Raw genomic sequence first — 72,089 nt, 5'->3', positions numbered from 1 at the left:
TTCACTTCATTTAGTCCATTCTTTCCCTACCCACCGTACCGTAATTCCTTCCCGCGTTGGGGGCATCATTCTGATGGACGGATTCATTCCACACCGAAATGGGGGATTTTTTTTTGTAGCCCAAGAACTTAACAGGATCTGGTCGGGGTTGGCATTTTTTTCTTCGTCTTATTTCTACACCTTCACCAGCTTTGCCTGCACGATCGGTCCGATCTGGTGGTGGAATTGTTGGGTCGCTGGCAACATCATAATAAATGATCGTGGTGGAGGGGCGGGATGGAAGGATGGCGGGGAGTTAAGCGAAATGCCCACCGAGGATCACCGTGTTTCGCATTCGAATTGGCCAAAGTCTACGGGGTTCGGTTTAATAAGTTTATCTTCGTTTAATATCTATCAATATCTGTTTATGCTACGATCGTGCTCTGAGCTATTCGTGTTTCGTCGAAAGCATGATGGAGGCACACTGCAGATGTTAAATGGTTTTGGTTTTGTTTTTTGTTTCTGTTTCTGGCTTTTAGCATATTACCCTGTGGTTCGATTGAGAACATGGAAAAAATAATCCACCAGATGGTGCAGGGTTGGTTCGATTTAATCGTTTGCTTTTTAACATGATTTAATCGCCAGTTGTTTCGAGTGGATTAAAATCATTGATCAAGCGGAACATGGTACGGTGCTGGCAGTAGGAAACTCGGAAAAAGTGTTTTTTTTCTGAATCTTGATTGCGTAGAATGTTCCATTTTTTATTTTATATTACTCTTTCTAACCGATATGCCGTCGGCAAATGCTAAAAAAAATGGCCAAACGATTGCAGAAATATTGCTTCTCAAAAAGAGCTACCATTGCCAATGCATTTATTACTCAAGTTGCACAAAGTAAGAAAAAATATTAACCTCGTTTGCATCTTTATAAAACGTGTTTAATAATATGAATTTCCCAACACTTCTATTCACTCCTGCTGCATAACTTCTCGGCCATAAACTAACTGCCAAACGAACTATAAACAATAGGGCAATATTTATGTTGCACAACATTCACAAAGAAACAGTGAAATAAAAACGAATCGCATTCATAAAGATGTTAATTTGCTGTTCATCTGCTCACACAGCTGAAGCCACGGAAGTGATAGTGCAGAAGGATGCCATGAACCGAATATGGTCGACCCCGCAGTATTTTGTTTGTCAGGGACATTATAAGAATTGCGATGTTTTACAACCAGATTCGCCACGGTTGTCTCCGAACTATGCAATCCACCTCCCCCCTCCCAGTTCCTTGGTGTGGCCTCCACACATTTGCACACATCTTTCAGCCGCTACAGTTGATGCAGCATGAAGCGTTCATGTGATCATTTCATTTATCACCCTTCACGAACAATGTCGATTCGATGTTGCTTTCCACGCGGTGTGGTTGTCTTTCGAAAAGGGCAGAAAAATCTCTCCCCTGGCAGGAAACGCTGTTGTCATGTTTGATTATAACTTCCACCAGGGATAGGGCAAGGGAACAATACAAAGTGTTTTGCCTAAGCGCATCGTACCGGAAGATGCTCTTATGGGGATGGAACATGCGCTAAGGCAATAACACAAAAATATTCCCGTAGCTCTGACCCGTCCCGGAAGGTGAAAGTGAACGATCCTGAAAATTGCGTAATAATGAACACGTATTCAATTTGTGAGCTGGCGGCCAAAAAAACAAGAGAACAACACTATGTTGTGAAGCAGCAAATTCACTTAGTTTTCCACTGAATCAAATGGCGATGGACGAAGGACGAGTATAGGGGAAAAGCGACGCCCATGGTAAAGGGACACACCCAGTCCGGAGGGAAATCCTTGGTTTGTAACGGTTGCTGCTCTTGTTTTGCATCTCTGTTCCACCTGCAACACAAACGTTGTGCCGAACGAACGCGCATGCTATCGATTTCGGTCGGGAAGGTTTTTCTACAGACACCGTCAAACCGGGAGGGTGAAAATTCAATCATCGGTTAAAGGAACAACCACCACCAAGGACGACGACGACGACGAGTAATGAAAGCAACAACTCGTGCAAATGGCGCACCCTTTGCGAGTGGAAAGCGGCCCGACCAACACCGCTCAGACAGTAAGCGCCCCTGCTATGGTTGAATGCAGGAGCGAAAATGGTTTCGAAGCTTTGCTATCCTTTTTTTCCATTTTTATTAGCTTGTTTGCGCGGTTGCCATTTCCACGCTGTGTGTGTGTGTGTGTGGTCAATTGTGGAGGGGTTGGATTGGTCGTGCAGTGGCGCGTAAAAGTGCTGGAAAAACGAAACGGGAGCGAAATGATGGCCGCGCGCGCGTTCGTTATAATGATGGCGTGTTGGTGAAAATGAGTTGCAAATTTGTTTGTTCAGGGCGTTTGTGCATTAATGTGCGAACAGTGGGATGTTTTGCGTGTGTCCAATAAAAAAAACAAAGTCTTACTTGAGAATTCAACTACTGACTGCCTTGAAATTTAATTTTTATTATTAAAAGTATAGTTAGGGAATTTAATCCATCCCTTTCGACATCCATCAAGTGGAAAAAAGATGAGATTTTAATCATATAAAATTTTTACTTAATCAATTTTGAGAGCTTCAATCAGGAACTCGACAAACAGAGTCATTTTCACGGAATTTGATTGATTTGAATGATTTTTTTAAATAGATTTTATTGTAACTCATGGCTATATTTTTACTCATTGTGGTAAAACTTCGATATTTAATGATATATTTACAATTTCTACTGATCTTCCCATAGAATTGTTTTCCCATGAGCAAAAGTATCGATCGATCGAAGTATATCCTGTATCGATCATGTAGACTTTTAATTCTTAACAAAAATTGCCTAGCCTCATTAGTTCTACTTTTATTTCAAATACGTAATTTAATTGGACTCTTCCTTCTTGAAGTCTTAAGTCCGAATATTCAACCAAATTCTCGTTAACTTCACATCCAAATCAATTCCATCGCCGTCCAGCCCACGCTCGAATGCGACGAAAATCGATCCTTTTTAATCAAAGCTCGACGCTGTCACTCGATCCAACCGGTGGACATTTATTTCCCAGGCTTAGCCTTTATCAGCCGATGATGCCGTACGGCAGCGAAAAGTAGCCACAAGCAAAGCAGCTTCCAGTGCGTGTGCGGGTTGCGTGTAAGTGCCCGCTTCGACCTTCCGATGCCGATACACCGTTCCATTTACGCTTTACGTGTGTTGCTTTTGTTGCGTCCCAACGCGGTGCGGCTCGTACGGCAGGGTAAGTGCCGCGTCCGTGGCCACCGCGAACGAGTGCATTATGGGTTCTCGGGGCGCCCGCGCTTCCATACGCTTGCAGGATTTATCTCCTCGGTGGCTCAAATTAATGATCATCGCCGGTAAAATAATCTCTTTCGAATACTCGAATACATGCACTCGGGCCCCGAGCATGTGCCCTGCCGAACGGTACACGCCGGGTTGCATGGCTGAAAGGGGTAAGGGTTCGAGCACGCCGGAATGTGTCACATCATTTATTCTATCTGAAACGCGTTGACGCATTCGGGGCTTCCTCGGGAGATGCACCCGGGTGCATGCATCGCGGGTCGTTTAGATCGGTATGCACTTTCGGGGTTTGGTGCTGCCTACACGGGACGCTTGGTAAGGGATGCAGCTTATCTGGACAGCTGTCCACTCGCGCTTCGAACGGCCATTTATTTTCCGCCTTTAATGGAAGACCGGGCACGGTGTAGCGACAAAGCGATGGAGCGAAGATTCTTCACACCGTCCTTTAAACGAAGGTGGCCAGCAGTGCGGCTGATATACCCTGGCACACAATCGGTCGCCCGGTGTGCGATGATCGTTTAACCTTTGCTTAGCGATCGTGCGGTGCGAGTGTGTTTTTTGTTGACCGTGTTTCGAATTCGGTGACAAAGCTGAAGGTGTTAAATGACCCCTTCGATCGTCATTAAGTGTGGTACAATGTTGCTATTAGGCATGATTAGTTTGATCGATGTTCGGTTCTAGGATCGATGCGTCGGGATGGATTGTGCGATGAGTTGAAGGTAGTCGATGAGATTGTACCGATAAGAAACGCGCGCTGTTGAAGTGGAGGTCGAGTTATGAAGGGTCTATATCTCAGTAATTCTGGAATATATTACGTTGTAATGTGAGAATCGGTATTCGGAATCGGTGAATGAGCTGATCGTAGCGATTTTTTATAAGAGTTTCTAGAAATCTGGATACGAATTCCGTAAGCCATCGTCTAATATGTACTGACAAGATTTGTTGATGTTATCAAGTAATTCGTAATGGTTATTACAAAAGCATATCGAAAATTATTTCTGTTGTTTTGTCCGAGGTCACACTGCCGACACTTCTCTGGGTTGAAACAATTTCACATCATATGGCATGAGTAGAGCATAAGTAGTTGCCGGATATAGCTATTGAGGTATTCTCAATATTCTTTCATTTTAAAAGAGATCCAGAACACAGAATAGAAGACAAGTTCCGAGTCGTTTCTGCGGGATGTAGGAACCAACAACAAAATGTTGGAAAAGGCATCTGGACAAGATGGACTTCGTTATATGATAGCGTCAATAATTACTGCTTCTGATTAGTGACTTACACCAAGAAATTGTTAGCGAAAAGGATATGTTCCTGCACTCAGGAAACACAGAGATCTGGGATATGATCAAATATCTTTCGAAAGTCACCTCCTCAAGATAGACGACGTATAGAAGTTGGTTTTTCTTTTTTTTTTTGGACATCATGTCAAGAGATTCCTGTAGAAGATGCACTGGTTTTTTGGCCTGTTCTATATCGATCGAATGGCAATCTTCGCAATATCGCTGACATATTGACTAGAACACCTTAACTAGGACAATCTTCCTACAGAGGATCAAAGAAAATTAAAAAAATGGGGCATGGCGAAGGGATGTTTCATCTTCAAGGGCATCGAAACCACTTTATTTATTTCATAAGAATCGTGATATTGAAGTAAAGCTTGTTGTATTAAATAATGATTTTTAATTTGCAGCTCAGGACGCAATTGGCTCTTGAACAACTTTCACGCTGCAACGTTGTTCAAATAATTGTATTAATTCGTTACACATCCTACACTGAACGTGGTGTAACAACGGGCACGTGCCATGTAAATACATCAATCCACCCTTAATTCTCGATGGCAATAAAAGTGATTCTGCACAAGACAGATATGAACCAAACGCTGGTGTTTGTGCCCTGTCCAATTGAAACCCCTTACGAATCACGCACAATCGTCCAATCGTAAACGATCGTGATTTTGAATTAAATATTTAACACCACCCTTCCCTTCTGCTGGGGAAAATGGACGTATCACGTATCAACCAGGAAATGGAATGAAACGGCAAACATCTTCAACGCTGAAGTGTGACAATCTTCTCTATCAGTGTTTATGTTTTATTCCCCCTTTGAAAACGGAACCAAAAGGACTTTCGGTCTGTTCCATCGCCTACAGCCTGATTGTTTCCCTGGTGGAAATCGTTTGCTCAAGTGGATTAACGGATTGCCTCGTATCGGAGCACCTCGACTGTGTGATAGATTGAAATTTATGGCCGACTTCATTTGGGTGATTGTTTTAAACCATTACTTCCCACACCCTTCAGAAAGGTCCCCTCGGGCAAGCGAAGCTGCCTGTTCCCCGCACATTGTGACGGTGGAAAAAGCGTGTCGAAAAGAAAACCCACACGAAGGGTGGCTTCCAATGGTGGATTATGTGATGTGGTATTTTTCCAAAACCTCCCCACAGTCCACGGGCTTCATCTGCCATTGCGGACGGTTTGCGTTCGGCACAGGAGAGTCAATCTTTCGCCCGGGCAGCCGTTCATAATTTTAATGGGTTTTTCATGAGAATTTCGCTGTTTTCGGGATTTTCAACCCCGATGTGGGTGGGTGTGTCACACAGTGTCGCTCGATGCCGTGTGTTTGCCTTTCACGATCATTCCCACTTCGGTCGTTGCATTAGTTGAGTCGCGAACAAAACCTCCTCACCACAAAGTACCGAATAATGGCGCCGTAAAAGTGTGTGTGTTACTAATTTTGTCGAGTGCCAACGCATTATGGAACCTGTCTTTTGATGGGAAACTTTTGCTAGCGATAAAATGGGTACAACTAAAACAATCTTCATCTTGTGCTAGCGGAATTGGTGTTCGGGAGGGTTTAATTAAATCAAGCCGACAAATGGCAAATGCTACGGTACAATTTTTGGAGCCTTTGTGATGCATCGGCACAGTAACGGTTGTTGCGGAAGTGTAAAGGGTGAGACATTGGAAAGGCGAATGGGTGCTAATTTCCATAATTATGTACACAGCTTCTTTGTGGCGCGCGTTGCTGTGTCTTATCGGGTTGGGAACACACGCCATTGTCCTTGTAATACAGTTGTGAAGAATGTGTCTTTGAAGGAATTGAATGTAAAGTAGGGTGATTTAGACTCTTCACAAGCAGAGGGAAGGTATGAAGAAATTACAATGCATTTGAGGTGATTAAGTTTTATTACGCATAATATAAACGTCCATTAGTAAATATCTTCCATTAAAAGTATTTTACCTCATTCGTAGAAGTTTTGATATTGAAGTTCACATCTCAAATATTTCATTCTTAAATCCGTATAGGTTCCTCAATCAATATTATATGTAATATATCATTGCAGTGTTTCAATATTTGGCAATGGATTATTCCTCCTCAGGGCTCTATCGCTTCAGAATGCTAGCTCTTGACTTCTGACACCAGAATGCCTATATTACAGATAAGCAGAATCTAATGTGTCTGTCAACGGGCATTTATCAATGCCAATCAATGATGGTCCTTCAGATCGTTCAGTTGTCATACATTCAGAAAGTTCACCTCAACAACTTGAATATAGACTTTAATCCTTATCGTAGAGATCAATTCCTAGTTGAAATCTACGAGATCGCGTTTATTATTTCTTTAAAGCCTTAGTGTGATATAACTGGGAGGCGGATCCTTAATATACTTTGAAAGATCTATACCGGCAGGGGAAAGTTCAGAGAAAAATCCTTTTTAGTTTTCCAAACATTAAATAAAAAAGCTTAAAACTCCCAACCATAAACAACACTGTCGGTGTGGATACAGCTAATGTGATGTATAATTTTTATCCCATTTTAGATCATTGTTACACCACGTGAGGAAAGAAAAACGATCCAATAACAACTAGACACGAACACCGATCAGCCTCCGATCTGGCTGCGTGTGTGGTCCGTTGGATTCGGGCCGTGGGCTCTAGCGGGCGAAGGTGGCTGTGAGGTTGGTGACGAGACTGCTATTACAAAAGCCGTGGCGGCATCCTGTACATGGACGCAAGGACGATTCAAGCGCACCCCGGGGAAGCCGTTTTCGTTCGGGATAAACACCTTTTCGGAGGCACACGCGCATCGTTTGATGTGTTGTTCCTTCTTCGTTTGTAAGAACACCCTTCGGCCATTACATCGGGACATCCATCCCTGGGTTTTCGTTTGTCTGGTTGTGGGAGCAACAAGGTAGAATAATTTTTCACCTTATCGAAAGACTAATTGTCCCGCACGACAAGGGCCCCGTGAATCTGTCGGGGGTGCTCTTACGGAACGTCATTTTATTCGATGCTGGGTACACCATCAGAACAGACTCTGCCCGACCCGATTCTTACCGATCATTGTTACCGGCCGGCTTCTTCGGTGGGACGGGTTTTTTATCGGGTGGGACACACATGTCACAACATTAAGATTTATGCAGTCCGGTTAGTGGTAGTGCGATTGTGGAGAGCCCGATCGACCATGCATCAGGTTGCGTGGTGTGGCTGGATCATATCTTGTTACCCTGAACCCTGATACCATTTGAGTTGATTAATGAACTGATGCGTTGAAGCGTACGTTTTTTTGCTTTGTTGCGTGTCGTGAATGAACCTGGTCATTACGCACAGAACAAACAGTGCTAGCGGACAAAAGCGGTGGTTAAATAGACATTGTTTTCGTGGTCAATTTACTGACACGTCCAACGCGTTGATGATATGAAAGGTTATGGATTGTTTGATGGAGGAATTCTCAAAGAAATAAATATAAGCAAAGGAGTAGACCAGCGAAAGTAGTTGCGAGTTTTCATATTTTCAGCGTGATTTATCATTAAAATTTCTAACATTCCCAAACGTTTTAATTGAAGGTTATTTATTGGCTGATTTCGAAATCCTGGAACATCTTTCTCGTCTATTTTGGTAGATCTAGTCCCAAGTATCTCCGGGCTTTCGATCATAATCTCGTGGGGAAAGCCAACAAACATAATTCTGAAGCCAAACATCAACATCATGTAATAATTCTATTTAATGGTCGACTTGCACAAGCTCCTAAGCTCTATTTCAAACCCACATTGTGCTGTAAACCATTGGCGTTGGACAATCATACGCCCAGACGGACACAAACAAGGGGATGCAACCTTTTTCTTTTACTGGTAGCAATAAATTGGCAAATGCAGAAGGCAAAACCACAATTCCATAGAGAAAAATACGACATACCCATCACAGAACATCGGAACACAGTTGATCCGTTCGGGATCATTTGTAGCCGATCGATCCGTGCACCCAAAATGGGTACGTTTTGTTTGATCTTTTGTGCGGTGGAAAACGATTAGCCTACGGTACAAGCATTTTTCCTCTGTGGAATGGGACGAGAAAAAAAAACGGCCCTAAATGATCGTAACCGATGGTACGGTAAACACTGCATCAACACAGCATCAACAACACACCCGGTTCGGGTGTGCGCGATGGTGCAGAAACGTCACAATATTATATGTGGTCGGTCCTTGCCGCACCACAGGGGTTACGGTCCGGTGACGCGGTCTGATTGGTGAAATCGATTTTTCAACTCGCTGCCAAACGTTGTGCAGGACACCGTGAACGGGATGGTGAAAATGGTGAAAATAATGGGCAAGCTGAAGGACGTTCGGTGACGGTTTGGTAATGCAGCTTTGGCTAAGCTTTTGTACAATGACACAGCAAATAGAGCGAGACTGGGAACATAAATTATGCTCACGTGAAAGGTGTGCTAAAGTATGAGCGATTTTGAAAGAAAAATAATTTCAATAAAATCGAAACTTAAATACTAAATAACTTGGAGAGATTTGGCCATTTAAATGGAAAATGTTACAGGGGTAGTGACAGATTACAATAAATGATATGTATGTAAAAATAGAATTACATATAATTTATGTTGTAGCTGATAAATGAAATGGAATCATAAATATAATTTAATTCTTACTTTCGAAAATAAATTTTTATTTCATGTAGACTCAAAATACGAATGAAAAAAAAAGTAATGATGATATGAAGCAAATTAAATTCACAAATCTAATCCAACTTGTGACACATGGCATTCAACGAAAGTTCCTTCATTTTTGCAGTATGAAAATTTTAAACATTTGCCGTCGGTAGAACAGAATATTGTAGAACTATGGATATTATGTTGACCGTACCGTGCCAAAATAGGTTTTGTTTGTTAGCCGTTTTTTTTTGGTGCTTGAAAACGGATGGCCACCGTCCCGCTGCTGACTCGTTGGTGTCTTTTGATATTTAATTAGTTTTTATTTTAAGCTTCCTTTGCCTTTTCGTCTGCTAACCGTGCTCGTACCGCCTGCAAGCAGCACATCCTTCAGATTAGCAGCAGCAAAAATGAAGCAGCTTTTGAATAAAAGGACTCAGCTGACAGCTTTGAGGTGAGTCCGGGGTGATTTTTTTTTTCCACCGTGCCGTCGGCACTAGACAACGAACCCGGCGAGGATACTACCGGGCCAGGACACCCATTAAACTCTTTTATGCATGCAGGCCGGGAATCCTGGGTTTCGGTGTCGCCTATACGTTACGTCGCCGTAACGACATGTTGCGCCAGTTCTGTTTATGCCACACCGGCAGCTGCTTTCGTTTTGGAAGATTTTTATGAACAATCGGCATTCACCTTCACATGCGGATGAGCCAGGCGCTTGATGGGTCGCTGAGAAAAAAAAACAAGGAAAGGCATCTTCAAAAGCCTTTTCGGGCTGTGCGTGCCTGTCGGTGAAGGCTGGTGATGATGGTACAGTGTACCTTTTATGCTTCCATATCCTGCGCACGGCGCACGTACTTACGCTGGGCGTTTTTTTTTTCATCCTCCTGCAATATGCATTCAATTAGGATGACAGCGGATTATACGATGTGGAACTTTGTCGCAAGCCGACACCATCCGCCGGGTTGGTCCCAATATGTTTTTGAGAGGTTTGCTTACAAAAAGCCATTCTATTCACGCTGTGGCTTCAGAGAGTTATTCGCAGCCGATGTCATGTCAGTTTTTTTCTATCTACATGAATAGAAGAGATCATGCAAACGACCTTATTGAGGAATCAGTTTCCGCTGCGAAGTAATGCACGAGGGTTATTAAATTAAATTACATTTTTGCGTTGCTGTGCGACTTCAAACATTGTTTCTTGGAAGGAACAATTTCTCGCCAGTGGAGCTTATTTTTGCAATAATATTGCTAAAGCATAACGAACTCTCCTGCAATTGCCTCCGGATATTGTTTGGCACCGTAACAATTTGATACATTTTATTGCAGCACGATCATTCTGCTTGTACGCCGAGCACGGACTTTGCTAGAGAAACAGTTTCTTCGCAACAAACTTAAGCAGGCGCGGGGCAGAAACATTCAACCGCACTTTTGCGAAGTGGAAGTAAATTAACAATCATTGAGACGTTTAAAATAATGCACCCAGCACGGAATGGGTCAATCCGTTTAGCTGCGCCAGTGCAGAAGAGATTGCTGATTGCATCGCCAAACCAAAAAGCAACAAACAAAAAAAAACGAGCACTTTCGACCCATCGCACAACAGGGCGTCAGGGCGATGTATTGGCAGGAAAACCCAAACATCCCACCGGAGACTTCATAATGATATGATCGCTCACGTTTTCACTTTATTCACTTGGCTTTAATAATACCACAACAAAAAGAGAGATATACAGAAAACACCGGCATTCGAATCCCGATCGCGCGGCCCCAAGGCGGGCGCACATGTTTATTCATTCCGTGCACGACTCGGGACGTCCACGACTCGGGAGTCCTGCCAGACAGCGCGGGCTAGGCGTTGCGTGTGTGTAGTTTTTTTTTTGTTAGCGATCGATTAAAGCACTAGAAAAAAGGGAAGAAGCCGTAAGAAAGGATTCACTTCCCAAGCGTTTGAAGATCGGTCGGCAAGGGAATCGAAAAAAAAAATCATGAGCAAGAAATAACAATAGAGCAACGATCATGGAAGGAAACCGCACAAGTCCTTCACTCTAAAAGGGTAAGTGTTTTGCGAATCAGATGCGTCCGAAAGGGGAACGGGCTTTATTATGTTATTATTGTATCGGAGACGCGAGATTGATGCCCAGCACTCGTCCAAATCGCAGCCATCGCTGTGAAAGGAGCGCGAAAAACCCCCGAAACATGAAGTGATGATCGAGCAAAGAAGATCCTCGCGGAGCAGGGAGTAGCGGCATAAAACATCGCAAAAAGGAACAGCCACGAAGTGGAAGAAAATGCAGAAAACACAATGGACGGTTGTGTTTGTGTGCATCGTGTTGAAATTGCACGTTTATGTTGCAGAAACAAAAAAATGTTGGGCACCCTTGCCCAACCGTGAATGCAACCGACCCGATGGAGAACGTCGGTGCGAGAAAAACTCCGGGTGAAGATGAAGAAACAATTCCACTGAAAAGCATATCATGCTTTACAATTGTGAAACATAAATTCGAACAAATAAATGTCGAATGTCTGCTGTGTATATTTATATACACGCGGGTTTTTTTTCTCTCTTCCCATCATCGTCGTGCTGTTGGTTCCACTGCTGCAGCACTGTTTGTTTTCTTTGCTGTGGTTTGTTCTGGCCTTTTTGTGTTTTGTTGCCTTCCCATGCGATCGAATGTTTACTTTCAGTTCACGCGAAAATTGTGTCTCACACTGGCGTTGATCTGTCTGGCGAATTCTTCGGACAATGATGGCGATGCTGCTGCTGCTGCTGTTGATGATGATGTTGCTGTTGGCAGGACTATTCATCGCGCGAGGGCTTGATTGTGCTTTTTTTTTTGCTCGGTTGGTCCTGTTTTGCTCCTCGACTTTAATTCTTCTCCCGTTCGCTTTCCGGCAATCGTTCGCGAGTTCGTTAGCTTCGGTTTCGATTTGGTTTGGTTGATTTTGATTGTTTTCTTCGCTTGTTTTATTTACGATCGACGCGAACTTCACTGAATGTTTGCAGTTCACGATCGAAGATCGTTGGAGGTTGTTGTTTTTCTTGCAGATTGTAATACTGGAAGACGGCTGGAGTTCTCGCCGACTATAAGATATTTTATATTCAAATAAAATGTTTAATTATTTTACAAACATAATTTTCCATGTGTCATTATTTACAATTCCATCGATGTGTTTCGTTATGCTTCTTCGTCAAACACACACAAAAGGGCAGAAAAAAAACTCAGTCTCACCCTAAACGAATCGCACCATTATTGCTGTGATAGCAAAGCAAAGCAGCACAACCAAAAAACATGCTTAAGGAAAAGTACTTTATAACATCTGCCGTTCTCTCACACACGGATTTTCTAATAATGTAATAATGTTATTGGATTAAATTGAATTATGGCACAGACAGATACACGAGCACGACCCAGGAGAATCCGGTTATGGAAGGATCGTGTGTGTCGACAAAAAAAGGAGAAAAAACACTCCCATAAGGAACGAATACCCATGAAACGATTGAGCTGAAAATGGGGATGTAATGGTACACCCTAGCGTGAGCCATTTTGCGTTCCGCCATTGCTGACGCATCCTTTTGGCGGGGCAGCGGGAAAAAGCGTTATGTAAACAGGCGGGCAGAGCGGTACGAAAACGGGAACGCCGGCACTGCAGGGGACGCTAAACCACTACACCCGACCGCAGATTATGCTTTTATGTTCACACCATTTTTTGGCACCGGATGGTACGTCGGGACCGGTGGTTGGGTTTCGACATTCCGAGAACTTTTTTGCTGTGACACAACCACATGCGGGAAAACTGCGCATCCCGCCCTAATGGCCAATGATTGATCAATGTTTGATCTGTAATTGATTGGTCGGAAGAGCGAGGGGAGGAGAAATGGCGAGATGCGGCAGCTAGGAAAAGTTTTCCAAATGATTCCGGTTCCACACTCTGTGTCTTTCGGAGGGAAGCCATTTGTCTTGTTTAATATTAAGTTTTTCATGTGTGTGTTTGTGTGTGTATGTGGTCGCCAAAAAACCACGACCAAACCCATAACGACCAACTGTGTCCCGATGAACATCGAGCCATGTTCTTTTCCATGTCCGCCAAGAGCAATCTGAATGGCTGAAACATAATCAACGGACAGAAAACGGCATTTGGTGCTTTGCCGGTTCGGATCGGGGTACGTAATGTTCTCCCAGGCGCGTTAGTGATTATGAAACATAAATCTTATCATTGCGAGCTATCATGTCCAATAAACGCGCTTGTGCCGTTAGCATGTTCAAGAGGAGAAGTGGAATAGAAATGATTTATGGCAGTGTCTTAGGAAAAGAACGCATCCTCGTTCATCGCCGAGTGTCTAGTGTGGCCTAGTTTATATTGCTTCTATGCAGTGCGTGGAAGGGTCAATTATTTTTCCTGTGGGTTTTGATTAGACGAACCGCTCTAATGAAGTTAACCGTACCGGGAGGGATGGCCGTTAATTGAACGCATAAAGGATTGTTGTTGTTTGGCATGAGGGAATCAAAGAGTTGTGCGAGCTCCTAAACAAACGTTTCGAATTCTTGGCGCAATATAAGGGTGGTTAATGAAGGGGTTGGTAAAGATATGTACTTGAAATGTGAAGAGTTCTTAGTTACAAATATAGAATGTGGTGAATATGGATTTTCCAATTAAAATTATTTTACAAAAAGTGCAAAGTCCTCTGGAGAAGAAAATGTCGTTTCTAATGTCGAGTATTTCGTATTGCAAACTTGGTTTCATTGTCACTTAATTTATAACAGGCCTTTTTACAGAAACCTAATTCTTTGCATACAAGCGTAAACAGAGATGACCAGAGATTAAACATTAAGACTGAGAATGAAGAGACCTCGTCATAGTTCAGAGAGGTTTAGAGTTTCGTAGTGTCAGTTGGAGCAGGCAGAATTTGAACCGTAACAGCCTTCCAGAAAGTGTGGATGTAGGTTCTGATGGAAAAATCTTTCCTGCAAAGCGTGTAGTCTTGATTTAAATGAATGCTGCGACCTCTGGTGGCGACCTCCAGAACGATAAACGTGGACCATGGGTACTAAAATTGACAACTCAAACACCATTTTTCTGGAGAAGGTTTTACAATAGATGGTTTTTTAGAAGATATGCATAATACAAGAGTATTTTTCTTCATGCCTTTATGTGATTTGAGGAAAGATCTCAAAAAGTCTTTCAGAAATTGTCACCTACATAAAGAATTATTACGGTAAAGCGTATGTAATCTTTTGCACTGACGCAGCTTTGACTATTATGTCAAGAAGTACTGGAGGAGATATTATTTATTGATCGTTTATTTATTGATCAATTATTTATTTAAAATCGTTGATCGTTTTAGGTCAAAACCTAAGAATATTCGTAGGAGTAGCTCTGATAATCGTAGTGAAAGTCAATCGCTCGATAAAAGCAAACTTCACAAAAAAACTGATATTTATTATGGCATCGGGTTTCAGTAGTTTTGGTTTTGGTCTTTTGGAATCGAAAAAAGAAGGTTTGGGATTCAAAATCAGTCAATTTTAGCTTAATTCATACGCCATTTACTAAGTTGTCCTCTCCATACAGCAATTCTTTAAAAATAAATTATTCCATTTTTTCTCTTTCACCGAAAGTGTCAGTTCATTCCGACCAAAAAGCATACTCACCCGAGACACCCTTCGCTTGCATTTCTTTTATTCATGAATTTATACACTACCATTGTGTCCACTTAGAGGGCGGCGTAGGGTTTCCGTGCGGCAAAATCGAGGAAAATTACATCCTCGGCCACGCGTATTATTGCGCGGGTGCAAAAAAAAAACATCTTCACCCGAGTGGCCGAGAAACATCCAACCCAACATTTGCAGTTACAGCTCGAGCTTTAATTTATTCCCCCCGTTTCCAGTGCTTATGAATACAATGGCAGGCAAAGACACAGGCCGAGGATTCGCTTAATTTGCTGAATATTTTTCGTCCCATTTTTCGACCTTCTCTTTCGAGTTCGCTTTCACGCGACCGAGAAATGATTTGAATCGGTGTGCGCGAGTGGGGGGAAGAGAAATCCATTTGTACTACGAAAGGATCCACCTTTTGCATCGATGCTGCGCGTGAGAAAAAATGGTGGATAAATGGTGTGATATTTATGTTGTACTTATCACCCATGACCCGTGGCAAGAAAAAAAAGAAACAAGGGCAGGAAAGGGACGGGAGAGAACGCCCGGGGAAAGGAGTAGAATTTATCTTCGTTTCGTAACCGTTTTATGGTGAATAGATGCGGCATAAATTGTGTTCATTGTTTTCGCACGCGGCGTTGAGCCTCCGCTGTAACCCATGCCATGGTACCCGGGGTTTCCGGGGCCACCCCACCCAAGGAACTAACGGCTAAGGGTTTGCATGCATGTCGGTTATCTTTTTAATTCCCTCGGCGCGATCTCACTCGCAAAAACCCACCCCGGGCCTTGGCCCCGAAGCCATCGAAGGAGGGGAGCGTTCGTTATCGAAACGAAGACGATTAGTTCCGCTACTGTGATTGCGTTAATTAAAGGAGCATCCATGTGTTTGATTAAGCTTAACATCACTTTGCGCCCAAAGCCACCCCTAGCGCTACCCCTGTGGGCCCACTGCTATGAAGTACGGCGCTGTATTTGCCTTCCCTTGCCGTGGTCTGAACTTCTGCCCGTACGGTGCTTAGGTTTGTTTGCGAAAATAATGAATTGACGAAAGGTTTTGTAGTTCACACCTCGAAGCGCACCTCGATTGCCACGAGTGTTTGGTAAGTAAAGTTCACTGAAGCGAGTACTAAAGGGTAGTACGAATGGCGAGAGAGCACACAAAAAAAAGAAACCCCCCATGAAAAGAATTCCAGCACCGTAGAAGGAATGGTAAAACCCACCGAAGGGTGTCCTCGTTGATTGGAGCAATTAGCTCGATGGCGCTTATAAGCGCTCACACATTGGGCTATTGTTTCATGCCGTTGCCTTCCGTTGCGTCTGTTTTGCGTGGGTGCAATGTTTGTTTTTTTTTGTTGTGTTGCCTGCGGGCAATCGGAATGATCAATCACCGGAATGGGTTTGGAATGTGTGAAAAGCCCTGTGATTGTGGTGTGATTGGTCGATAAACTACAGGGCGGCTCGGGTAGCTTTACGTTGGATATCACGCGCACAGTGGTTTGCTGCAATCGCTCGGTGGTAAATGGTGCATGTAAGTGTTGAGAGTATAACCATTTACCACGCAGGATGTAAGTGTTCCAATACCAATTTATCGGGCGTAGTGAATGGGGTTGCTTCATTGAGAATTGGAACTCATTTGCCGATTAGTTTGGTTTGTTTTGTTAAATCTATTCTCTTCTTTCGATTACATGCTGGTTAACATATTTGTAACGTGAAGTCAAATTCCCATGTTACTAACGCCGGAAGGTCTTTGAGTCACGTGACTGTTCCTTCCTGGTACTGCTACCGGTTGCTGCTGAGATTTAATCCCCTAGAAACTATGTTGGCTTGTGGCCATCTTTTTTTTCGGTACGATCAACATCAGCATTGTCAGAAGCTCAGTACCAAGAACTTCTCATTCTCAGATGCTCCTGGGTGACATGAGTGTCGGTCAACGAAGAATGAAAACCATTAGAAATCATGGGACAAACGATGGGTAGAGTTGCCTGGTTGGTGGCCTATGGTTAACAATGAATCGGTGTGGTGTTTGACCAGATGTGTGTGTGTATGGTTGTTGGTCCTCTGCAGAAGTCAACTTTGCATTGTACGCGTCCGCTTTTGAGCTCATCCAATGCGGTAGGACAATGTCTTTGGACGAGCACCATGTAGTGCAGCAGCCCATTCCAAGCAGCTGCTACACAATTATGCTGAGCACAAGCGCAGACAAGCGGTGAATGAAGGCTTTAATAAAAGATTTTAATGTTTACTTCGGGCAGGAAGGTGTTTTGTGGTAATAGACAGTAATAGGCAGATGTTTCTTTTGTTGGACACAAGGGAATATATCGGGGAAAAAAATACTGCGGTTCCATAAACATAAAGCGTATGAAAATATGTGAAGAAAATTATTTTCTATTATTTTATTGAATTTTTTCGAATTCCGATCAATTGCCCACAATCTTCAAAACCTTATTCGTCATTCAACACTAATAAACCTCTTATTCTATCATTCTTTCAATCTTCGACCATACCTGCAAAAAGCTCCGCCACCTCTACCGGTGATTCTACCGTAGCGACTCTATTTTGTTAAATTTAATTAAATAAATTTGTTCCTGGTTGTGTTAGCAGCGTGTTCACAGCAGCAGATCGCTCACGCCTGATAACACCGTTGTCAGCTAGTTGTCGCGCTACTTGACCACGCTGCGGTCTGTACTGCAGAAGGCAGAAGGGAAACCTATCATCACCATGCGTACGTCGCCGAAGGTCAAGCTGCGCGTACCCTTCTGCGCACTTTCTTTCGCCAGTAACGCAAACCGACACGACACTGCGCTTGCCAATTACCACTATTATGTACCATGGCCATCGGTACGTGAGGACACCGGTCTGTGTTGTTGGGTGGTAATTAAATAATTACCGGGCTTAAGCTGCTCATTACTAGTTGACTTGTTTTATAACATTATTTACTGTGGACGGGAGGAGTTGGAATGGACATGGAGCTTCTGCTGTTGTTTGCGAAGTAGCAGCGATGTGATTGCGTTTGGGGAATGGCAACACTCCTTGCGAGGTGTTTGTTTTCTTAAGAAGGTGCAAGAGGTATCGATAACTTGAAGTTAATCTTTGGAATCAAAACTTATCCCGTACTTTCATCAAATAATTTTTCAGGCAATATTTCAGGGCACTTCTTCCGTGCCCTTAAAAGGTAACCATTTTGTAAATAAGCATCACCAAAATGGCCGTACAGTGGCGAACACATCATAAATATACCGAAACACTCCTTTTCATGATATTCAACAGCACCCAAATACGGGACAACGGCCGTCCAAACCCGAACAAAATTCGTTAAAGTGAACGATCTTACGCGTCACGATCCGCACTATGCAATCCCCTCGTTCTTTTTTTCCTGATGAATCATACCGTTAATTGGTTTAATTTTCTTTTTTTCCACATCCTAAAGCCTGCGGTCCCCGGGACCAACGTCGAGGACTCTCGCCGAGCAGTTTTAATTGGAAAGTTTCCCGTACGTCCATCGAACCCATTCCGTTTCCTGCAGATTCGTTGCAGCGTATTGCAAACGAATCGAGCCGAAACCTCGATAAAAAGGAACACATTATGATGAACCCCCCGAGGTGGAAGGTAATTGAAAAATCAATCAAAATGGCACCGGTGCCCCAAGCGGACGCTACAGGACGCGTAACGTGTTGATGACCGTACGCTCTTTGCATCGGACCGATCGCTTTTGACGGTGGTGCGTTTGGAACCGCGCACGGGAAATCATCTCACCCGATTGGATTCGACTCGAGTTCCGAATGGGCCAATTTACGAACTTTTCTATCGGGATGTGTTCCGTGGCTGCATCCACAGCAGGCTTGAGTTGTTGCTTGAGTATGTTGTCAGAGCTGGGAGCTGGTGGCCGGCATAAAGGCAACATTATTGACTTCAATTATGGCAAAAGCTTCGAGGCGCTGTAAGGCGGTGCGAGAGGTGATAATTTATACATTCCGCGCAGTTTCTGTTGACTCTAGTGAAGTTTATTGCAAAATCGCGTGTTGTCGGACTACCAATTTGGACGCTTACGCGACTTGAGATCATTAAAAATATCCACCTATTTGTGAAGTTATTTTCCAGTAGAAACTACGTTTCGGTAAGGAATGATGATGGAGTTGTAAAATAATTTCTCTGAAGGTCCAAAACTAGGGAAGCAACCTGAAAACGATTAGTTCGTGCAGAGCGATTAAACATTGTTTTGAATAAAAAATATTCAGAACAAAATCATGATGATTGAAGAGACCCAGAAACAAGAAACACAAATAGACCTTTTGCAATCAAGGGTTAGCGCCCATAAACTGCGCATATTTTGGCCAATTTTTGCTCGCAACACACAGACAGCCGCTTCTGCCGCTTTACACACGCTAATTGAACCATCGAAACGAAAACATTCATATGCGACGAATGACCTCGCGATTAGACGAAAATAACGCGCCATACACAAAGGGGGAACACGCTTTGCGCAAGATAAAAGCTACCCGAGACGACCACCAGCAACATACAACGCATACGGTCACCACCACGTGCGCAAAATGAGATATGAATTTGACATCACGAATACTCGCGCCGATTTCCGACGCATCAAAACCACTCGTGGTGGTCTCGTCTCAGTGTCTGTTCATACGTTTGGCCGTTCGTGGTGGAAACGCGATGCTAAAATTAACCGTCAATTCGCTACGCTTCCGGCCGTGTGGAGTGCGCTGGCGTAGCGCCACAGCTCAACCAGCTGCCAATAGTGCGGTGGATCCGGAATGGGAAAATGCACTACCGTTTGAAAGGATTCCAGCACCATCGCTGTTGGGCTTTCTGAAAGAGTTCGGACCGTTCGGTAAGCTTGAGCTGATAAGAGTTGCAACCGGGATTACTAAAATTTTTCAAGCTCACAGGCAAACACAAGGATGGGACACTTCACGATATCAACAAGCGAATGCGCGAGCTCTATGGGCCCATCATGCGGATGAATGGGTCGTTCGGTCGAGAAGATATCGTGATGACGTTCGTACCGGAAGATTTTGAAAAAGTGTTACGATCGGAGGGACAATGGCCTCGACGTACCGGGATGGATTCGTTTGTGTACTACCGCAAACAGCAACGACCCGAATACTTTCAGGGCTATGGAGGGCTTTTAGCTGAGTAAGTACTATTGGTTACTCACCTGCGGAGACTCTCTATTTACTGTATGTACCGCTGATACGTTGTAGACAAGGAGAAGACTGGCACAAAATGCGAACGATCGTCAATCCGATCATGATGCAGCCAAAGATCATCAAGCTGTATGTGAACAAAGTGGATGAGGTGGCTCGAGAGTTTATGGATATGTAAGCTACACACTAAACACTACGTTGTGGTCTAGAGAAAGCCAAAACTAATTTACTTTTTTATGAATAGTGTCCACGGTCTACGGGATGAAAAGCATGAGATGCCGGCCGACTTTAACGAATGGTTGAATCGCTGGGCGCTGGAAACAATGGGAGTGCTCGTGTTGGACACCCGACTCGGTGTGTTGAACAAGGAACAGAGCGCCGAAGTCAGCAAGTTGATCAACGTAAGATCTGATCCAATAGACTTAACGTGCCACTCGATAATCACTTGATGAACTTTTCTTCAGCTGACCAAAGATGCAGTAACCTTGTTCTATCAGCTAGACATACTCCCATCGATCTGGCGGAAGCTGAAGACCCCTGCCTTTTACCGGTTGATGCGTACATTGGATGATCTGTATCAGTAAGTGTGTACACATTACGCGCTGCTCTGCATCTTTTAAACAACAACCATTGTTTTTCTTGGATAGTGTGATTGCCTCTAAAATCGAAGAAGCGGTGATAAGGATGGAAAAGAACCCGAAGGCCGATTCCGACACCTTAAGCATACTGGAGAAGCTGCTGAAGGTGGACCGTAAGGCGGCCTTCATCATGTCCATGGATAGCTTGTTTGCGGGTGTTGATACGGTACGGTAGAGAACTTCCACCCTTGAACTTCAGTAACCCGAATATCTCTCAAAGACCTCATCAGGATCGACGGGAGTGCTCTACTGTCTTGCTCAAAACCCCGAGAAACAGAACAAACTTCGGGCGGAACTGCGTCAAATTATGCCGGACAAGGACACACCGCTTACGCCTGAGCGTATGAAAAACATGCCATATCTTAGGGCCTGCATCAAGGAAGGACTTCGCCTGTATCCACCGACCCCAGGAAATGGGCGCTGTGCTGGTAAAAACCTCGTACTCCAAGGATACCGCATTCCCAAAGGGGTAAGCAGATCGAAGGAGTTGTTGTCCATGTGCATCAAACTTGTCTAATGAGGGGGGGGGGGGGTTCTTGTAGATTCTGGTGGGAATGGGTCAGCTGGTACTGCAGCGGGAGGAAGGCTACTTTACCCGACCCACCGAATTCATTCCGGAACGATGGCTCAGTGGCGAGGCTGGAGCTGGTTGTCCGAGCGCAAAGGAGGTACACCCGTTCATTTACATGCCGTTTGGCTTTGGAGCTCGTTCGTGCGTTGGACGCCGGCTGGCGATGCTGGAGATGGAGATTCTGATCTCGCGAATGGTGCGGCAGTACGACATCCGATGGAATTACGGTGAACTGAAGTACCGAGCGTCGCTGGTGAACATACCGTCGAACGACTTGATGTTTCAACTGAACGATATAACCGATTGAGCAACTGCTTGGTGGTGTATATTTATTGGAAATAAATGGAACGAACTAATTTAAAGCGTACGCTTGTTCTATTAACCATGCTCCGCGCGAAACTCAAGGTCAAATTCGTGCGTGGCGATGGAAGGTAATTGCCCAACCCAAACCGTTCCATCCACAACCGTTTTTAAATAGGTAATCATCAGTTGTTCAGACGTTATGATGAGATGGAGCAGATATACAACGAAATCTTACACACACCGCAGTACAAATGAGTGGTTTTTTTTTGTTGTTCTTCCGTGCCCCAAAGTCACGGCCAAATGGCCGAACGCATACATGGACCGAACGCCTCACCCAAACAAATCGCGCTTCGCGTCGGCATCGATCAAGGTCACGCGGGGTGGACGCGTAAACATTGAGCGCTGCTACCCTTACAACCCAAAACCGAATGTATACGTCGCGGTACTTAACAACGCCGATAAGCCGGTGGTGGATAATGTTTTTTTTTCACCCCACGGCCCAGTTGAATGTTGTCGTTAGTTCAAAACTGGCAGCTCCACGCAAAGCAAAAGGCTGATGATTTTTATTTGGTGGCAGAAAGCGACCCAAAAATGTTGATGCACCGTAGCATAGTTAGGGTCAGTGGTTGTACCTCGGTTCGGTGGCGAAGTGTTCACACTCATCCGCAACCGAACAGTGCAGAGAATGTGATCGATCCGGAATGGGCCAATGCAAAACCGTACAAATGCATTCCGGGGCCTAGTATGTGGCAGCTGTTTACCGGTTTTTCAAAGGGTGGTAAGTGTTTGATGAGCGACGCGCGCACAACGTGAAACGAACTGGTGTGACAACGCGGTGAGATCATCTGTGTAAGTACAACAGTTGGCTCGCTGTACGCATACTAACGACAGCGAGCCGTCAAAATCGCGTTGTCCGACGATGCGCGCTTTGTTTTGATTCAACGCAATCTTTGCTGTGTGTTAGCGCCAGCTGTGCTGTGGATTGATGTGTGTTGGTTTCACGATGAATGAAATAGTAAAACGACTCACAATGACCCTGAACGTTTGTTTACATACGATCGTGGGGGGTTGAAGATAAGTTTGGAAGTGCGGGAAGGAATTTATTCTCCGTCATTGCTGTATCTTTCAAACGTCAAAATCGAAGCGTAACGAGTTCCAAATGGCTCTAAATTTCCTTAGGACGCTACGCTGAACTAGACTTGATCGAGCTGCATTATCGTTTGCGTGAAGAATTTGGCGATCTCTACCGTATACCCGGAATGATGGGTCGACCCGATGTCATTATGAGCTTCTCGCCGGAAGACTTTGAGAAGATTTTTCGAACGGAAGGACACTGGCCGGTACGGCGCAGCTTCGACACGATGACGTACTATCGGCAGAAGATACGCCCGGAAGTATTTGGCGAGATGGGTGGACTAGTGACTTCGTAAGGCGAATGTTTTTAGTGGGTAAAATACTTCTCTGGAGAGTAACGATGTACACCTTACAGCCAGGGTGAACTGTGGCAAAAGATGCGCAGCATCTCAAACCCCGTACTGATGCAACCAAAGATGGTGAAGGTGTATCTGGCGCAGGTGGATGAGGTGTCGCGTGAATTTATGACGATGTAAGAAAGCAGTAGAGTAGAGGTCCAAAATGCATTTTTCAGCTCGTAGTACCTTTTTTTTCTAGCATGGCTAATCTGCGTGATGATAAGCAGGAGCTACCTGTAGACTTTAACGAATGGATTAGCCGATGGGCACTGGAAACGACCGGTGTGCTGGCGCTAGACTCGAGGCTAGGTGTGATGCATACAAAGGATTCCGTAGAAGGGCAAAGACTGATGGATGTGAGTAGGTTACTTTGATACTTTGAGCTCTCTGGTCGAGCTAATATGCCTCATATCCTCATCTGATGCAGGTTGTGGATGAAATCTTTCAACTAACCTACCAACTGGATGTGTTACCTTCCGTGTGGAGATACTACAAAACTCCCAGCTTTAAAAGACTAATGATATTGTTTGATGAGCTGACTGAGTAGGTTTAGCTGTAAAGGTATTCTTGGGGAGATATTTACTGGTTATTGTTCCTTGTTATATATTAACAGTATAATAATGCAAAAAATTGATGAAGCAATGGAACGTTTCGAGAAAAATCCAACATCTGAGGATAACCAGAGTGTCCTCAAGAAACTGTTGATGATAAACAAACACGTCGCGGTGATCATGGCACTAGACATGATATTTGCTGGAATTGACACGGTAAACTCGTACTGACGCAGGATCCAACACTCCCGGATTAAATCAATTTTGTTCCTCCCTTTAGACTTCTTCAGGTTCCGTTGGTATATTGTACTGTCTGGCCAAACATCCCGACAAGCAGGCAAGACTACGCGCAGAGCTTCGGACGATAATGCCGTCCAGAGATACCCCACTGACGGCAAGCATGATGAGCAATTTGCCATATCTGCGGGCTTGCATCAAGGAGGGAATACGATTGTTTCCCCCCACGGCGGGTAACTTCCGAGCGACGGGACGCGACATGGTGCTGCAGGGTTACCGTATTCCAAAAGATGTAAGCAACCTGCATGAAGAATGCGAGGCTTTTTCTAACATTCCGCATAACTACATTATTCGCTCCTAGACGGACATTGCAATGGGTACGCTAGTGCTGATGCGAGATGAGAATTACTTTGTGCGCTCGAAGGACTTTCTTCCGGAGCGGTGGCTTACCGATCGCGATACCGACATACCGAGCGCCAAGGAGGTGAATCCGTTCATTTTTCTACCATTTGGGTTTGGTTCGCGCAGCTGCATAGGGAAGAGGCTGGCCATGATGGAGATGGAGGTAGTGCTGGCACGATTGGTAAGACAGTTTGATTTTCGATGGAATTACGAAGATTACAAGGTTCGTACCACGGTCATAAACTTGCCGGGAAGTCCGCTACGGTTCGAGGTGAGAGATGTAGAGTACTGACGGAACTGTACGCTGATCTCGGTAATTTATTTGAAAAAAACTTCCAATAAAGCGAAATATACAAAACAAATCAATAAAGAACACAACACAAACAAAAGGAACGCATTGAACGTCACCTGCTACATGAATCGAATCATCGCTCGTCTTATCAATTCGATACCAACAACAACGGACGAGGGTTGTTAGAAGGGTGAGTAATAATCAGCAAGTGATGTAGCTATTTTCGGCGCGATGGTGTATGTGCGTATTTCGTGTATGCGCAACGCATCTCCTGTAAACTGAACCAATGCGTATGTGTAGGTTCGCGCAAACAAAATCACTTCACACTCAGATTAGATAGATCATTGTAGCGGCGAACAGTCGTACGAGAAGCAGCTGCGTAACAGTTTGGCGCCGGAAAGTGTTATTCGCGTACAAAAGTGTTTTGCCAGTGAATACAGAATGCTCATCTTAAAAGCGCCGTTGTGGAATAATTGGCTGCGGTCGAGTATCGTTCCGTGTTCGGCAGCATCGAAACGATTGCTCAGTGCCCAGGCAGCTGTCGACCACGTTGATCCGGAATGGGCCACAGCAAAACCGTACAAAGATATCCCCTCACCGTCCCTTATTGAGTTCGTACGAGGATTCCAAAAAAATGGTAAATAACTTGATCACTGTTTGTTTAACTTCTTGCTTCGGAAAGGTGAGAAAACGTTTTTGATCACAAAAACCTCTACATTGACAGGGCGTTACGCAAATCTCGACCTGGTGGAGCTGCATTCACGCTTGTGGGAAGATTTTGGTGATATTGTTCGGTTCCGGGGAATGTTTGGCCGGAACGATGTAATTATGACGTACAGCCCTGCCGACATTGAGAAAGTGTTCCGTACCGAAGGGCAATGGCCGGTACGCCGTGGGTTCGATAGCTTCACGTACTATCGGCAGAAGGTTCGCCCTGATATCTTCGGTGAGACCGGAGGTCTAGTCACGGAGTAAGTAGAGTCTTATCAACTGCTCAAAGGGAAAGAGCCTCAATAGCGCCTCACTTTATTCAACCAATGCTTAACGTTTTCAGACACGGTGAAAAATGGCAAAATGTGCGCACCATCGTCAACCCGGTAATGATGCAACCGAAAACAATTAAACTGTACATCGATCAGGTGGATGGCATTGCACGAGAGTTTGTAACGCTGTATGATGATCTGTCGAGTTGAGTTCGGTTTGTCCAGGTATTGTACGACGTCTTTGCATTGTAGCGTTGCTGAGATGAGAGATTCGAAGAATGAACTTCCGAAAAATTTCGACCAATGGCTCAATCGATGGGCGCTTGAAACGATGGGTGTGCTTGCATTAGACACGAGGCTTGGCGTGCTGGAGTCGGATCAATCGCAGGAAGCCAAGAAGATCATTGGAGTATGTTGTTTTAGCAGAACGATGCAAAAGGTTTACATTAAACAACTAATTGTATTGATTATTTCAGCTTGTGCGAGATCTTTTCGAGCTAACTTACGTTTTGGACGTGGAAATGTCGCTCTGGAAGTACTTCAGTACGCCCTCTTACAGGAAACTGATGCGAGTGTTTGACGATCTAACTAAGTAGGATGATTGAGCAAAGCAAACTGGTAGAGAGTCCTTACTTACACTAGATTATTGATCTCTTTTAGTTTGATTATGGCAAAAATTGATGAGGCAAAGGAGAGACTTGAAAAGCAGCCTTCAAACTCCGCCAATCAAAGTGTGCTGGAGAAGCTGTTGAAGATCAACAAGCACATCGCTGTCATCATGTCGCTAGACATGCTTATTGCTGGGATCGATACGGTATGATCATCGGGAATAACAAGCAAGCCGATCTTCGGAACTTTTAATTGAACTTCATTTGTAGACATCTTCCGGATCGATCGGTATACTGTACTGCTTGGCGAAGCACCCGGAAAAGCAGGCAAAGCTGCGAGAAGAGCTCCGTACCATTCTGCCCAAAAAGGACTCACCATTGACCGCCGAAAACATGCATAATCTACCGTACTTGAGGGCCTGCATCAAGGAGGGTCTTCGACTGTATCAACCGGTTGCAGGAAACATGCGGGCTGCCGGTCGGGACATCGTACTGCAGGGTTACCGCATTCCGAAGGGAGTAAGTATACCAAGTACAGTTCAATTCTCAGCAGACCTCATGAAAAAATCTTCCACCTTAGACGGATATTGCCATGGGAACGGCAGTACTGCAGCGTAACGATAAGTACTTCCGTCGAGCGGCCGAATACCTTCCGGAACGTTGGCTCTCGGATCGGCCGGGCGATGTGCCAAGTGCAAAGGACGCGAGCCCGTTTATCTTCCTTCCGTTTGGCTTTGGTGCGCGCAGCTGTATTGGCAAACGGCTCGCCATGATGGAGATGGAAATTATTACCGCTCGTCTGGTGCGCCAGTTTGATATACGCTGGAACTATGATAAACTTCGCTTTAAGACGGCCTTGATCAACATCCCCTCGAACCCGTTGCAGTTCGAGCTGAGAGAAGTTGATCACTAGGGAAATGGTAATTCAAGCTGCGCCAACATTCACTTTGATGCCAACGGTTCCAAACGAAGCTGCAGTATTCGATCGTGGGTTGCAATTGTAAAGGGTGACTCAAAATAAATGATCATTACTAAGAATGTCGATGTGACACGTGTAATGGACAACACGTGCGAAAACTGATCGTTGCGTTATTTCTCACGTATATTTGGAAAAGTTGTCGTTAAACTGTAAACTAATTTTATGAATAGGTAAGTAAAGAAATTTTATAACGAGATGGAGATATGGAAAATCATTCATAATTCATTCATTTCAAATATTGACGATTCAATCAATCATATTTCGAGGAATCACCCTACGTTATCATTCATACAAATGGGAGCTTGTCGCACTGACGTTTAGATAATGCTGTTATTGATAAACAACTACACAAGAGCGGAGTTCGGTTGAAGAACGCCAGCAAAACTAGCAGTACCTCCGTGTTTGTGAAGCGTGTACGTGTGTTGTTTTTGGGGCGCAAAATGGGTCTACGCGCAGTGATTCAACGATCTTTCGCTCGTGGTGAATTTGAGTGTGCGAAACGGTTTCAAAGTACGGTTACCACGGCAACGAAAGATTTTATCGACCCGGAATGGGAATCGGCAAAGCCGTACAAGAGCATCCCTAGCCCTAAACTGATGTCATTTGCGAAAGAATTTAAGGAGGGAGGTAATTTTTCGGATGTTGTACAAGCGGAGTACCGATCGCTAACGCACGATCGCTGTCGGTAAATATGACTTTTTTCAGGTCGCTATTATGATCTCACCGGTGCCGATTTGTATAGCCGCTGGCGTGATGATTATGGGGAGTTGATGCGTATCAACGGCATGTTCGGTAGGGCGGACATAGTTCTGACCTTTCGGCCGGAAGACTTTGAGAAGGTGTTCCGCACCGAAGGTGTTTGGCCGATACGGCGAAGCTCGGAAACACTTAGCTACTATCGGAAGAAGGTGCGTCCAGAAGTGTTTGGCGAGCTGAGTGGCCTCATTACAACGTAAGTGGACGATTGCAGTGGAAGTCAAGGAAGGGCAATCTTTAAGGGTTCAGTTATACACAAAATTTATTTCGTTTAGGCAAGGCGAAGAGTGGCAAAAAGTGCGTACCATGGTAAACCCGGTGATGATGCAACCCAAAATCATCCAGCTGTACGTGAGCCAAGTTGATGCTATTGCCAGAGAGTTTATGAACATGTAAGATGATGGTGGTTTCTGTTGACATCATTAAGTATGTTTGGTACTGACTTTTTGATTACGAATAGAGTGGCTGCTTTACGGGATGACAAAAAGGAGTTGCCATCCGACTTCGATCAGTGGTTGAATCGCTGGGCTTTGGAGACAGTGGGAGTTCTTGCGCTGGATACTAGGCTGGGTGTTCTTAAACCGGAACATTCCACAGAGGCAAAGGCTATCATTACGGTATGTTAGAAGTTTGTGCAGAGGTAGAACAGATTATATCGTTTTTATCGATACTAAAATTCTAGCTTGTGCGGAATGTTTTCGATTTGATGTACCGTTTGGAGATGGAGCTTCCGCTTTGGAAGTACTTTAAAACGCCTACCTTTAAGCAGCTAATGAAGGAGTTTGATAATCTAACAAAGTAAGGTGTCTTGTAGTGATGTATCAACATTATTCGTTTCTAAAATGCTTGACATATTTAAAACAGCATCATAATGGCGAAAATTGATGAAGCAGTTAAGAAGTTTGAGAACAATCCCACGTTGGTGGGTAATCAAAGTGTGTTGGAGAAACTTTTGATGGTGAACAAACAGGTAGCCAATGTGATGGCGTTCGATATGCTGATGGCTGGAATTGATACGGTATGAAACTTTGCTATTTACCCAAATATTTCTGTCGTTCGATTTATATATTTTGAATGTTTTAAAGACATCCTCCAGCACGATTGGGCTGCTTTATTGTCTCGCTAAGAATCCGGAGAAACAGACCCGCTTGCGCGAAGAGCTTAAGACAATATTACCACACAAGGATTCGGCAGTGTCGCCAGAAAGTATGCGCAATCTGCCGTACCTAAGAGCGTGCATTAAGGAAGGATTACGACTGTATCAACCAACGCCAGCGAACGTGCGGAAAGTTGGTCAGAATATCGTTCTGCAAGGATACCGCATACCGAAACATGTAAGAGATCGCTACAAATTGTTGGAACTATTGAACTTATACAATTTTCCATTCCTTTCAGACAGAAGTAGTGATGGCTTCATTAGTGCTGCAACGTGATGCCGCACACTTTCCGCAACCGGATGCATTCCTACCGGAACGATGGCTCCAGGACGGTACCGAATCAGACGCACCGAATGCTAAGGATGCCCATCCGTTCATCTTTCTGCCGTTTGGTTTCGGTGCACGAAGCTGCATCGGTAGACGGCTTGCCATGATGGAGATGGAGATCGTTACTGCTCGCTTTGTGCGAAGCTATGAAATTGGATGGAACTATGGCAAATTGAAAATGAAAATGGGACTGATCAACACACCGTCCGTTCCGCTTCACTTCGAGTTGAAGGATGTGACTGAGTGAAGTTTTCGACGGGCAGGAAGAAATACAATGTTGGTTGGTCGAAATGCCATCACGTCACTTCTTTATTGTAATAATCTTATGTAAGTTATAGATGTGTGATAATAAACATTACATTATCTGAAAACGAATACAGTCATGTGTAAACTATTATCGATGAATAATTTCGTGATAATATTCGCTGGCCGAAGAATTAGGGTTTCATTCTATGTGAAAGAATTCATAACGATCACATTGTGTAGCAACAAATAATGTAGACAATGTACTCAAAAAGGATGTTCTAAACGAATTCCACAACAATGTAACAACGGGCGCACCATTTATGGTTCGATTCTATCAACCTGTCGCAAGGTGTTGTTTATCGTCGTGGCAAAAACAAAAACGAGATTGTGACATTGATAACACAATTTACTGCCGCTACACGGTCGCTTGCTTTCGAGCTAATAACTCGCCGGCTGATAGTGGAGCCGTACTGTACAACCGGCCGTGGCTTTATCACAATCTCCATTCCCTCCAATCAACACACATACGGTAACGCCGAAAGAAAACTAGGCCTCGCTCGCTGTGTGCCTCGATGGTGAATAATTACTGAACAAATTCATTTAAATTGTGCATAATTTCTCAATTATTCAGCACACGACGGTAGCATGGAAAATGAGCTTCCGGGCTGGCCAATCAACAGTGCCAATGGCGAAGGTGCATTCGCTCACCGTGCACGCGGATAAGCGTCCCAATGCAAAGTGCATTTTTGCTGGCAAGAGATAAAATTGAAACAGAAGGGAAAGAAAAAAAGCAAAATAGACCCCAAACACACACACGCAGAGAAAAAAACGGTGGAAGGAAAATCGGCGCCTTGCACCGTCAACACATTAGCATGCAAATGAGGGCCAGTGAAACGTTTCTGTTGTTTGTTGGTGATTAATTTCGAGGATAACAAAAACAGAACCGAGCGGTAACTACAGCAGCAGAGAGTGCCTTTTCACCAGCGGGTCCCCATTGGACAGAGGGGCCTCGTATCTTATGTGACTGCTGGTAAATGGTGTTCCCGGGCTAAAAGGGATGTGGTTTTGTTACGATGGCAAACAAAAAAGGCGTCATCATGGTGTAGCCGCACTAGTCACGATTTACCCGAACGATTAGCACTTAAAGTATGGTCCACTTCGCCTACATGCCCCTCGCTACATGCCGGAGTGCAGTGGCCCGAGGAAAAACCACATCTCAATGTGCATGATTTTCACAATTTCATTAGCATCGTTAATGAGCCGGGGCAACCTGGGCACCGATCGTGTACGGCGATGCACACTATTTGCAGTTGGCACCCTAGCCTAGCCTTTTGCCGTGCAGCCACCGCACATAAATTCTACGCCACGAATTATGACCCATAACAGGGGTACGCGTGGGGATGTGACGCCTAATTGGAAGGCTCATTTGGTGCAGCCGCCCCAAAACGCGCCATTCCGGTGCAAAAAAAAAGGTGCTTACAGCAGCGCTTGATAGTTATTTTTAACTCACTTATGCTGCGTTTGTTTGATTGGCGGCTGCAGTTCGCTCATTAAAGTCGTTACCGGTCGGATAATCGCGTCCCGACCATGGGACCATGGACGGTTGGATTATAGCACGCGGAATCGTTTACTTCGCCATCGAGCCCCGCGCGGTTTTGATAGATGCGCACACACCCGATCGGCAAACGGCATTGTTAGCGCTGCCACGATCGGCGGATGGCTCGTTAAGGCTCGCATCCACGGTGACCGCTGGGCAAAAGCGTGCGGTGGCGAATAAATAAATCGTGCGTGAAATATCACGTAAGGATCATTTTCCTTGTAATGTTTGGGGTAAGTTTAATTAATAAATTGCCAATTAGGTAGAAAGTAGTGTAAAGTTTTTTTTTTCCTTTCAAACTATTATTACCCTAACATGAGACGTGATCGTGCATATGGCGTGGCAGTACAGAAGCTCATGTTTTGTGTGAAATAAATGATGCAAAACAAACATCAGTACACAGCGCATGGTGTGAATGAGTTAAGCAATGTTGTGATAATTCGATTTACTTCAATTAATGCATAATTTTTCTTAAACACTTAAATTGTTAAAGTCTTTTCAGTTAAAATTCATAGCTACCGATAGCTACGTCTTGCTTAAAGGGCCTCTATTTCATCGTACCTATTGAGGTTAAGATTTTTAAGGAACAACACAAAGGGCAGCAAGATAAACTCATAGCTGCCTCACGCCTTAATACATTTGTGATCGTGTTGTTTTGTTGTCCAGCTGCTTGAAAAACACGTTAAGTGTAACTAACTCATTATGTTCCAGGCAATCTTCCTGGCGACCAGAGTGTATCGAGCTTTGCATTATTTTGTTGTTTCACTTTTGGGGTGTCTACCATTTTTTATTTTGTTAGGATTTGGTGTCTGTTCTCCTGTGGAGCATCGATCCCTTCTTTTCATCTTCACCTGTGGGTTTTTTTTTGGGGGGAATGGGGGGAAGCTCATGCTCATGTTTACGAGGCTCTTCGTCTAACTCTGGCTGATGCTAATCAAAATTTTCCTGTTCCTCCCTGCTGAGCTTGGAGCATCTTTCATGCTTCCCGATGGAAGATATCTCGTCCGTTCTTCCAGTTTTTTTCCCCCCGTTGCGGTAGAACCGCCCGAAAAGCTTCAGGGGATGAGTAAAAAAAACAAAAACGAAATCTTCAAAAATGAAGCGCAACGGCCCGAAAGCGGGCAAGATACCCGTGGTGCGGCCACGAGTGCCACGAGACGTTTGGGAGTTAATTTGGAAACTTTAAATTATCTCATTATGGGTGATTTCTGTTTTCTTCGAAAAAACGCACACCGGGAGATGCGCATCCGATTCCATCGGGGATGGAAGATGGGTTCCACCGTGAGCCGCCATTATCATTGTGTGGCTGCGCCTTCGGTCCCTCCATTTTCCCGAATTTCGCCTCCCGTAGCAGTTGTGAGAAGACAAACGCCGGGGATGGGGATGGGAATGGAGGTGATGCCGCTGCTGATCACCATGATGGTGGCGTAGATGATGCTACTACAGTGTAGCAAGAAGAACGATTCGTTTGATTCGCTGTCCGAGAATTGCTTAATGGTGTAGTTGATTGGAAATTTGACTAATTTACTTTGGCACGCAGCTTTCCATGTTTGGTAAAATTGACACATTACTGATTTGTTGTATTCAGGGTGTGTTGTTGGAAGGACAGGAGGACTTTACAGTACAACCAACTGAGCAATCTTCAAATTTACAGGCATTATTATGCAAATGACTGCAGGATAGTTGAATTAATAATAGAACAATCGTGATCGAATGAATACCTCTCGAAAATGATCACCATTCCGTGTCACTGGCATGTTTATCGTACAATTTACTTTACAATTTCAGTTTCAAGCTGTATTTGAGGTACTTATCTCTTGAAAGTTGTGTAGGAACGAAGCAAAAATTGCGTCATTATGTTGCTTTTTTCAATCGGCAGCACACAAAAAAAAAACTAACTCCAAAAAGGTATTGTGACTCAGAGGAAAGATATGTTCCAAGAAGCGGATAGATTTCCCATGCAAACGACGTAGAAATTAAGCTAAACCGTGCCGAAAAGTTCAACCCGTTGCCGATTGATTTGTGCCACGAAATATGAAACTTAATCGACTGCAATACAAACGCAGCTCGTGAGAGATGTATCGTCGCCATGCCACCGAGTCGCCGAGACCTAATTCCCAGTGAAATCATCACCAAGCGGACGGGCATGAAACTATGCTAGGAATCCGAAACGACGAAGTTGGCACTTTATTTCGGCACCAATTTTGAAGCTCGGTAGCCGGTACCCGGCTCGTATTACTGCACGATTTAAAATTCAAGCCGATTCCCGTCCTGCAGGCTATGCTGGGACCAGGGCCCAGCCAAGGCACGCCCGTTGAGGCTTCTGTTTGAGCGAATGGCTTGCCCGAACCGGTGATGATTAACCGTCATGTGAAAGGTACACGATCGCCATAATGAACGCGCAGATACACTTCCACCATATCAAGACTTTAAGATGCATAAGCAATACATTGGCGGGGGAAAAAGCATCACGCAAGAAAACAGAAATATCATCACATATCTACCGAATGAATGAATAACCTTGCTGAAGCTGATCATCTTCATCACGCCGCGCCGTGAAACGAAACAACGACAGCGACAGCAAATCAGTCCAGTCGAAAGGTTTGGAACAAAGCGAAGCAAAAGCAGGAAAAAAAAGTCGTGATAAATGATTCGTCCCTCTTTCACTGTTTCACAGCGCCGAAAGGACCCTGCACTGGGTTGGCTGATTATCAAAAATAACACATTAGTTCCCGTTTTTATTTCAATTTAGCGTGCCAGCCTCATCATCATGACATCCGGAGGTCCGGCGAACGAAGGAAACACCGGGCCGGCGTGTGGAGTGTGCGTGAAGATATAAATATTTCATGGATTATGGAGATTTAAAACGGTTCTCAAACGAAACGCAACATGATGGTTGCTGTTTCGTGCGTACCATTCCCATTGGGATTGTGCGTTATTTTGAGGGGGGCGACACACACCATCGAGAGTCCACTAAACGCGTTTATAGAATGTTCGCTTTCGCTAAAGCCGGGGCACCGAAAGAAACCAAACGATGCTTTCGGATGGGCTTTGAACATAATAATAAAACAAAAGAGCTAAAAAACCAAACCCGCTAGGTTGAGAAATCGCAACCTGAAAGTCCAAAACTGCCACCGAATTGTTTGTACCAATGCGATACGCTGGATCGTGCAAATTTAGAGTGCCGAATAGGGAGGGTGAAGCCTCTGCTGTCACGTTTGAAATTGGCGGCCATTTTTACTGGACTCATTGAGCCACTTTTTTTTTTGGGCTCGTTGGAAGTTGCCATTCGGGATACTTCTGTGTTTTGTGTTGATAGCGACAGGAAAAATGACTCTGGAGGACGTGATTTTTTCTCCTCAAAAGCACAGATGGGAGTGTTCTGGAAATGAAGCTAGCGTGGGCAACATAATTTTTAATGCTGTTTCTTTTTTTATCTTTTTTGTGTGTTCCCTTTTTGATTTGTTATTGCTATAGAAGTTAAATTGTGCTATCCGTTTCTTTAATTTAATTCTATCGTGTTTGTTTTTTTGTGTACCGAAAATGTGTACGAAAGTCCCAAGGATGTTTTGGTAGCCGAGGCAAGGCGATTTGAATGATTGAAACCTTCCTACCGAAACAGAAAGCAATAATATTCAACTTTCGGTTTTTTTGTAACACGCGCCTTTCGGGAACTAACTTTTTTTTTGCCAAAGCCTTCATCAGCTTGGCTTGGGTAGATGATATTCCATCAATTCGGGCTCGGGATATTGATAACCCTATTGCTATGCTTTATTAGCAAAGTTTTTGGGTAGTAAATTTTATGATCGCGAATAAAATTGGGTAGCGTTGGAATAAACTTTTCCGCTTCGTTTCAGTAGCATTCACCTGGTTTCTTTCGTTTCGATCGGGGTAGAGAAGAGAAAAAAAAACCAGGAATGCCAAAATGATTTTGTGTTGTTAAAAAAAAAGGCCAAATAAATGCTAAGCAATAAATGCTAAATGGATCCAATGATGAGAGCACCCAGGTCCGATGGGTGGTGAGGATAATTTTATTGAACTGTCGGCGTATCGGCATGATACGGAGACAGCGCAGCAGAAATCAACAAAACAAATCCGTGACGCTTCGAATGATGGGTATCATAAATTATGAAGGATCATTTCAACATGAAAAGCATTATTCCGCTCGCCAATTCGGGCCATTAAAAGAGTGAAGAAAGGGCGCGCATATTTGGTTTGCCAGCATGGCACGCTGCTGATGTGTATCGCAGCCGAATTGAACTCGTTCTGCCAAGGGGAAAATTAACATGTTTCGCTTTTCCGTTCGGCAGCCGATTCAAGTGTTGTTGTTGATGCGCTGACACGGGTCGGTATAAGCGTTTTGCTTTCGTTGAAGCTGGCTATAAAACTAATAATGAACCAGACACGGATTGGGTTGAAAATTGAACGTATCGAATACAAAGGAACGAGCTTTGCTTTCCTCGCAATAAGCGACGAGGACATTGATTAGACAGGACCAGCAGTAGAACAGAAGACGACGAAATGAACGTTGTTTGTTTGGTCTATACCTGATAGGTGAAGAAATATTCCAGTACCGCAAATGCTTTTAATAAGCATTGGAGTAATGAAATTGTAATTAATCAACAATATAACTCTAACCAGCATGGAACATTGCACTTGTTGCTAAACTCTTCTTTAGGCAGCATAATTATTGAATCGCTAAACGATACTAAATCGCACTCACTTCACTTACTGCTTTTGATATTGCCTTCCGAAAGGCGAGGTCCATTACACTAAAATCAATGGCGATAGGAATAAAAATGGCTGTAAAGGTTCATTATGTCTTCAGAGTTGATTAATTTGCTCTCCAAGAGCTCCCATGAAGCAGAGATGACGTATAATTAACATAATATAACACCAAAATTCTATAGGACCTTTACCATGATAAATGCAAATGATCATCATTTTCGTCCATTGTTAATGGTGTAGAATCAATCAACTGGTCCCTCGATAAAGGTCTAGAATAATTCCAATACTTTCTAGCTCTAGAACGCAACAAATGACTCTTGATACGATCGATTCCATGCAGCTTCCTGAGGTAGGAAATATTTCTTCATACTTGTCCCGAAACCTTTCCTAAGACCTTCAGTTGAAACTACTCACTCTTAGCGATGTTCTCCAACGGAACAATACTCCCAGAAAGTATCGTTAGTGTCTTCTCATAGACCCTCTTTCTCTACCCGTGCCTTCAACCACCACCGAAACGGTCCCCCGTACAAACAGTTGATGGATCGAGGATAATTTAATTGATTTATTAGCGTCGACCCGGGATACCATGTTAACAGAGCACACGGGCACGGCATCGGCAGAACCGAGGCTCGCAGGAAAACAATCACAACACAAAACGCAATTACGTTGTTAATAACTGGATGGATAATTTATAAAAACAACTACATCATTTCTTAATTTTCGTATCCATTTTGTACGCGGTGACGGTGTACGGGCTTTGATGGGGTACGTTGCTTTTGGTTCATGACTGCCAATGGCGAGGTTTCCCGAAGGTTTCTTCCTTACATCCGCGCCCAATCTTGTCGATGTTTGTGGGTGCGGTCGAAATGGGCTCGTAGTCCCGAAGTTCCTTGCACCTGGGACGGTAGACCAGCCAGCTATCTTAGGGCCTTTTCCACTGGTGAGCCTTTGGGGGAGTGTGATTGATGATGCTGAAATTATATGTTCGTAGATGGTGCAAGATCACCTTGCCCGCAGTGCCCGTGATGTTGATCATCTAGTGAGATGGTGGTTAAATAGTTCAACAATATAAGGCAATAATAGATATTATTAAGCAACCATGTTCCTAAGTATTCATATTTCTGATGTCTTCAACCCCAAAGTATTCCAAATTACACTAATGTACTATATAAAATCCTCATGCTCAATGATACTGCATTTATTATTCAATTTACGAGACGAGCACGAGAGAAAGAAACCAAGGAGAAGAAGTAAATTCAAGTCGATGGCAGGGAGGGGGTTCAATTTCGGGTGGAAAACTCCCGCCCGTTGACTAATATTCTTTCTTCGCTTTATTTCGAAATTCTGGCAAGGCTTCCCCCCCAAATATCCAGCCACATTGTTGGACATTTTCGACATCGAATTTCTGTTTCGGTCATGTTCATTACGCTCCACCTCCGAAGGGGCTCTACACCCTCCATCTTGGTGTGTCCACGGGTAGCTCGAGGCCCGATGGGCATCCTGTGCATCCCTCCACCCAGTTGCCGCCCGATGCCTTTGGCGGGTTTCCCATTTTATCAGCGGGTGGTTGCGCTCTCAATTCGTGTTGCCGGGGCCCGTATCATTAGGGCTTTCGTGCCTTCGATGGTCGGGGGTTGCGCCCACGTTCCACGTGAGCGTGAGGATATGTTTTCCACCGTCGCACGATTTGTAGCTCCCGGCAGGGAGCCGAACCGAGCGAAAATTGAATAAGCGAGCCGAAGCAGTGAAACACTCTGCGTGTTATTTTTCCTCTTACTTGCCCATTTACATATTCATAAATTTAAAATAATAATGATATTCTCATTTATTATTAAATTTACCCAATCGCGTTGCTTGATCGGGCTGGGGGTTCGTTACTTTGTGCCTTTGTGGTCAGTCAGTTGAAAATTCTCTCTTTTTATTAGTCCACGCAATGGTTGCGGTGGACAGTGTTTCCACCCTTATCCAACCGTAGCCACTCAGAAGAGATAAACTATCGCACAGTGACGGTTCGGGATGATCGTTTACGAGCAACAGCATCGCATCGACGGGGAAATATATTTCCAGCGTAATCGATTTTTTGTCTTCCATTCGTAGTGTTCAGCCACGAAGCGCGATTGCCGCATATACACCCGCATGGCGCTGCACAGGAGGGGATGAGATAACAGCTTGAAAGTGGACAACAGAGATCACCGAGGTCTGGTGGTGCTCGAAACAGTATCGTAAAGCTCGTAAACCGAAACGCAGCGTCATCGATACGGGAATGATGGTGCATAATTTTTCCACGCCCTCCGCGTGTGTTCCATCCTGAACACGCTGCATCCCGATGCGCAGGCGATGCTGATAACGATGTGCCATCGAGGGGAGCCCAAACCCAGCGGGTGATCGGGCAGAGAAGTTATAGTTTTGCTGAATTAATTCGATTTTTCCAGATCACCACCCCGCCGGGCGGGCGCACACGGCATCGATCCGTCGATCGATCGATCGATTCGAGATAGTGCGATAGTTGGCCCCCGTGCCGATAGATAGGCCCACGGGGGAACTCGGATGGGTTTTGGTTGTGCCAATGTCTCAACGATGCAACGAGGGTTCTATAAATGGAGCACCCCGGAAGCTTCTCATTAGGCGCGTGTGTGGCGGAAGGCACGGGGTAACGAGCTACACGGGCTCGATCGATGAGCTGTGGAAAGCCACGCAAAACATGGCATTGGTACGATTGTAATTTATTTTTTCCCCGTATCGCGGTCACCGCAGGCGGTTGCCCAATCTCGAACCTTGAAGGGCCATCCATTCCAAGGCATCCAGGCAGCAGGGCAGAGAGCTCAGATGCACGGACATGCAATCGGATGGCGCGACCGGTGCAGTTCCGCGTATCGATTAATGAATTCATTACAGCGCCCCGCTGAGCAACGCGCCAACGTAATGACCCGATGGTGGTGAGCTCAATGAGGCACTCGATCGATGTAAGTGGATTCGATCAGCAGGTTTAAATTATCGATGTTTTTCGTTCGCGTTGACATTATTTGGATGCATCCGAATGCGAGAGGCATATTTCAGCAAGATAGTTAACAGAAGAATAATGAGCTTTCTTCGCAGGCAAAACATGTTGGCTTACATGGTTTTGTAGATGGTAGGAAGATGGAAGTTTAATTATTCGTTGGGCAAGCGAATGTATTGGAGGAAGAGCTACTTATGTTGGTATGCCCTATCGACACATAATCCACTGAATCACGATTTGCTAATGTGGGGATCCATAAAGCATACTTATTGCTGTTTTATTCGATATCTTTTCGTCGCTTAATGTTCCTTTTTTTCTTCTACCAGGAACATGAGCAGTTTTAATATACCATTTCTGATGAATATTTATTCAATATAGCCAAAAAAAACTGCTACAACACATCATCGCCTTCCGTTGATTGCTTTTGATTGGAAATTGGAAGCCCGCTGGCACACGGGCGAAAAAAAAACGTACCGCGTCTAATAAACGAAGCAGCCGAGAAGGCAAAACCTATTGCCTGTCGAGGAAAAATTTCATGTCCAGCCATGTTTTGCCATATTCTGTGGTCTGTGGTGTCCGCTTGTTTACCGGGCCGCCCCGTTTTCGTACGTTAATTCTTTGGATAATTTTATTAAATATCACCGAAAAAACTCGAACGCCGCCCTGGTGGCGCACGGCGATGTCTTGCTCCCGGGTTCCCTGGTGGTCAAGATCATTTTTATGCAAAAGTCATTCAACTGCACAACAGGTAGCCGGGTTATTTGTTATGTTCTCTCGAATTTCGTGGAACGCCGCGCACCGTCCCCATGGTGCGCTGGACACTTTTCTGGTCTCTATATTAAATCCTCCATTTTGAATACAATCAGCTCCCCACTGCACTTCCCCGGAGGTTCACCGTACAGACCGGGGCGAAACGCGTGATGGTTCCCTTTTTCGGAACGAATAAATCCGGTCCCGCGGGCACCCGCGGTAACGAAGTCGTTCGACGGTACACGGCAATGGCCAACGAAGACGGCGACGAGGACGACAACGACGACGATATAGCTGTCCGGGAATTAAGACCATTAAGGCAAAATTTATATTAATATCATCCCATCTCGGTTAATTAATGGTGGTACGGGTTCGCGGTACGTTGGTACGTGGCAGGTTTGTTTTTTTCTCTCTCTCTCCCTCTCAACTTCAGCACGGCCTCCATGTTTTCCAGGCGGTTCTTGCGTATGCGGTCGCAACATGTCACATACGCTCGCTCGGATGGTTGTTATTTCTACCAGCGCGTGAGTTCTTACTTTGCGCGCAAATATCATTTTCCTGCCCAAAACCCTTGCGGGGCCCATTGTGGGGCCCCGCGGATGCGACCGTTTATTCTTGGCGGCGCGGTTTTTTTTTTTCTTAGTTGACCCACCCAAAATTGCAAGCCCCATTACCGCGGGCATTATCTCGGGAGACTTTTCGGAGACAAATGGCAGCAAGTAGCGAACGGACAGCCGAAACCCGATAAAAAGCGATCAGGGAAACGGCTTTTCTTTGCCGTTCACCTGCAAGGATGCGCGATCGGACGGTAAGCAGCGGTACAAACGCACCGCAATGAAATAATCAAACGCAACCAAATGGTGCAAAAAAAAAAAACTGGCGCACCAAATGGGCACGTACGAAAGTATGGATGCCGAGAGGTTGACTGGCCAACATGCGATAAATTGGCGTTACTGGTTTTGCTTTGGCAGTGCCTTGGCAGTGTGCTGATTGCTCGTTTGATCGTATTCGTTTACCTTGTGCGGGAATGGCTGCGGAGAGTGATACATACCGACAAACGAAGATTTTATTTAGCGGGGAGATATATAATTGTATTTTTTTTAATTCCAAATTCCTGATGTTACTGGCCATAAGAATATACGATAAACACTTTAAAATATATAAAGACACAATTTAGCAATATATGAATCGATACATAGGAGTTACGGTCCAAAACGTAAGCTCAACCCTAAATGAAACCGTACATATTCAATATTAAATGGAGCTTTCTCTCTATACAATGTCATTCAAACAGGACGTAGAGCTTCTAGGAATCCCGAGGGCCGAATATCTTGATATTTTCATGAGGTGTACTTCATACAACGATCTACAACTTGACGAATGGCTTTATTTTATAATCATTTTCTTACTGTTCCTTAAATATTAATACTATTTCGTATTTTTTGGTAGTTATTTTTAAAATATTAGAACCTTTTTTTAACTCCAAACATTCCTCATTCTTTTGTAAAATAATACTTTCGCTGTTTGGATTGGGAAGATCGTTGACAAAACGTCACTGGGCCCCCAAAATTCCAGTGTTCTGTTGCGCTCCGAAGACAGGATTGCTAAAACATTAATTAAAACTGTGTTAACATCTTAGAAATAACCAATTTTATGTGCTTCTGAGTACTTCTTTCTCATTTACAGTAGTTACAAAAGATGAATAAAGTTTATATAAGTTTAGTTGTATAACAACTTAGCATATTTATGAGTAACAAATTTAAAATTGCAGGTTTTTTTAAATTTTTAAGAATTTCTAAATAGAAACGTGAATAGAGATCAAAGAATCAAAGCAAATCTTCACCATCTCGTTTTGTAATTAATTTCTTCCAGTGAACATCTCTTTACGAACTATTGTAGCTATACTCAATAAAATATCTTTCCCCGAAATGGGTTTTCATCGTGCCGTCTCGTAGGTGCGTCTTGGGTGGATTTAGCTCATTTTGTAAAAGCTTGCCCCCAAAAATGCTCGTAATGAGCATTCCATCCCTAACCAACTCGAAGCCTTTCGGAACAGGATTAACTCATGATGCGATCCAGCATTAAGAGGTAACTAAACCAAGCGTACAGGCCACGACGGATCACGGAAATAACATTTCTACTAGCAACATTAATATGGCTTCGGCTTGGCCAAGAAGAATAAGAATGTAAGGGAAAAAAATCCCCGACAGCCTCTAACAGCTTTCACCGGTCGGCGGCAAGGCACTGCAAATGGCGGTTCCCTTTGGTGTTGTCCGATTTTGGGACGTATTTTTGGTGGAAGAAAAGTTGGAAAATAAATTCCCGATTATCGTCTTTTGATTGGTCCATCGTGCTCTGGAACTCACTCGCACGCACTTTATGACCAACTGGGATCGCTGGGACCGGACACGGGCTGTAGCGGCAGGTTGTAAAGTTCGAAAAATGCACTTTAATGATTCCATCCGTACTATCCCAAAAGGGACGCATCTCGGAGGACTTTGGGACTTGGGACCGATTGTTTGGGGATCTTTAAAATACTTTCTCATTCCGCTCCGTACTGGGGTGGTTAGCGGGCGGCACGGGAGGAATGGCGGTGGAATGGAAGGAAGATTTGAATTTATAATTCAACGAAAATAACCTACGGCGAGTTAATGTTAAGCGGAGCAAACGTTCTCAGCAGATGGCGATGGCGCGCCGTGTTCTCGCCGTGATCGTGTGCGTGTTTGTGCGCCCGGTTTTATTTGTTTCCTCTTTTCAGCCGCGATGCGTTCGTTATCTAAAATGAGAATGAAAATAAATTTGATAATTTATGAAAATACATTAAGACCTTCCCGCGTTCCTTTCGGACGGCAACGTGATTGGGCCCGAAAAGCAATAACATCGAACGAGAGAGAGAAAGAGAACGCGTGCCTTGAAGCAAAGGGGGGAGTTGTGCCTTTATGCGATTCGGTGCTGTCCAGTGTATAAACTCTTTATTTTAAACGACCACACTTCGCCGCGAGGGCACGAAGCTGGGTCTTGGTCTTGGGGTCTGAGGAGAACGACGACGAAATAAAGCTACCAATCTTTGGGAGCGGACCGTATGTAAGCTTACCTGCCACCATTTTCATCGACGGCCCGCAGCAGGGAAGGCTGCATTTGGAGTTAATTTTCGAGGCCCCGTTTTCGGTCGTCATAGCTCCACCAGTGGAGGTTAGTTATCTTTCTAAGGTTGTTTTGTTTTTATGTTCATCTTCCTCGGAACCATCGCTCACCTTTCAGGGTTTCTCGTTGAGAACGTTCAGAGAAGAAAAGCAGTAATAAAGTAACATCGAACGCGCTTAGCGAGCGGTCAGACAAGGGTCAGCTGAATAAATGGGAAAGAGTCAACTGAAAACATCATCTCGTAGACGCATAAATTGAAGTCGATGGGCTTGGTGCGGCCCGAGGTGGGGACGCACAGTGGGGAAGAATGAGCCCCGTGGCCAATGAGAATAGTCATCTCTACTGCCAGTCGGAGTCCACAATCACGATCTTCGGGCAGCGTCATAAGATGGCGACGCAACCGGGCTAATCTCCGGGGCCCGAAGTTTCGTGTGTCTAGGCATGTTTTCGGGAAGTTTTGTTTTGTCTTCCCAACTTTACGACCTCATTAGCACACCAGGAATACAACCTGGTACGCACGAATGGAACGAAGACGACCCACGGTCGAAGAAAAGCTACAACAGCTCGTCGCAGTCGGTACCTAAATAATCGTACCTTATATCCCTCCTGACCTCTGAAAATTGGGGGGATATTTGAACCCCCCCAGGGGTTGAGGAACAGCGTCCTGCTGCTGGTGTGGCCTGTGGCTAGATAAAATATCAAATTTCCAGAAACAATTTAATCACTCCGTAGGTTGGATTGAAAAATCTCACCCCTAATTAGATGGGAATAAATTAAGAGAATGGTTCTCAACGCTTGCTGAGGTCGAGTTTGGCCTAGCGGAAGCGAGAAAGAGCGAGCAAAAGTTACAACACACGAATCCTCCAAACCCTGGCGGCCATATTACGTTGATTTGTGGAACGACACTGAATCGCGACCGCCATTAGTGCTGCCCTGGAGAGGATACTGATGGGGTGGAATGATCTTTACTAGTGGTGTGGAGTGCAGTGAATGGTGCTTCATAATCTCGGTGGAAGTTTACATCATTATCGATGATGGAGAAACGTCCTGGTCGGACCATTTCCCTGGGGGTGATTTAGAGCTGAACTGAGCTCCGTTTTGTGATCGCCCTGGGTGTATTACATGGTGGGGCAGATTTGTTTGGGAAAGTTCAATCTTGTATTACACACGCTTGGAGCTAGTCATGGCCGCTCCACAACAGCAGCATGTAGCGAAATGTCGTAATAGAGAGACGTCCGTCAAACTTTAATGTGTACTCCATTAGCACTCCTTAAAGGTGTTCGCAAAAAAAAACCCCGAGTGCACATTCACAAACGAGTGTTGTCGTAAAAATTTACAGCAATTCCACCAAACCTTGGAAGCGGTTTCGGGGCAAAACCCTGGACCCACTGCACCCGGGACACACACACACACCTTCCGAACAAATTATAATGTTGATCGCGCTGCCCAACGACAGCGAGCATAGCAGCGTTAACGTTCAAATGGGGCCTTTTGTCCGTTACGCTTGGTGCCCGGTTTTTCGCCAACGATTTTCTGTTCTACCGTTTTGCTGCTTCTTCGCGTCGGTTGATGATGACAAACCGCGAAACACCAAAACCCACAGCAAACAAAAACGAAGAACGCGTCCGCGTTGGCCATTATTTGCGGTTTATGTTTAATGCTCGTCGATACGCGCCGGATGCGGTTGGGCGATCAGCGTTGAGGATCGGGGATTTTCTTGCTTTTTCTTGCGCACAGTTTGTTTTCACCAGCAGATTGGGGGCCCCACTCGCTTTTGGCCCGACGAATGCGCAATCAGAACCAATTTTGGGGCAGGCAGGCGGCGACTTTCTGCCCGGTGGTTTCGGTGCGTTTCGTTCTCGGTTTCCAGTTTTATATTGTTTCGCCCTGTTTTTGCTGCGCATCCAGGAATTGTTTGTGATTTTCCTTTTGCGCTCGAGCTTTTTCGGCAATGCTTTGAGCACCATATTTTTCCATTCCGGTTTTATAACGAGTGATGGGCCGTTTTTTTTTTGCTTGCCTGCCTGCTCGCAGTTGCTTTACGTTCCATTTCAATCAGCCCCGAGGCTGGGATTGGATTTTTGTTGTTGTTGGCGTGTGTGTTTCGTTGCCTTTATTTGCAGATGTTCCGCAAGGGTTGAGTGTGTGTGTGTGTGAGTGAATTATATAAATGGTAGCTCGGCAGTTCTAAACGAATTTGGATGTGCCGGTGAATTGAATTTAAATTAAGCTCTTAAGAACGCACATCGCATGATCGAATGCTATTCTTTGGCACGTGTTATGAGGGGGGGAGGGAGAAGAAATTGGAAGATGTGTTACTCAACGTCGAAAAAATTGGAACCAATTTCGGGCTGCCCGAATGTAGTTTTGCGTTTGTTTGTGCGTTTGTTCGGTGGGATAAAAGTGTCTAGCATTATTAGTAATGTGAAGCAGCAGCTGCCTGCATGCGGTAATTAGAAATGTGTGTTTCCATTATCACTAAATTATAGTAACTGGCAGGTAAATTGAACTTAATGGATGATTGTTGGGAAAAAATTACATGAAATGACCGCAACACTTAAATCCGATGACGTTGCATTCGTACCGTTTGAAACGATCACATCCACCACCATCGTTTCTGCTAATACATATGTGAATTTGTTCTACGCCCAATATTAGATAAAGGAGTCATCGTTTTCTAGTGTAGTTGTTATATGTTACCAAAACCATCTTCCAACAGTCGGGGTGTTTAATATTTGGTTCCTACTGAGCAGACTCGCTACGAATCGTGAACCCATACACCGATACACACAGACAGAGCCTTTCGACGGTGCACCCTGGTGCGCGCGCATTCGCCACAGAACACCCAAGAAAACTCACCGCGAGGGGGGGAGTACCAAGTGAAGCCCACCGAAAACCGTGGTGCGTGTGTACATAAACATCATGGCGGCACGATGCGCAGTCAAAGATCGGGCTGATGGCTTTGTTTCTATGGCAGCATTAGGAGGCGCAGCATTAGAAACCACGGCAACGCTGCGACGACGATGATGATGATGATGAGGGTGATGATGAGGTTTGATGAGAAACCGCCCTATCATCCCACCACAATCTGGCCGAGCGCGAAAGAATGAAACGGAACGATTGGATCGGCAGGATGGGCAGGAAAGCATAAAATCGGGCGGAGCATCGGATGGAAGGAATTTTGTGAGCTTAATGTTTTATGTGCCCCGTGTGCTGCCTGTCCCGGGGCCGGAGTTTTTCGGTGTGCTTTTTGTTGATTTGTTCGTGCTTTTCCCCCCCCTTGAATTCTCGGCACCGCGTCTTTCGCGTTCTGGTTTTATTCTTTATGTTGTGGTGATGGTTTGCTCTTTAGTTGAAGGTTTTTATTTGGGTTTTGTTTTGGGAACCACATCTTTAATATCCCAGTGCTTTCTTCACTTTAATAGAACTTTTCCGATTACTGCCTCGCTTGGGTTTCGTGCAATGGAATCAAAATCTATCAACAGTGCAGATGGTGAGGATGATGATGATGATGATGAGACTGTGGTTGGGTAATGACAGCTTCTTTACGTCGCCGTGGCCAATCGTGATGATGTTTGGGAAATTCAACTCCCAGACACAACCTCAAAGACATCAAGACACCGTGGGACGATCGAATAGAAAAGGAAATGAACTTCCTGTATCGTTTTTTTTTTATTGCCAACCGTTTGGTGCTTTTGTGACATCATTCCGAGCCCGCAACTCTGATGCCCCGCGGGTGGACAGGTTGTGTTTTATAATTTGGGAACTAAATTTCCAACCCGCCCTTTAGCTAGCCGGTAATTCTTCGGTGCGTTTTACCAGCCGTTACACACCAATCCGATCGGAGACAGTTGATCGATCTGCCGATAGTGAGTTGTGGTGGAATTTTATTCTCCCAAGGCAACTTGAGCCTCACAGCTGCATTCCGGTGCACACGGTTCCCTTCCGAAGGGGTGTCCGATCTAATATAAAAATCCACCCATGTTCTAGAATGCCTGGGAACAGAGTTGGGCTTACGGTCGAAAATCCAAAAACCGATAAATTGTCGCTTTTAAGGAAACATATTCAATAATTTATGCTCGTGCTGGAAACGCGGCACAGCAGGTCGATGGCGCCAGGTCAAAAGGTGCTCATTGTTGCTTACCAACCGTAATGCATGTTCTCACCGCTAAACAGGGGGCCCACCGGGGTAATGCGTCAAACTGGGACAGCAAAGCACTAAATAACGCGCTCGCTGGTACGGGTTTCGGGTTTTATTTTTGCTTTGGGGTCGAGCGTTTTTCATCCCTTCGACCGAATGGCTGACGCCGTGAACTCGGTGAACCGCATGTAATTTATGCTTCCTTACAGTTCTATTAACGTGCGTTTTTGTTGTACGGTGCTTCGAGTGTGTTGATTGTGAGATAAGGTTGCTACTTAGCTCGAATAGAAAACAAACGATCGAGTTTCTTTTTGATTAGTCCTTTAATAGGGGGGTTTATTCTTCTACAATTTAAACTAGTTCCATTACATCTTTGTATGCAGCTTTGTCAACATTGTGAGCACTTTCTTTTGTGGATCTCATTTTCTTTCAACCGAGTGTGGTCGCCCTACCGTACCGTTGTCCAGTACGTGGCTTGTTAATAGGTCGCCGTTTGTATCCGTTCCGCTCTCTTCAATCGTCACACTACATTGTAGATATAGTCGCACAAAGAGAAAAATGGCGGGAGACGCACCCGGCCAACGTAATAGTGCGCGCTCCATTAGACGGTGCCCGGCGTTTTGAAACGGTTTGCATTATTAATTCATCCCGAACGGCAATCCCACCGGCATTGGGAGGGGTGGATGGCGAACACAGGACCATTGCCGGAACCGGAATGGTGCCCTGACGGATGATGGATTGACTGGTTCGCCCGTTTGACAGTGTGCCAGTAGCTGGAAGGGGGGGATGGGTGGTGATTGCTTTTGGCCGATCGACCAAAGACGCTACTGCTACCACTACCCCTATTGGGGGCTAATTCCCTGCGAGAGCGCTTCATCAGCCGGAACGAAAAACCTTCACGGTGGGGAAAACATAAATCAGCACCGACTACTGGCTGGTGTGCGCTTACACATTTTGTACGTACCCGTTTCGCCTCATTAAGCGCACCATTATCGCAACAATCGATGAAATCGCGGTCACGTGAGTGCTGTGTTTGCAAACGACCTATGGAACCGAATCAGCCATCTTCAACCCCCCTCACGCTTTAAAAGGGGAGTTTGTCGTTTGGGATTGATTTTCGGTACGAAATCAGCCGACCGCTCGTCGGTGGGGACCGTCGCGTAATGGAACGAGATTGATCATTAAAATGCCGATATGATTGAGTCTCCACACAGTTGGAGTGGGTACAATCCGGATTGGGTGTGTAATAAAAAAAAAACTATCGACTCGCACAGGACGGACTGTTCGGTATCATGTCGCATAAATGTGTCGCTTTTATCAGGGGGGGGAAACCATCCATCGAGTAGTGTGGTTCGTGGTGGCTGTTCACTTTTAAAAGTAGTAAACATTACGACTTTTGGATAGATTTTTATGATCCCGCTGTGGGATATTTTAATGGCCCGTTGAGGTAAAGTTTTGCTATCCACTTGGTAGCCTTCCGGAGGCTACGAAACCCCGTCCTTTGCTAGAAGAATGTTTTGTAGTTGAGAAGTATTTTATGGCTTCATTTCCAGCACCACCACCGTCTCGCATTTTAATGGTCGCGCGTGCATTTTAGTGGCCGTGTCCGCCGAGTGAAAGCAGCTCGTTGTGGTCGATTTTGCCGTAATCGGCGCTTTTCGATTGCATTAGAGAAAATTGCTTTTCCCTTTTTGCGCACGGCTATTACCAAACTTCCTAGGAGCGAAGGTATGGATATTGAGGACAGAGCGCACAGTTGTGGAGTTGAGATTTCTTTGGGTCTTTCAAGCTTTGACCTCGACCATTCGATCCCGGATCACGAAAATGGTCGGGTATGGGGTTTCTTTTACTGCCCATTAAATAGGCATGCGCGACGGAAACGGGAATTGTTTTATGTTCGTTTTATGGTAATTATGAAATCGATGTTTTACTCAAATTATTAGCAAAACAGAATCAAACGTTCGGTAATCGGCCGATGGTGGAAACGGTTGATATTTGGCTGCGTGGAAGGACGAAAAAACAATAAATTCTTCGCGGTGTAATTATACGATTGGTGCTTACCGGACCGAAATGGCTTCAGGGTTGATTGAATTGCAGATTGGTGTTTGCTGTAGTGGGTTTAATTTTGCTTCTTGAACCAAGAATTTTAGACGGAAGGTACTTGCGCTATAAGTTGAGTTGGAGTTTATCTGACGTGTTTTGGTATTAAAAGTAATAAGAAAGAGCTGTTCTGTTTGATCTAGGGCATTGTAATTTGAGTGGTCGAAATGCTACATCCGCTCGCTTCTGATATCTTAAATCACCTTCTTCCAAACAAAAGCCAACCGGAAAAGGTTGTACAAAATGGTTAGCCTGGATCGAAAGGGAAAGACACAAAGCAAAGATTCGAATATAATTGTAGACGTCTGGTCGTCGGTTTTTCGGACCCTCTTCGTCAGGCAATAAAAGGCCGGAAATCAATGGCACTTCCGTTCGATTTTCCTCGTAGTCGACATGTTTTTATTTTTGGGTGGATATTTCAACATCCCTCAACACGGAAACCACTTGTCATAATAAATCGACCTCTATCTAGCCTAATTAATTCATGGTTTTCTTAGGACGTTGAGAACACATTAAAAGCCTTGCAGTGTTTTTCTTTCCATCTTTATTACACAAAAAAATAACCCTTTTCGAGTTAAGGCAACATGTGTTACTAAAGAACAATGTATTTCTTTGTCTCGCTACCAAACGCACTCACACGGATGACGAAATTGTACGACCGTTGGAAAGTCATCATTACCGTCATTTGCTCTAATTCACGATGGCCTCCGGCGACAATTATGCTTCGTTTGGTTTTGCCCGAGCCGTAAGCAATATGGTTTAATTAAGTTACCTGTCACACGGGCATGTGGCTTCGTGCGCTGGTGACGGTGTCCTTTGCGCAAGCGGGCTCGTTAATTGCTTATGGTTGTTGTTGTTCCACTAGTTGTTAAACTTTTATGTAATAATTACCTCGTGAGATGGAACGCAAAAGCAAGGCTCGTGTTCGTTTAGAGACTAATTAGTGGACAAGTTCAATAGTGTCAATAATTACGGCTTAATGAACAGTATCGCAAGCATTCAATCCAATGGATATGAGAAAATCCCAAATTTTCGTAACTTGATTTAATATTCATGTTCATTTAGACAGAAAATTAAATTAATTCTCAAACAAAGCACTACAAATCATACCCAAAACGTATCCGATGTCATATGGAACATGTTTGGAAATGTATCTCCCAAATCTAAGTTGCCCTCATTAAAAAGTCTTCTGGTTGCTATCACTACAAGCAATCTTTGACTACTGAATCCTTCACCTAATGAACGTACTTCCTGGAACGCTTCAAGTCAAAACCCAACTCTTCGGGAAAGCGTCCTATTATGTTATTCACCATGACAGTGGAAGCATCTCTGCGATCGTACAGACTGCTACTGAATGTGCTGAAGTCACCCGCTTGCTGCAGAAAGTAGTGCTCTTCAGTTAAAACCGTAATTAGTCATATGAAAGATGTGAAGAAATACACAAGAACTTCGTTTTTTGTTTGTTTTTTTTTCTTTCTAGGACTCTTTGTCAGTTCACTCGCACAAGAACAAACATCAACTGACCACGAAGTTGTCAACCACGAACCCTGCATCACCCTCCGGCTCGAGGCTTATCTCAGCAGAGTGGAATGAAAAATTAAAGGTGGACGGTTAAGGTGCCGCTTTGCCGCAGAAAGTCCCGAACGGGCGATAGTGCCTGAATCGCGGATATTAATGAGTCCGTCGGTTTGCCAGTAGCCACAAAGCGTGGCTTGGTGTGCCGTGCCGTGGCATAATAATCGTCAAGGCTGTGCGCAGGAAAGCCCGCGATTATCCAGCACCGGGCCCTGCCAGACTGCCCGGGCAGGCAAATTCGTCTTCGCCCGGATGGAAACATGATCATTGGCCACAGATTAAGCCATTCTCACGAACCGCCGGACCAACAGAAACCGACCCCCGGGGGGGTGTGGAGAAGGGCCCGGACGGCTACGAGATTGATCCGTCCTAGTGGTGGAGGTAGAGCAAATTGAATCGCTAAGCGCAAGAGGTGGAAAAAAATGCTGGGCATAGTGGACGTGGGAACGCGAATGGTTCGAATGGATGCGCGGATGGAACGCTGACGCAGGCGCATAACTCACCGGATCCGATCTCCGTGACGCGCTGTCGGGAGTTGGAGCTGGAAGGGAGAAAGAGCGGGAGAGTGAAGAGGTCTAGGATAAATTCGTAAAACGTGACACGGCATGATGGGTGTTTTCGCCCATCCGGCCCACAGATTGATGGTTAGTGATGCTATTTTCCAAACCATACAAGATCGACGCTCTGTTTGCTTAAGATTATGGATACTTTCCGCTAGTTTAAAGTGCTCTTTAAATCGAACCGTTTTATTGATCTTTAAGCGGATTATTGCAAAAAGGGCAGCTAATGGAGTTATATTAGAACGGTGTATGGCGGTTAAACATGCGATCGTAGTGGTTGGCAATTTTCGTGCTATAAAATACAATAATCAGATGCTTTTCGCTGTTGAATGGGAGAGGAAAATGAAAAGCGATTATTCTACTTCATAAAGCTCTATGATTTTTAAATAAATTGACTGAATTTACTTGATATTTATTTACTAATTATTGACACAAAAACAAACCACACATGGTGTCACTTTCTTGACAGGCTCATGTCAGCAAAAGAGATTCAGTATCTCACGGTGTAATTTCACCATCAAAAACAATCAGTCCGCCTAATACTTCTAGCCCATGCTCATCACTGTCTCACGTTTTTTGGGGGCTTTAAACCTTCATCAAACGGGTTTCGGTTTTTTTTTCTGCTTCCAGATAAGTCGCACGATAACGTCGCTCATGCTATGGCCCTATCCTGGCAACAAGGCACGGAAGACTCACCCAATGTTTGCCCACTTCTAATGTCAAAACATTGTTGTTAATATACCTATAAATCCGACATCAATCAAACAGGGATGCAGTCAACGGTGTTGCCATTGAAACGTATCGAAACCCCGTACGGTCGCTGAAGACGGCGGCAATGTGATGTTCTAAAGTCAAATGGAATAATCAAAATTATGATCAATTAGACAAATCGAGCTCGTCCCTCTGGAGATCTCGTCGCTTCGTAACCTGGGGGACGCCGGTTCAGGCAACACCAACCACCAAGAACCGTCCATTATCGCACGCTAACGATCGATTATTTCTATTAGACGATCGTTCCTAGGCAGACATGACTGATCTGCCTCCTTTTTTTTTACCCCGGGACGCCACCCGTCAACCTCACCCGCTCGGGGCATAATGGTTGGGCTTTGTCAATTTTTCATCTTAAAAAACACCTTTTCAGCTAGGTTCTTCGTTGGCGCTGCAGGAACACCAACACCGGGAAGGATCAAAGTTCATCGCGCGTCGACGTGGCGGGAGATTTCATGTTCGATTTTGGGTTTTTTTTTGTGGGTATTATTCTCGTAATCATAACCCAACGGTTACACGATGTTGTGAAAGCCGTATCATTGGTTCTATTCATTTTCAAACCTGAACTGGTGGAAGAAATAAAGGGTTTTCTCCACCTCAAATACTGGACTGTAGCGCATGGATGGATGATGGAGCTATTTTTCGCCAGTTCATCATAGTTGATGTTGTTGAACTCGTGGTTTTTTTTCGTAGCACATCAGAGGGAAAAAGCCATTCTAGTTCCACTCACATAGAATTACTACAACAAAAAAACTCCCAAATGAATTGAAAAGATTGTTCAAGTGGATGGTGCCGGCATGGGGGTGACCGCATGATTGATACTGGACAAAATAATGCCGCCACGGCAGCAAACACCTTTCGGCCGGAATGAGGTAATGTGAGCTGAAGTTCTTCATCATCGTGGGTATTGCCTTTTTTTATTTGTTCGACAAAGCTTTAGCACGCAGGAGGTCATTTGGCATCATTGTCCCGGCAGCGACCCACCCTGCTCCTGCCTACAGCCCTGTTGCAGCGTGCTTCTTCAGATCTTTCCGATGGCTCAGGAAGCTTTGGTTCGGATAGCGTACTATGGCGTAGGAACCACAACCAACAGCAACAACAGCAACAAAAAAAAAACTGGAGAGAAAGAGTGAAAAATTGCTGGCCGGTGTGATCGTACGTCCTTAAGCCCGCTTAATGGGGCTGTTGTTGAAATTGAGATTATTTTTCCCTCCTACCAGGTTTACACTTCCCATTGTCTGGCCGGAGGGCGGCTCAATCTGGTGTTGGATTGTATTTCCCCCGGGGGCTATTTTCAAATTCCAGGTGGGAGTTACTGCAATTCCTTCGCACCGATCTTCCCGATCGTCGTCATCATTATGAAATCTTCGTCAGTGTGAATTGGAGGTTCTGTATGCTTTCTCGCGTGATTATACGCACACCCACGGGTGCAGGTTTCAGACCGCTTTGAACTAGCGGATTAAGAAGATCGGCTCTCAATGAAACCGGAAGCGAAGGTGGTCAATTTACGAAGGTGGGATTAACCACAAAAGGGTAGACTGCATTGTTGACAAATTGATCAAGGTTCTTTGGAGCTTTAAGTAATTTTCGATGAAGAATGAATGCAACCATCGGATGACTAATATCAATGAGGGTTAAAAGTAGCCTTCGATCTAATTAATTCATATCTCCACCTTCGTAATGCGGACAGTGAAATCTGAATCACCATTTCATTAATTTAAACAATGTCCATCATATTCATACAATTTTACAACCGAAATCACGCACCGTATAATGATCCGGTTGGGTGTCCCCGGTGTACAATTCCCCACGCCTTCGGGAATCAACCGCTCAAGCGCAAGATTGAATCGTAAGCGCGTGGGCCGTGTACGCAAATATGCAACAAAATTTATGACTTTTCATTTATGATAGGCTACCTTATAAATGCGTTTCGTTCGTCTTTATTCTTCGGCGGTCGATTACATCTTGCATAAGATTGACTGCCGTGCGGTTTTGGCGAGCGGAAAGAGCACGGCACCATTTTGTGGCTTGACAGCCGCTACCGAGCCGTTGCTGGATCGGTGTACAGCGGTTGGGTAGTATCTTTTACCCCGGGCAGACAAAAACCGACCGGGACCGGTCTTTATAAAACTGCATTTGAGAATGGAATGACAAAAACAAAGCAGCATTTTCGCAAAGATTAATGCACCCGGCACACGAAGCTTTCAGCAAATGATTTGTCCCGGCTGTATATTATGTGATAATTTATTCGCGAATGGTTTGTCTCATCAAGCGGGTGACTAATATCGAGCCGATTTAAAAGCAAGTAAAATATAATGAGCTAGAAATGTGTTTTTTTTTACACTTATGATTAGAGTATTATTTAGAATATCTTCTTAATAGCTACGCTGAAGCTGATTGATGAGAAAAGCATATTAATAACAAATGCTATGTCTCTCTAATACATTTTGTAACATTACAATGGATGCCTCTTGGATTTAGAGAATAAAACAAAAAATCCTGAAGATCCGGAAAGAACATAAGATAAACTTTTATTTAAAAATAATACATTAGATTTAGAGAATAACACAAAAAATCCTGGAGATCTAAAAAAACATAAGACAATTATTATTTAATCTCTTAAATATTCGCATTATTTCTAAATAAAAAAACAAGTGACCTTATAGTTATACGAGCTGTGGATGCTTCATGATGCACACACTAGCATAATGCAAAGGACGCTCTATTGATGCGGCTAGCGTTGGATGGAATTTACAGCATTTCCGGAAGGATTTCTTAATAATGAACGAACAGCGGTGAATGGATGATGCAGCCGGTTCGCATGAAATATGGATCGGGCTTTCCACTGATGCTTTATTAAAGTGAGCATCTTTTTTTTAAGGAAGATGAGCTGATGGCACTCTGCACTAAAGGACAAAGTCATCATTGATGTATGGCGAATATCAAAACAATTTCCAAGTCAATGTAAAAGACCAAGATATTTAAAATGTTCTTTCTTTTTCAGGGCATTCAACATATCTATCTTTAATATTTGTGGAGATTGTACTTAAATCGTCCATCGATAGTTGAAAATGAAATATTTCGGTGTGCATACCTGTAGATATTCAATTATATTGAAAAATAGGGAGTAATGTATATTAATTAACGGTATATAAATTTTCACCTAGCTAAGTGTCATAATGTTGCGAAAAAAAAACCTTATTCTAATGTAGTTTTGCATGTTATAGTTTGTGATAAAGAATTTTGACCCTGCAAACGCATCACCACATCCAAATGTGCTCCCATTTCTTCACTGCTGATCGATTTCGGTGCGCAAGAAAGTCAGCATGTTATGCTTTCCTCGGTTTATACTACCATCCCCCATCCCCGTCCCAGGGTTTCCCATACCCTTCGTCAGCCCTTCGAAAGCACCACACTTCAACCAGACCGAGTGGCGAACTTTCGCATTCTGTGTCGCTCCCCAAAGAACCCTTTACGAGCTGCCGAGAGCAGAAACAGCAAAGACAATCAAGCGAACACAGGCGAAGTTGCTTTTGCGTTATAGCTGTTGTGTTTTCCCGTCCCTTTTTTTGTGCTGTTCCGTTTTGTCAGCGCGCGAGACGTAAACCGAGACCGGTGCGGTGCGCACAGAACCTTTTCGCGCAAAAGATCGCGTGGAATGTTCGCTGCGCTGTCTGTCTCTGCGCGAGCAGAACCCCGTCGTAAAGCGGTGGATGGGTGTTACGGTATCGGCGGGCGGTGGAGCTTTGCGAATGGCGTGAGAAGAACGTGCGCTCGCGTTTCTTCTTTGCGCTCCTAATGACGGCGGCTTCTGCGGAAGAACGAATTGGACCACCCAAGTTGAGAAATTTTTCTTTCGCCTGGCCACGTCGCGTACTCTTCCGCTTCCGCGGCCGCCACCGTTCCCGCTGGCGGCCCGGGAGAAGAAGTTGTTCTACCTCGTTTGTGTTTTTTTTTTTGTTTGCGTGTGCATGTAAGCTTCGGCATGCCATGCGGGTTGGTCGTGCGAGTGACCGAAAGTGTACCGAATGAGGTGAGGTGAGCTTTTTTTTTTTGGTGGTTTGTTTTCTTCTCTTTGTATGTGTTTTTTGGAAAGGTTCAAGATCGCGATCGAAGAACGATCTATGCAAATCCAGGGCAAACCTCTAGAGCCCATGGTCGTGTGCGGAAGGAAGCGGCGAAGAGAAGTCCTGTGTGGGGAAGTGTTTTACATTTTTATTTCTATTCTGGTACCTCCAGCTTGCCCGGCACCGGGCAACATCTTAAAGATGTGCCTCTTCATGCGCCAAATGAGCTGCTGATCTGCTGGCTTACGGTGCAGGATAAGGATGAAAAATGAGCGAGAACGATAGGGTGGGATGATCTGTTTTGTTTCATTATTGGAGGCGATTTTTTTTCCCCACTGGGGCCGTTGCATGCAACGGATTGATATCCGGAACGAGGAAGCCACGATCAGTCCACGATGGTCAACGGTGATAAAAATCCCCGCCGGACAGGTTGAATCAGTTCGGGAGCGGGCTCGAAACCCGCACCAAACGGTTACTGACGTGCAGGGGGCGAGTTAGTTTAATCGTTAGCGGTGGATAAGCAGATCATTTCTCACAAGATCGAGGGCCTGTACCGGGAAGATGTGATGTGGCATGGTGTGTGGAATGGGCGAAAGATGCAATTTTTCAAATGTTGGTGAATTTAATGTGCCGTCTGCGAATTCGCGTTGCGTATTTGTGGGTCAGTAGTGACAACGTTTTAGCTGTGCAAGTGGGGATTGAAAAATAAATTTCGGATCAAAGCTACCAAAAGTGAGAGCATTCGTAGGGTGAGACAAAAATAGCAATAATGTGTGACTCGGTTGTTCGCAAAAAAAACATAAGGGCTATGAATTTTTATTATGCTTATCTTACTCCGTACTCTTCCAGAACATAATTCAATTATCATCTCTCCATCGTAACAAATGACGATGTTTTCCTATCGTCTTTCGAAAACCCTTTCCATATTTGCATCCGGTACATTATCGTCTGCTCTGAGCAAACAACTCGTTATCATACTACTGGGGTTAGGGGTGTGCTTTTCCGTGGAGCAATTTAATCGATGAAATTCCATGCCCATTTGTGGGGTGCGAAAGAATTACATACAATGGTAGCATATATTTCCCGCAGCAACGATCACCCCGGTCGCTTCCTTCGCCAGTTGCCCATCGGGCATGTTATCGATTTTTCGCCGTATTCATTTTGCCAGCAGCAAACCCCACTCACCCCCGGAGCATGTTGGGCCGTAACGCAAACAGCACGAAACGGGCGAAACGGTTCTGGTACAATAGTACGGTTCGGCTCGCTACTCGTACTAATCATTTGCCACCATCTGGATGCAGGCAAATTTTACACTTTGCAGCCTAAAGAGTTGTAAAAAGCAGAAAGATTTACTTGCATCCCTTGCCCGCTTCTGTTCCGGCTATTGTTGCAACACGATGTACTGGCATGGGCATTTCCCGGCTGGGAGGGGAGGGCGTGTAGTAAAATGGCGCACACTCTGTCGCACGGGACCAGTACACAATTCAAAACAATCCGTGAATAAATTTTCACCTCCGGGCAGTGTGGTACGCGAAGCGACAACAGAATTTCACGCCGGGGAAAGATATTTTGTCGCTTTGGTTGGCGTGTTGCTGCATGAAATTGACCCGTTCTTTAAGTGTGCGGTAGCGTGGTGCATTTGTGGCTTGTCCCAACACCTTCGTGCGTTCTTCCTTCTTCCCCCGAAGGAAGCGCACCAAAGGTCGATGAATAATAAACGTGCGCGAGTGCATGTATCCGTAGCATTCCGTACCGTGTTACATCCTCGCGATGCTCAGGAACGCGCGTCCTGTGGAACTGTCCTGCCGTTCGGCTGATAGCTTCCCGGTGCCCTTTCGGTTTAGCGCAGCAAAATGTCCTATGGAAAATGGTCGCTTATCGATAATCCTTCCCCGCTTGTTCGGTTCGGCCACGGCCACGAGCAGCGAAGCTGCAAATTGAATAAAAAGCCATTAAACAAAATTATCTCGCGCTGCAAAATTCCTTTTACAGTATTTATTCCGCCTGCTAATGGATTGCCATTGTACCGCGATCGCGCGGTCCGGTTGTCGATGCCGGTATGCCCCGGGTCGGGTGTTGGGAGTCTTTGGAGGAAGTGAGGTAAGAGGGTGGCGACCGGTAAAACCGACCCCGTTCGATTACGTTGGCCCCCGGGTTGCGATATTGCCGGCAGTGGAAACGAGCGTGGTGACCGATGCGAACGAAACACCCCGAAGGTGTCAACTATGCTGCTGTTTATGCGCGCTATCGAGACGACATTAATGGTGGAGTCACCCCGTGGAACGAAACGATCGTAGCGAATCTCCACACCGCACGGCCGTACATTGTCCCGTGGCAAGCAGGCAACCGAAAAAGTTATAATTAAGCAAACGCGAATCGGTAGCACGTTTTGCCGGCGTATAAACAACAGTCGTCAATTCAATTAGTTTAAGTGTTGCACGGTTTGGAGATGCGGTTTCTGCGCTATTTTTCATTCACTTTTCGTACGGTGCTCGTGTGTGTGTGTGTTCGCTTTGCGGTCGGTTCGCATAATTACCGAATCGTGAGCATAGAAAATCTAACCGAAAGCTTATTACAAATGGGATGAAGGGATGGGATTGTTTTTGTTGCCTTCCTTCCAGAGTGGATGAACCAGTTCAACGGTCTTGTGCTTGCATGGATATAACAAACAATGTGCTATGGCTTAGGGGGAGTTCCATGAAGTCGGGGTTGCGTGCTCGATGGAATGATAGAATGTTTGTTATGCTGCTGTTGCCGCAAGCTGCAGTTGTTGCAATTTACTGTACATTTGTTTGTTTAATTTATGCCTTTGTTTACAGTTAATTTATGAGCGTGATGGTTTGTGCTTGAAGAGCGTGCGAAGTGCACGATGAAGAGCGCATAGGAGTGCGGTTCGCTTATCAAAACATGATCGTTGTGAGAATTGGACTCGTGAAAGATAGAACCAATTTGCGATACAATGTATCTTAATCGCTTCGAATTATAGAGGTGGCTTAAATGACACAATGAATAACAGAAAGAATTAATTACTATTTAACTTAAAGTGTCTTTGTCTTTATTTTTTATAAAACGTGCAAAACCTATTTAAATTTAATGATGTTGTATTTAGTTGATGGGTGCATAATTATCATGAAAGGCTAGGCGCCTCCATGAACTATTTTTTCATCGCCAAAACATCGCTTGGAGTAGCAAATCACTTCTATGCATTTGTTTAATAGTAGAATATATAAGCATCCACTATTGTACAGTGCTATGGTTGAAACGATGATTATTCTCAAATTTCCCCCCCTGACAGACGATTCGCTTGCAACAGGGATATCAGTCCTTATGTTCCTTAACAAGTCCATTTTGATGAAACAGAGCGCATCAAAAACATCGCATCCAATTGCGGAGGACAACCATAACCATCCTAATATTAACATCACCTAAAACATCACTCCACCAACGTGCCTGACATGATCGTAAAACGAGCGCAATCACATAAACGCTTCATAATCTAATCCACTGCCAAACGACACTTCCCGGCGTCCAAAAACCCCCGAAAGGATCACGGCAACCACCCCAGTTGGAAGGTTTGGTGAAAATCGCTTCCTTTACGCTTCCACCCAGCTCGATTGGGCTCGGGAGATTGGAGCGCAGCATTAACGAGACACGACGTGTGTGCAAAAGTGTTCACCGCGATAAGGCACGTGCTTTGCCAACGCTGGGGTCGTGGTTCTGGGGTTGTGGTACGGTGAAGTAGGTGGAATTGGGACACTAATTTGCATACCCCACGCCCGAGAAGAGACGATCGTGGTGAAAGGAAATGCCCGGCACGTACACGAATTTATGATGTCGGGTCTCCCGCTACGCAACGGTGGTACGAAATACAACCCGCCCGTTGGAAAGGCCGGCGAGGAGTGTTTGTTCATTTGGGTACCGCATTTATGATGCGAGTTAAATTTATCTATCAGAACGGGAACACCCTTCCAGCCCGTGTGCAGTTTGGTGAGAGTAAGATTTTCGCTTTCAATTATTGCCTTTATTTTCGAGTCGGGAATTAGTTGGAAACAAGGGAATAAATAAAGGGACCGAGTGGCGAACGACGGTACTAATCCGAGATCATTAATTCAAGCAGACACACTTTATTAACACGCGAGCGACACGAGTGACTGGAATCGAGAAAGAGAAAAGGTTTGAAATTTTCAAAAGAATGATTCATATGAAACCTTAGTGAGGAGTTGTTCAAATCAGGAGTCATCTGTCAAAAGATTCATGAATCTTTGAGGAATCATAAATCTGTATGAATTCATGAATCAATGAGGAATTAAAAAACTTTGAAATAGTTATTCAAATTGATTCATGCATTTTTTTTAGATTAAACCAGTATCATGAATCTGAAAAGGATTAGCCCAACACTAGTTTGAAATGAATTTAACTTCTTCTGTTGTTTCATTGAGTCAAAATTTTAACAAAACTCCAATACACTACAGCTAATTTAATATAAAGAAACTACAATTTGTGAGAACATGGCCGTAAGGTCCTTGAATTACCACGTCATAAATCTGTTCCCACCCATTGAAACATTGCGTGTTATTATTTTATCAATCATACCGACATAATTCCGAAACACTTGCAGCAACGTTGAAAGCAATGAATTGCGCTTCTTCCCGACCGAACAAAAATGGTGATTGAAAACGGGCTCCCATCTTCACCCTGTTGAACAATGGCGCGAGCCGAAACAATCTCAAAACCAAACAATCAATTCACCACAAAAGGCTGCTCCATACTGTTCCAGTTGGCGTAAATTGAATTGCCTCTTTCGATTGTTTCCCCATTCAGTGCCGTACATCGTCATCATCATCCACAAGCACAACGTAAGGTTCGGGTGTCTTGTTTTTTTTTGGCTGTGCTACATCCACCATTGCCGTTGGGCATTGGAATCAATTTCCAAACAAATCGCTCTACTCTTGTCGTCGAGGCGGAATGAACCACCGCTTAGACACGGTCGCAGAGTGGTTACGCTTTCATTTGCACAATATTGCTTTTCTTCCACACCCTTGTCATCCACTTCGTTCCTTTGCTTATTCTACAACAACCGTTCACACAACATGCCATGTCATCAGGCAGGAAGAACGTGCATCTTCCAACCACGGCCCACGCACAAATCGGTCGCCATCTTGCGGCAGATTTCGGTTTGATGTTGGTTAAAAAGATTTATTATGGTGAAAGTGATGATAAGAGAGTTTTTCGATACAATGGCTTTCGATCCGTTCCGGGTATACACACACCCACCTCGTAGAACGGTAGGTTGGGTTCCTTTTTTTGTGGTGTGTGTGTGTGTGCATGTTGGGAAATTACTTTTCTGTGAGCGGTTGCGAAGGGACGGAGGGGAATAAAAAGGATATGTATCCACAACGCCACCACAACGCCGCCACCAATCTCAATCTAGATTCGAGAAAGAAAATGCTTTGTAACATAATGAGTGTTGGTTGCGCTGTTTGGATATAGCGCTTGTGTTTCGGTGCTCACCTGTCGCCAGAATGGGACCATTGCACCAAGCACGTTAGCAGCATATTTTCGTGCTTTCTTTCCCGTTTAGCTGCCGAGGAGTGGGTTTGTTTTTTTTTGTTGTTGCTGTCTTTAGCCGAGGCAAAAATACCTTTTCGGTACCGCGATCAACCAGCTGAAGCTAGATAAAGTGGAAAAGTTCGAGAGAGAAAAAAAAACACACACCGTGTAGCGTGGAGTGGTGCGTGATTTATGAAACCAAACAGAAGGGACATAATGAAAAATTGCTGCCCGAGGAAAAATTATGACCATCGTCGTCGCCATCGGTGGTGTGAGTCAGGTGATGCTCGCAATACGTTGGAGAGGTTCAGGGAGTGGAATTTTTGATCCGCTGCAGTTACAGCGCGCCATGTAAATGCTTAATTTTGCTGCAGATTTTTACTTTGTTATAATTTCTGGGTTCTGGATGACAGTGGGTTTTAGGTGTTGTTTTTACCTTTAGCGCATAGACAAAGAGTTTAATGATACGGAGAATGTGATAATATCCTTCACAAAAAGGAATAGTTGCATTCCGAATAAATTATGCGCTTGAGAAGAAGCGAATGTGCATAAAATTTAGTTACTTGTAAAGATGCGAAAATCTGTTCACCTTTTTGAAGGAAGTCATAGAATCAGAAAATTCTGGATTAAACTGGATTAAAAGCCAAATAAACTAGAAGCTGTTGCCCGGAAACTGCAGAAGTTGGAAAATTGATTTTTAAAGAATTTCATTTTCATTTGCCAAGTATTGATCAGCATTAGCAGTGTACCTTGGATACCAAAGTGGTGATTTTAACTTTTTCTCCAATTAAAAACCCATTTTAAACCTAATAATAATTTAACTCTGTATAAGACTTTGAATTAGCGTATAGGGGGAATGCATGAAGCGGTTATAAATTTGTCTTTCTAATCCCCCGAGTATCTCGTCTAATGGTTTTTCTACACAAGCATGGGTGTAAATGTCTTTAACTCTCGTATTTCGCGTAGTGATCGTGCAGAACATTTTTTGAACGTGACATGAAGTCTGTAGCGATGAGTTCCTGTGCTTACTTTCCACACAGGAGACGCATATGTTACTGCCATCACTTGTTTAGCGATTGCCAATTTGTTCGTTTGTGATAATCGGGTGCTACGACTAATGGGAGGAGACATTCAAAAGATGTCCCGTCTCTAAAGTGGTTTCCACATGTCCCCGGAAAGGCAACTTGATATCTGTTGTAAATAATTAGGCTTGATCTTCTGCATTGATGCGTATCTTAGAAGAACATGAAGGCAACGTTGCATTCTGCTCTTCACCCCTTAATAATACTATAATACTCCTTCGTCACACTGCGATGGTCAACTGCCAACAAGAACAGCTGACCATCACGGATAAACGTTGAATGATCTGTGGTGTACAACGTACAACAGCGAAGCCAGGAAAATTCCATGAGAAACATCCGATTAGGCAGTGATAAAGCTGGATAGAAGTTCTTAAGGTCATCCAAGACTGAGAAACTGTTGAAATGCCAAATAAGTGAGTAAGGTGCTACACTTCTTCACGATGTTAGGGGTTCAAGATCTCATTGTTTGGCTAGTGTAACATACAAGGCTAGCGGCTTCTTAAATGCAAAAAACCACAAATACAGAAAAACAACAAGGAATTTGCTTCAAGGGTATACTTTCTCTCGCGCTTCAAACCATCTCACGACACTTGGTTAAACCAGTTTGGTACAACATTTCTGCTCCAGAAAAAACCATCCTTTCGTCCATTCTCTCACATGGACGCTTTGTTACCATTTCACTTAATCCTTGCGCTAAACAGCCAGAGGCTCCTGTACGTAAACTTCAATTATCCGACACTACCCTACCGGGTGTGTTCTTCAATAAAAACTCACACTTACCCGCGTACTGCGGCACTTGCAGGACAGGAGCTTATCATGCAACACAATCTCTTCATCGATCGCACCTCAAAAAAGGGGGAACGGGACGGGAACGGAACGGGACCGTGCTTCTCCTGCACAATTGGTGTGCAATTTAATGGCAGAAAGGGTCCCGGTCGGTAATTACCATGTGCCCATTGCATCGCTTTCGCCCAATGCATCCTGATGCGTTTGGCTTCTCGTTTGCAAGTAAAGTCATTACACAGGCACGGGAGACGGGTAGAGTAGGCCGGACGGGTGCAAACTTTCCCACTCTCCACCGCTAGTGTGCGTTGTCTTCAATAAGGAGCAAAAATAAGATAATTAATACCTACTGGACGCGGGCGACCGGGTTATGCGCGATACGAGCGAATTTGCCGAGCAAAGTTGAATGATGAGCGGCAGGATGATGCAAACATATACCGCCAATCATCGGCATCGGTTGCCATTGATGGGGTGACGTGGCTTATAACTTAACTCCGGCGAAACAACTTCTTGCAGGAGTCTTTCCAGATTACGAATGAACAAAAAAAAACAACAATTCCCGTTGAAAGCCCTATCAACTGACCACCGTTTCTCGTTAACTGCAATGGTGTGCGAGCGTTAAAGTCGATCGATTGCATCCCCCGGATCCGAAGAATGGCTGCAGTTGCCATAAAAATGGCACCATGTGCAAATGAAGCAAAAATTGCATCAATTTCAACGTGTCTCTCCATGAGGTGAAACGAAGAAAAGAAAAAAACCCCACACACACAGACACTTCGACTTAAAAGAGTCAAGATAAGCCAAGATGCTAGAAAAGAGCCCGTCACTGATCGGTAGCATTGCACGAGATTGCATTCACAGACAACTTTATGCACTCAGCCAAAAGGGAAGAAAAGATGAGCAAATTTATTACTCCCAGCTTCCATCGCTTCGCTGCCGACACAAAACTGGTACCGTTCACATGCAAATCGTTGTGCAGTCGATTGCCGGCTTGTGTGCCCTGTGCCTAGCTTAAAACGCATCCACTCAGTCCGTCGATGCGGGATGAGGTTGTAAAATTGTCCGATCATTTTATTGCAACCTTTTTTTTCCGAACGAGGGTGCTAATTGCGGGTGGAGAATTTTAAAACGCAAATGGTAGCGTGCCGAGATAACGATGGCAGTCTGCGATGGTGTCCGTGTGATTGTGAGTAATTGATTGCAGGTGGGCCGGGATGGGGCGGGAACGTTGGTGGGGCTGTGAAGAGGCGGTGCGTTAATGGTGTGCTGCTGCAGATGGTTAGGAATTAGCAAGTTTGCAATTAAACGATCAACGGTTGGTCTTGGGAATGGGATAATTAGATCGTTTGTGTGCTTTAGTGGCCAGTGATGATGAATCGTTTATTTAGCAGATTGCAGAATTTGCATACCGAGCAAGCAGTAAGATAGGGATCATTTCAAATAGAATGTAGATAAAATCAAGACGATAGAATGTGTATTCTTAATTGAGCGACTTGCTGCATGCAATCAATTTGAAATCAATTTGAGGATCAATTATGTTACGCCATGCTAGTTTTCTATTTTTGTGCTCGTATTTTTGTGTTTCGAGAAGATTCAATGACTCTTTGGAGCTCAGCTGAATCAGCTGAATCTTTCATGTAAAATCTTAGTCTATTCGGAAAGGAATTTAGAAGCACCTCTGAATTTTTGATTTCGAGGAGATCGATTCTATATTAATTACCGGATCTTTAAAGTATCTTTAAATCAAAGACTTTAACAGTAACCTCTAAATACATCAACCTTGGAAGATATGTCAGAAAAAATGATATTAATTTTTGAAGAGTAATCGTTAGAATTCAAAAATATTTTTAGATTCTTATTTTGAATTTCATAAATTTGTTGAAATCATTGAGGAATTCAGAAAATCTCTAGAGTTTAATTAACCTCAATTATTTTTTTTTAATTCATATATTTTGCGATATTAATGATTCATTCAACCTCAGCAATCTTTAGATCACTCCAGAGATATTCACAATAGAGATGCGAAGATATACATTCGGTCTAAGGATTCATTGAGGTCCATTGGTTCGGAATCAGACTAATAGTTTTCACTATTCTAACTTATCGTCTAACTAATCATGATCTCACCTGGTGCATCATGCAACTCCTTCGCCCTGCCACATCCACTCACATCATAAGCGCACCTTAATCTCAACTTATTAAGCCATCAATGAACCGTGTCGCAGCGGCAGCAGCAGCAGCATCTCACCAGTTGTGATCGTGAGGAGAAATATTAATAATTTAATCCATGAATTATTCCCAGCCTATCGGATTACGCACACCCATTTCGCATTCGGCCGTAGCCGGTTCGATTACACCGTGGTGAAAAGTTCAACCACCGAATTATGCATCACTGGAGCGTATTTCTACATGCAGCCAACAGCGCTAAACGCACGGTTACACTCCGCCAAAAACCAAACACAAACGAGCACGACCAAATAAACTAACCCTTCCGACCGGGCAACCGAAACTGCAACGTGCACGTGAAAAAAAAACAAACGAGAAATATTTTTAAACTGATTATCGGGACGAAATCTGCAAGACGAAGCGATCGGCGAAACAATCGTCTTGTTTGCGGCTTCTTCGCTTCACTGTGCCTGCTTCTGCGTCCGCGATCATTTGCTGTGGGGTTCGTTCACCACCGCCACCTTTTGCGCCGTCGTGTACCAACCCCCGCGAAAAACCCGAGCCACAAAACAACATGATTTGCTGTGACGATCATCATTCAACGCGCCGGTATGCGGCAAACGAGCGAGCGAACGTTTACGTGCGTGTGTGGTTATGTGCATGTGCGTGCGTGTGCTTCAAATTATTTAAATGTTATAAAATACGCTCAACAAGACGCGGACCACACACGTCGAATTTCCCATCGCATCCCAGGGGCCCCGGGTTCGTCGGTTTGCAGTGCTTTCGAGTGCTCCGTTTTGTGCTCTCGTCCTGGATGCGTCTTCTGCTCCTGGACAGCGAAGTACCGAAACCAATGCTCACGTCGGATGTTGCCGCTTTTTAAAACGAACCTCCCCATCCCGTGCAACCTCAAGCTCCAACAATCCACCCCCCGCCCCCACCCCGCCAAAAGGATTGCCAACGTTTCCACCCAGTGCAGCGAACGGAACGAGATGCATTGGTTAATGATTGAGTGCTCAGGAAAGGTAGAAAAGGATACCGTGTGCGAGCACGAGAATGCAACTGCAACTGATGCACGGATGCTAAACGGTGCACTCCACTCGCCACGTCAACCTTTCGTGTGTCAACTTCGAACTCGGAGTCACCAGCGTGTTGGCGAAGGCATTCGGAAACGGCCCTCGGGTGGAAAGAGAAACACATCCGTACACGAAGGTGCGCACGTTTTCAAAGGTGAAACATAAAGGCAGAGACGCGTCGTCTCTGATATCGGCATGCAGATAAGTGCGAGCCCAAGTACACCGGTGCAGTACGATCACTTCCGCGGCGAGGGGAGTAGCATTATAAAAGGTAAAAGGGAAGGTTTGCGTGTGTGTGTGTGGTGTTTGCAAGTGAAGAAGAAATTGCAACAAAATTCACCAACCAAGCGGTGCGAATTGAAACGTGTATGATGTTCACGACCGGCACAGGATAAGCGAGCAAGCGGAATTTTAGCAATAAATGAATTTTTAAAGCTCGAAGCGCCTTAAAAGTTGAGGTTCTTAAGATGTGGAAGATGTGGAAGAATCAGTGCAGGTTAGTGTTTGGTCCAAAGAATGAGCAATGAAAAGCAGATGAAGGTGAAAAGGGTTTAATAACGTTTGATCATTCAGCCAGATTGGCGCCTTTTAGACCACTGAAGAGAACGAAGATCCAAAGATGAAAATATCATTGTTTATGCTTATGAATTTATATAACTTAAAAACATAAGTGAAATTTAAAAAAATCTTGGAACTCTAATCTCGAATCTGCTTATTTATTTAACTTGAAACCAACAGAAATTGTAAGAATTACTGGAACTTAATACACTTTTAGTTACAGAAATCCTAGAATCTCCAATAATCCTACAATTCCTTTCCGGGAACTCATGCTAATAAAATAATGCACCATCCCCAAAGGCAAGCATGTGGGTTTTATTTGTTTGCTATATAAAAATCGTAAAAATTTCGCCCAATCAAGCATAATAACCGATAAAGAGCCCAGCAAATCCATCATGCCCGGGTTCGGACGATTTGATGGGTTGATGGAATATATCACGTTTATTGCTTTTATCATCCGCTTTTTTCCACTGCTTGCATAAACGCTTCTTTAAAGACGTTGCACAGCTCTCGCGAACCAAAGCCGTATCCTTTTTGGCGTACGGAACAATAACACCAAGTATCTGCCCGCCTTCCCGGACATTCCTTTTCAGTTGCAATCGACCCACAGGACCATCAAAAAACTGTTTACCGAAGCAATGTCAACCGATGCGAGTGTAACGCAAGGGAACGACTTCTACGGCTGTGCGGAAAAGCCACCGCCGTACGATTACTGTCGACAGTACTTCGGTACTTGAATGTACTTATTTATAATAAATATACATGTACGAACTGTCAAGTGAACAAACAGCCGAACAAACTTCCATTCCCTTCCCGGGCGTTTTGTTGCCCACCACGGGGGCAGCTCTTTGCAGGAAACCCCGAGTCCTAACCAGTTTTTCCTCACCTTTGCCTCGGCGAGTAGAAGCTTCTGCCACGACGGACTCGACCCTTTTTTTTCCTGCACAATGGCGCCATTTGGCCATGGGAATTCCATAGCTGAAGGGCTGAATCAAACGCTTAAAGGGGTCGCAGTGTGTGTGGTGCAAGAAAAAAAAAATGGCAATAATAATAAGAAAATAGGGTCCACTTACTCAGCAATATTTGCAGATATTGACAACAAGCTGTTTTGTCGTTCCAGAGTTCCACCCCTCCCCTCCTTCCATCACAATAGCCCACAGCCACATCCCGCCCCCCCAAAGGAGAAACTGGGAGTTCTGAGACGATGAGCGATTATGTTTGTAAAGAAAACATAAGAGAAACCAATCCACCCACCTCGGGGGAGGGAAGGAATCCGGACGAGAAGCAGCGGGATCGCGGTGGCCGTTGTTTCAGCTCGTAATAAATCCAATTCCGTTTACGTCGGTCGCATGCGAAGTGAATTGCACACGGGGCACACAACAAAACTTCCCAATCGGTGCACTTTTATTATATGACTTTGCCAATAAACTGCGCATGATTGACATGCGGCCAATTGTATTGTAACGAGATGCGGGGGTATTTTTTTCGCTGTGCGCTTTGCGGACGGGTTTTTCGGGGTGGATCGATAATAAACTTGCTGCCGTTTATTTGGTTCAGCAGTGTCGGCAAGGGGGAAGGTAGCGATAAACTAGATGACAATCGTCGCGGTGGAAATGCGGGATGCGGGATGGGTGTTGTACAGCAAGCACGAGCATAAAACATACCCAAACATGGAAGATATGCTCATTAGAATCGATTGAAAACGTAAGCTGGACGTAATGAAATCGTTAAATAGCACAGCACAAACTGTCAGTCTGATCGTGCCTGGAACGAATTGTGTTTACAATCCCTTGCGCGACAATGTAATAAAATGATCAACAAAGCTTTTTTTCATAATTTAAGCATGATTAAACATTCAATCAGTTGGTAAATTAATGAAAATGATTATTCATGGTGTCTAAAAATCGGCTTGATTCTATGCATAACTTAGCGAGATACTTTCCTGCCAGTATGGTGACCGTCGGCACGAATATGATCACTTTCAATCACTCGCAGTACATTATGGGGCGTTCGGTGCCTATATCACGCAACAAAGGGCTGCCCGTAAAATAGACCATTTCATGACTCGTGAGCTCACTTTCCTCCACGTAATAACGGCGGGTGACAACAAGCCGCGATTTCAACGGTGAGCTCACGATCGTCGATCCCCTTTACCAGCGGTCTCCCTCGTGTCTGATCCGTGTTTCAATCAAACCGACCGCCGCCGAGGTAGCATAAGAACCATAAAACCCATCAGTAGAAGCAGGCAACAGTGCGAGAGGTAAAACACCCTCCCCTCACACCAGGGCCAACACCGAAACCGTGTCATAAAAATCGGTCTAAAGTGCGCGACGACGCACCACGAGCGAACTGGTGTCGATCCTAAGCGCGACGACGATAAACCCGCTGCCGCTTACTTAGCAGCTCTTGCCGCGATCGGGTCGGAATTTAAGCCACTTTAAACACCACCTTTGAGAAGGCTTTTCGGGACAGCATTCGAGGACACTTTACTGCGAGCCGCCCGGGGGTGAGTGCCGGCGTGCGTCCTGCGGTGCCGATCGACGGGGCTCGCGATGAGGTGTGTAATCTTTATGGTTTTATGGCGTCGCGCAATCGGCGATCGAGCGGCATCGGGGTTTTCATCACTTGCGCACAGGATACAGTGTAAGGGTGTTGGGTTTTTGCCTGGGTTTAATCTGCCTCCGAGACCACCGACCGGTCTCGACGGTTGAAGTCGCCGGTACCGGTAGTTGTGACAGGATAAAACGTCATTTAGCGGCTCACGTTGGATGACGATCAGCTTTCGGGTTGTCGCGCGATAAACGGTGATCGTCGAAAGGGTCTTGACGGACGGGATGGGACGTTGAACAATTGGGTCTATCTTTATGGGATAGGCAAGGTAATGTACGGCGCACCCTCCGAGAGAAGCGAAACAATTGCTTGTGTACCGAGCGCCTTCAGATAAGGGTTGGGTTTTTTGGGTGTTATAGCATAGATTTATCAGACTGGAAAAAAGTTTAGCTGTAGTGCTGGTTAATCAGCTGTTTTATCATTTTTTAGGAGAAAGTTGAAAATTGTAAACTCTAACGACTTCAAAAAACTATTACAAATAGGACGCTTTATTTCGTTTTATTTACTCCACTTGACCCATGAAAACAACGCTAAACGATCGAACACACCGCAACCGACAACAAAAAAAGGACACCGATCTGTTGAATGATCTCGTTTACGTGATGTGGCGTGGTTGCGGTTTTCGAGGAAGCGCATGTTAAATTGTTGCACTACACACGCCTGCCCTACGAGCGTAAATTGAAGCTGTCAGGAGGACAGGTCGTTCGCCGTTGATTACCCCTGGCATGTTAAGTGTGAGCAGACGGTTGAGCAGATCGTTACACAAATGGCACGTTTTTGCCTTTGAAATGTTGAACGCCATTGAAGTGCGTCAGAAGATTCACCTTTTTTTTCTTGGCGTTCGGGTGGTTTGCTGTTGTTTGATGAAATTATTTCAAGGATACAGTTTTTAGCCTTCAGCAGTGCCGTATAATAGTTGCATCTACCACAACAAGAACATCCTCTGTCTAGACTGCAACTGTTGTCGAATGTGGCAAATGTGTTTGTGATGAAAAAGGTGTCTATTATTAAGACTGTTGAAGAGAATGACACTCTTGGTCGTCAATTTTAGGAAATTCAAATTCATACGCGAAATATGATAATCTTACTATAGCATATTAAGATTACGTAAAACTTCAAAGCTTTATGCGTCACTGATGTAGATTAATAACTCAGGATAACGAGAAGATATCCATTCCGCATTAGAGATTTGGATTAAATAAACATATATATAAAGTCCTTGTGGTATTAATATTTGTAAAGGAAACATCAGATGATCTTAAGACGAATGTCCTTGAACTTGAATCTCAAATTACTTGAGGGTTTAGTAAATCCAAAGAAAAGATCAGTCGATCTTAAGACGCATGGTCATTTTAGTCTTAGCAGTGATAGAGAAAAGGTTAGTAGTTCTTAAGACACAATATCTTCAACTGGTGTAATAAATAATATCTAAGACGCATGGATGCATTTTTTAGTTTGTTTGAGTTTTAACATATTTGAGTTTTAATGATCAGTTATTTAGTCATTTTTAAAAAGTTTCTTGAAAAGAAAGGAAACTGTGCTGTACGATACAAAGTTATAAAAAAAAAAACATTTAATTTAGTACCATCATATTCAAACTTCTATGCCTGTTTAAGACTAAAAAGCATTCGAAATGCACGCCGTTCTTTATATCCGAGCATAATTATGTTGCATCTTTTCTTGAAGAAGCTCATTCCTTCAGCATAACCGAACGGGCGGTCTGTCGAACGATGGCCGTGCCAAATCTGTCCTCATTCGCTCGGTGCATATTGCAAACGATAATGCACCGCACCACCACAGGAACCTTTCGGGCATGGATGCCGTTCCGTTCTGCATACGAAGGTCAACCGTAAGGTGTACGGAGCGAAGTCGTTCCATCCCGCCAGCATTTATCCTTGTTTCCTGCTTCTTTTGTCTTGTTATCCAATTTAAACGTGTATCGGTTACAAGTCATTAGAAGCCGGGAACCTCGGGATGAATCTGTTACGGATCCCAATCAACTTCGCTCCGGTGTGTGTGAGGTGGAATCTTCCTTCGCATCGGAACACACGGTCTGTGGGCAGTACGGACATAAATACCTGACTTCTCGGGACAACCCCATTCGGTACGCATCGGTGGCAATGTTTCACCACAGTGATGGAAAATATTTTGACTTTTTAATCGGATCTTGCATTTGGGTTCTGCTTTTCTTCCCTTCCCTTTACGCTTTTTGGGTTGGGATTTCTTTCCGGGGTTTCGCTGCAAGCTTCGAAACATCCAGCAGG

General features: G+C 44.5%; 3 protein-coding genes across 3 annotated transcripts; all 3 read left to right on the top strand.

Moving 5' to 3' along the window:
• Positions 1–19,512: 19,512 nt before the first annotated feature.
• Positions 19,513–21,566, top strand: LOC128716247 (cytochrome P450 CYP12A2-like). Its single transcript, XM_053811168.1, has 8 exons — positions 19,513–19,734; positions 19,793–20,039; positions 20,108–20,224; positions 20,295–20,451; positions 20,515–20,630; positions 20,698–20,854; positions 20,909–21,157; positions 21,231–21,566. The coding sequence occupies exons 1-8, from the start codon at positions 19,557–19,559 to the stop codon at positions 21,564–21,566; spliced, it is 1,557 nt and encodes a 518-aa protein (XP_053667143.1). The 5' UTR covers positions 19,513–19,556.
• A 587-nt stretch (positions 21,567–22,153) lies between these two features.
• LOC128712317 (uncharacterized) lies at positions 22,154–29,573 on the top strand. Its single transcript, XM_053807213.1, has 24 exons — positions 22,154–22,340; positions 22,742–22,988; positions 23,052–23,168; positions 23,234–23,390; positions 23,462–23,577; positions 23,648–23,801; positions 23,866–24,114; positions 24,184–24,509; positions 25,044–25,153; positions 25,241–25,487; positions 25,571–25,675; positions 25,752–25,908; positions 25,976–26,091; positions 26,160–26,313; positions 26,378–26,626; positions 26,688–26,992; positions 27,598–27,713; positions 27,792–28,038; positions 28,118–28,234; positions 28,303–28,459; positions 28,525–28,640; positions 28,707–28,860; positions 28,928–29,176; positions 29,238–29,573. The coding sequence occupies exons 1-24, from the start codon at positions 22,154–22,156 to the stop codon at positions 29,571–29,573; spliced, it is 4,488 nt and encodes a 1,495-aa protein (XP_053663188.1).
• On the top strand, positions 24,958–27,020 carry LOC128716246 (probable cytochrome P450 12a5, mitochondrial). Its single transcript, XM_053811167.1, has 8 exons — positions 24,958–25,153; positions 25,241–25,487; positions 25,571–25,687; positions 25,752–25,908; positions 25,976–26,091; positions 26,160–26,313; positions 26,378–26,626; positions 26,688–27,020. Exons 1-8 carry the CDS (start codon positions 24,958–24,960, stop codon positions 27,018–27,020), a joined length of 1,569 nt encoding a protein of 522 aa, XP_053667142.1.
• Positions 29,574–72,089: the final 42,516 nt, after the last annotated feature.

The sequence above is a fragment of the Anopheles marshallii genome, chromosome 3 (assembly GCF_943734725.1).
Source record: "Anopheles marshallii chromosome 3, idAnoMarsDA_429_01, whole genome shotgun sequence".
Taxonomy (NCBI): Eukaryota; Metazoa; Arthropoda; class Insecta; order Diptera; family Culicidae; genus Anopheles; species Anopheles marshallii.
This window is presented reverse-complemented; position numbering and strand designations above follow the sequence as displayed.

Bases quoted from the DNA above. Each gene is read 5' to 3' on its own strand.
- LOC128716247 (XM_053811168.1), top strand. From the start codon at position 19,557: ATGCTAAAATTAACCGTCAATTCGCTACGCTTCCGGCCGTGTGGAGTG. The intron at 19,735-19,792 runs GTAAGCTTGAGC...TCAAGCTCACAG, and splicing joins GAAAGAGTTCGGACCGTTCG to GCAAACACAAGGATGGGACA. The intron at 20,855-20,908 runs GTACGGTAGAGA...TATCTCTCAAAG, and splicing joins TGTTTGCGGGTGTTGATACG to ACCTCATCAGGATCGACGGG.
- LOC128712317 (XM_053807213.1), top strand. From the start codon at position 22,154: ATGTTGATGCACCGTAGCATAGTTAGGGTCAGTGGTTGTACCTCGGTT. The intron at 23,578-23,647 runs GTAGGTTTAGCT...ATATATTAACAG, and splicing joins TTGTTTGATGAGCTGACTGA to TATAATAATGCAAAAAATTG. The intron at 25,909-25,975 runs GTATGTTGTTTT...TGATTATTTCAG, and splicing joins AAGCCAAGAAGATCATTGGA to CTTGTGCGAGATCTTTTCGA.
- LOC128716246 (XM_053811167.1), top strand. From the start codon at position 24,958: ATGCTCATCTTAAAAGCGCCGTTGTGGAATAATTGGCTGCGGTCGAGT. The intron at 25,488-25,570 runs GTAAGTAGAGTC...TAACGTTTTCAG, and splicing joins ACCGGAGGTCTAGTCACGGA to ACACGGTGAAAAATGGCAAA. The intron at 25,909-25,975 runs GTATGTTGTTTT...TGATTATTTCAG, and splicing joins AAGCCAAGAAGATCATTGGA to CTTGTGCGAGATCTTTTCGA.